Here is a 71,721-nt window from a genome sequence, read left to right as displayed (position 1 = left end):
AAACCCATTGGGGTGTTCTGGCAGGAGGGGGCCCTCTTCTGGGTCCATTTACCCTCCAAAAGTTAAAAACGGGGGATTTATATCCCATAAAACACTCTAAAAAAACATTCTTCATCATGCACTGTTTGTCCTAAACTTTTTAACCCTTGATGCTCAAGGAAAGTCAGCAGGTGATTGCTTTTGGCACACATATACAAAAAAATACCTTTGCCAAAGCCATGTGAAAAAGATCCTTTAACCTTAAAGTGGAATGGCCCAAACCCAGTACTCATTTAGGACCGAGGATCAGTATGCTTGTCTGACACCAAAGAAAATGCTGTGAGATAGCTACCAGAGAGACTTGTAAAACAAGATGATGATCCTCCAGTGACATTTCACATATCCAGGGAAGAAACACTTCCCTGAGAGAATCTCCCATTTTTCCCTAACAGGACAAAGCTGGAAGGACCTCTACTTATCTTAATCCTCTCACTCATAATCAGACCCATTATTATAATTAAAATCATGTCTTTTATATGTCAACAGATTAAAGCCATTAAGGTGCAGCCTTTACAGGTCCATTATCACAGACTGGAGCTGGCGGATCGAGGCGTTGCCATTGAAGACCTACCACCTGCAGCTGTCACTCTCCCTTGATCTTACATTCGGTACTTATTTACTGTACTGCTGTCCTCTACACCTCTGCTATCACTGAGGTCTACCTGTCATGGCCAAATAGCTACCCCTCCTATGGGAGCTGCATGAGGATCCAGACCTATACATGTCGGCTCACAATGAAGTGAGTGTGATATGGGCACCAATGTGGGTGCGAGGCAAAACACTGCAGGGGAAGGTCCTTATCTGACTGCTTCTGGATTCCCTGAGAAGTATACCTGGCTTGCATGGAGGTTGGTACCATAACTGTTATCACTAAGGCCGTGCCTCGCTCTCCAGCCACATAGGCCCTGCCTCCCCTCCCCAAAAGGTACCAAGGGCCAAAGATTGTGGGAAAAAGACATCCCACGGGAGGAGTTGGGTCCCTACTCCCCCAGTTGGTTAATGCTCACCGCTGCAAAGCAGGCCTCCCCCGAGGAGATGTTGGGAGCTATGAATCAAGCCTCGGCCATGTTAACAGAAACCGCCATATAGCAAGTTAAGTTTCTACTTCCTCACCTAATACTCAACTACCAGAAACAAAGAATGCCATATAGAAAGTTAAGTTTCTACCTCCTCACCTAATAGTCAACTACCAGGGAATCATACACTTGGCTGAATACTCCCTCATCCTGCCAGTAGCTGATGAAGAAACAAAGGCATTGCAGCCCAACGCTGAATAGCGGGCCTCCCCATCTTTTGTATAAAAGAAGGGAGGAGATGTCAGGAGCCATAGAGCAAAAGCCTCTCCATTTTTCCTGGGCCTGCTCATAAACTGACTCATTACTGAGAAAGCTGGTCCATCCAGCTTTCTGTTAGGTACTTCTGGAACCGGTCAGCAGACTGCTTACAGAATCTTATCTTTTGCAAAAGGCTAGCTTATGGTCAGGATGTGAAGCCTGGTGCAGTCAGGATGTTAAGCCACTTAGGCAAGATTAGATGAACACCTAACTACATCCCCTCTAGGTTTCCTGACAACTCCTTGCCCTGGCCACGTCCCCTTCACCCTACAACTCCTTGCCCTGACCACAACCCCTTCCCCCTACAATCCTATATAAACCTACATGTAAGAATAAACTCTCGAGGCCGTGACAAAGATCTAGCATGGTCTCCTTCTTGTGTCTGTTTGTCTTCTTTCATTCAGGTTGATTTTCATCTTGCTACTTTGTTCGACTCCCCGCTGGCCGGGGCAGGTAAGAATCATTCTCTTTTTTTTTCTGGGATAAATTAAGGATTCACATATGGCACATACTATGTGGTGGACATTGTTAGAAATACTTCATTAATAATAATTTCTTGAGTCTTCCTAAGTAGTTGGTTGTACATTTTGATTTGGATACATGTTGATTCTGTGTGCACAGGTGTAGCATTGGTATGTGGGCACTCAAGGTAAATAGAGTATTTTTCGTTAAGCACTTGGTAACAGATGATATATTTGTATTCAGGGGACAGATACCAGTTGTATGCATGTGTACAGGAACTATGAAGCTTAGATGTATGGAGATTTTATTCAGGAATCATTGGTGGTGGGAGAGATTCTGGACTCTCCATTCAAATCTGTACAGAGAATCATGGTGTTTTAAAAATCATGCTTTGGGCAAGTGGTGTCTGTGTGTTAACAATGTCAGCAGTGGGGAGCCCAGTGTCCACCATAATTGGAAGATGGAGACACTGTCATTGTCATGACTGCGTTCAAAGAACCATCTCACAGAAGACCTTGAGAAAGGTATTCCTGAGTTGAGACACACAGACATCTCAAAGGACACAGTTATGAGGCTTTTTGTCAATGACCTAACAAAGGAAATCTAGATTCATGTCAGGTATTGCTGTACATGAACACTGAGTCCTTTGTGTGGGAAAAAAAAAGTGTTCATTTTGGCTTACACACTTGAGGGGAAGCTCCATGATGGAAGGGGAAAACAATAGCATGGGTAGAGGGTGGACATCACTTCCTGGCCAACATCAGGTAAACTACAGCAACAGGAGAATGTGCCAAACACAGGTAAGAGGAAGCTGCCTATAACATCCATAAGCCTACCCCCAACAATACACTGCCCCTATAGGTGGTAATTCCCAAATTACCATGAGCTGGAAACCTGGACTTCAGAATACTTAAGTTAATGGGGTAAACCTGAATCAAACCACCACATTTCGTCCCTGGATCCCCAAAACTGATAAGCACACATTATGTAAAATACAATGCATTAATCCAAGTTTAAAAGTCCCCATAGTTTTGAATCTATCCAGTAGCATTCAAACATTCCCACAGTCCAAGATCTTTTTTTTAAAATTTTATTATTTTTAAAATATGTTTTAAGTTTTTCATTAGATATGGACATATTTTGTATAACACATGTTGGTACCATCCTTTCCCTCCTCACTACCCATTTACTGAAGAGGCCTTCCTCATTGGGGATGCAAGTCAACCTCATGGGGATTGTGGGTCATGCATTATGGGGGGAAGAGGCAATGTCTGTGTGCAGAATGCCCAAACTTGTGGCTCTGACAATATTTCTTCCCCCTCTTCTGCAAATTGCCCTGAGCTATTCTGGGAGAATTTAACTTTAGTTCAGGATGGGCACTTAAGAGTCTCTGGATCTCTGGTTTGGTAGGTGGTAAGTGTCCTCAGTATCTGTCTCCATCACCCTGTGCTGACACTTGATCCACTAAGAAAACAGCTCTCTTGCTTGATTCGACAATTCCTCTGTGGTTTAATCTGGGGCCATGATGGAGTGCACTGGGTCATTTATCTCCTAAAGTCCAGCTCCTGTCTGAAAAACAGAAGGAGATTCTCCAATGGAGAATGAAGTCAGCACCAGTTAAATTATATAACCATTATTAGTTTAGAGAGAATTAAAAGGGTGTAGACCCTCAGTGGGAGCTTGAAAGTAGAAAGGAGAAGCCTTATCTAGATATGATTCTGACTTGTTTCCCTGTTCCAGGTATGGATTCCTTTCCACTGAGTAGATCTGTAAACCATCATGTCTGTATACCACTATTGCAATTGTGTTGGCTTCACATCAGGTTGTTTGCTTCTGTGTTGCTTACACTTTGAATTGCTTGGACAGATTTTGGCCACTTTCCCCTGGTAGCTCATGTAGCACATTCCAGCTGGTGCTAGTGTTTGGAGACTGGCTGTCGTCTGGATTTCAACCAGGTATCTCCGTGGTCTGTGCCAGTAATGTTCAGGAACACCATGTATTTTGAAAGTCTTGAGCTTCTCCAGAGAGGAACCTAAAGGTGAGACAGGTTGTCTTGAGAATGAAGTCTTTGGTGACAGAAGCCTTGTTCAATTAGAGCCAAATCATCTAGTGTAAGGGTTTGAAGGGAATGTTTGTGCTATGTGTTTTCCCAGTCCTCATAGGGTACAGGTCTTTTAAATTTTTAAGTGTGTATCTAGAATTTTAGGTGCCAAAATTTTATTTTCTAAACAATAATTCTATAATTATTTGTTTGATTTCTTTTGGTATTTGGTACTGGGGAATAAACACTAAGCATATAGTCTAAGCTATACATTTAACTCTATTGAATATGTTTTAATTTTGGTTTACATTTATTTGCTGCCAATATATGGAAATAGGGATTTATGCATTGTGTTATATTCTGAGATCTTGTTATGTGTTGTTGGCTAGGCAGTTCCTTAGATTTATTTGGAATTTTGTACTTGTCCTCTCTAAGATATGTCAGTTATATTTCTTTTCTAATCTGAATGCTTTTCTGTATTTGTTTCCTATACTATAGTTACTAGTTCTCTTACTACTAAGTTGAAAATGAGACAAAAGACACTAGCTTCTTTTCAAAATTAGAAGAAAGCATTTATTTTAACATAATACATGGTGTTTGTTGCCAGTTTATTGTAGATGTTGTTTATTAGCTCAAGATAGTACCTTTATTTCCTAGTTATTAAGAGTTTTCAAAATCAATGTATATTAAATTTTTTCACTCATTTTATCTGCAATAAGTGATGTAATCATGTACATATTCTTTTTAGGGTCTTAGTAAAGTAGAGTACCTTGGTGGTTTTGAACACTAAAGTAGGCCTAAATTCTTGGAACCAAATCTACCCAATCAAGTGTATTTTTACATGTGGATTTCTTTCTGTAAGTACTCTTATAGATTCTTTTTCAGGCTGGCTAAATAATGTCTGACAACTAATATTTCAGTCTGGTCACTGTATAGCAGTGTGCATTATAGGGCAGAAGAGACTACAGATGTGGCAGAGTTAAAGATCTTGAGATTGAGAGATTATTCTAATTATCTGGAAAGATTTAAATTCCTGATCCTCCTGGCTCTACCACCTGAGTGTTTGTATAGTGGGATTGCAGTTTCATGTGCTGATAAGTCCAACAATTGTTTTTATTTTTTAAGGTCAGGGTTTCACTCGAACCTAGGCAGACCTGGAACTCACTCTGTGGCCCAGGCCTCAACTCACAGCCATCCTCCTGTTGCAGTCAGCTCCATGTTTCTGGGAAAAAACATCCAGCCAGATAGAGCTCATGGGAGAATGGGATTTATTTCATGCTTACAAAATCCAGGCAAAACTCCATCAGTGGTGGAAAAGCTATTTACCTCCACAGATGTAAGAAGAGAGAGCACAAACAGCTGGAGCTCCAACTGCTCTGAATAGACCTAGTACAGCTGCACTCAGACCCACTCTCAAATGCACTTTAGGACTACACTCATATCTACTCCCAAGCACACCTTAGTGCTAGACTCCAAGATCTGCCCCTGGTGACCCACCATTTGTAGCTGGAAATTACCTGATAGAGGGTGAAGTTGCAAGCTAACTTTTAATAAGTCTATGGGTCCATATATTTAAACTATCACACTTAGACTACCACACCTCATACCTCCAACTACCTAGTGCTGTGATTAAATGGATGAATCAACACATCCAGCTCTATGCAACTATTTGAAAATTCTTTTTTATTAAAAACCAGCCAGTTACATCCTTCCTGTTGGCACTGATTCCTCTATATCCTTCAAATTAACGAGTTATTGTGTCATCAAAAGTATTATTGTTCACTGGGACATTTTCCCAGTTCCTCATATGTGAAATTGTCACCTAACTTGTGCCAAACAATAGCAGCTATCATGTTTCACTTGACATAGGTGCTGGTTAACACATTAGTATTGCTGCTCTATTCACAATAGCTAGGAAATGGAAGCAGCCTAGATGTCCTTCAGTAGATGAATGGATAACAAAGATGTGGTTCATTTACACAATGGAGTTCTAGTCAGAAGTAAAAAAAAATTAAATTATGAAAATGTCAGAGAAATGAGTGAATCTGGAAAGGATTATACTAAGTGAGGTAACCCAGGCCTAGAAATCCAAACATCACGTTTTTTTTTCTTTTTTTTTTTTTTCATATGTGGATCCTAGTTACAAATGTTCAGACTTGTGTGTGAGTTGGAGTGAAAATCTGTAGCAGTGTCCAGTATGCTACAAAAAGGGCTACAAGGGAGAGAGGAGGAGGGTGGATATAAGAGGATTTATGATATATATGTAAGTAGATGGACAGATTACTGTGGGTGGTATGGTATGAGCAAGGTCAGGGGAAGAGATTGAGTAAAAGGAATGTGGGAGAGGGATAATCAAAGTCCAGGATAGTTTGAAGAAACCACCTGATAACCTACTCTGGTGGTTTAATTCAGGTGTCCCCCATAAACTTAGGTGTTCTGAATGATAGGTTCCCAGCTGATGGAGATTGGGGATTAACACCCCCTGGAGGAATGTTTTGCTGGGGACAGGCTTATTGGTATTATAGTCCGTTTCCCTTACCAGTGATTGGCAACTCTCCTGTTTTTATGGTCCAACTTATATTGGCCAGGGGGTGATGTCCACCCTTTGATCATGTCGTCATTTCCCCCTGCCAACATGAAGCATCTCCTTGAGCCTGTAAGCCAAAGTAAATCTCTTTTTTTCCACCAAGCTGCTCTTGATTGTGTGATTTCTACCAGCAGTGTGAACCTGACTGCAACAGTGAAGTTGTACCAAACAGTAAAGTTGTACCAAGGAGTGCAATTGATTCTAGACACCTGACACTGTGGCTTTGGCCTTTTGGAGATGATTTTCAATAAGGGTGTGGAAGGATTTGAAACCTTGGCCTAAGAGATGCAATGCTGTGAGTACAGCATGATGGACTATTCTGGTCAGAGTTGAAAGACCTGAATGCAGCAAGAACTATGGACTGTGAGATTTGGCTTATGAGGGTGAGAAAGAGCTTTGCTTGGATTGGGCTAGCAGTTTGTGAAAAGCTCTCTCTTTCTCTCCTTATCTATAGTAAATAAATAAAAATAAATATTTTTAAAAGAAATATAAATATACACTAAAGAAGGGAGGATAAAGACTATGAGATTAACAAATTGAGGGAAAAAAATAAACAACAACAAAGAAGAAAAAAAGAGACAAATAAATATCCAAAATAACCAAAAAATACTAATAAAAATGACAGCAACGCCAAAAAGACTGTGAGGCTAGCTTGGGGTACATAGAAATACACTGCTTAAAATAATGAAAAAAAAGAAAGAAAGAAAACGATTAAAAAAATAAATCAGGAAGCTGGAGAGATGGCTTAGTGGCTAAGGCACTTGCCTCCAAAGCCAAAGAGCCCAGGTTCAATCCCCTAGGACACATGTAAACTAGTTGATCAAGGTGGCACATATCTCTGGGGTTTGTTTGTAATACCTGAAGGCCCTGGCACATCCATTCTCTCCCTCCACTCTCTATTTGCCTCTCTCTTTCAAATAAAAAAAATCCAAACACTTAATAATACATTAAATTAGCACACCTTTAATCCCAGCACTCAGGAGGCAGAGGTAGGAGGATTTCTATGAGTTTGAGGCCACCCTAGGTCTGCATAGTGAATTCCAGGTCAGCCTGGGCCAGAGCGAGACTGTACCGTGTAATACCAAAATAAATAAATTAATTAAATTAAATTACAATTAAAAAATAAAAAGCAGGAGCTGGGCATGGTGTCACACACCTTTAATCCCAGCACTCGAGAGGCAGAGGTTGAAGGATCACCATGACTTTAAGGCCACCCTGAGACTGCATAGTGAATTCCAGGTCATCCTGGGCCACAGGGCTAGATAACGACCCTCCTTTGATAAAAACAAAAAAAATGAACTAAAACAAACAAACACATAAAATAGGGATGGATAGATGTCTTAGTGGTTAAGACTCTTGTCTGCAAAGCCAAAAGACCCAGGATCAATTCCTTAGAATCCATGTAGGCCAAATACAAAGGGGGCCCATGTGTCTGGAGTTTGTTTGCAGTGGCTGGATGCCCTGTCACACCCATTCCCTCCCTCTCTCTCTGCCTCTTTCTCTCTCTCAAATAAAATACATAAATAAATAAATGTGTTGTTAAAAATAACATAAATTAGGGTCTGGAAAGATTGCTCAATGTGTAGAAATGCTTGATACACTGGCATGGAGACATGAGTTCTATCCCAACCACCCATGCAGAAAGCAGGGCATGGGCGTGATTGACTTAACCTTACAGAGGGAGCAGAAAGAGGAGATCAATCAATCATGCAAAAAATTGCAAGCTACAGGTTCAGTCAGAAAACCTGTCTCAAGAAAACAAGGCAAAACTACTGCTAGCTCACAAAAACTCAATGTCATTTCACAATGCCCTACAGTGACCTCAGTGTTTCACAGTCATAAGACCTTACTGTGTCATCATGCCTCATATTAACAAACAATAACCCAATATCACATCTTAATGTCCCACTGGCAAATCAAAATGTGCTATTGTGATATCACAATGCACCCCTATCTCATCACAATGCCCCAATGTGACATCACAATACAAAGTCCCACAATACACCACCATCAAATCACAATGATTCAGTCACAGGACAATGCCCTTGGATGACCCCATAATAATCCACTGTCACATTACAATAGATAATATTATATCACAATGCTCCACTTCATCATCACAGTAGCCCACTATGACATCATAATCCCCTCTTCCACATTACAATGCCACATATTTCTATACAACACCCCATTGTGAGATGTCAATACCACACAGTGACATCACAATGCCCCACCATCACATTGCAACATACAGTAACATCACATTCTCCCACTGTGACATCAAAATGCCTACTGTCACATCACAATGTCCCAGTGTCTCATCACAATACATCACTGTGACATCACAATGCCCCACTGTGATATGGCAATGTTCCACTGTTGTCATCATAATAGTCAACCATGATACCACAGTATTCAAAAGTGATTCCACACTACCCCACTATAACATTATAACACTCCACTGTCTCATAAATTTCCTCACTATGATATCACAAAACACCGCTGTGACATCACAATGAAACTGACATCAAAATGACCATGGTTTCATCACAGTGCCCCACACAAAAATCACAAAACCTCACTGTGACATCTCAATGCCTCACTGTGATGTTACAATACCCCATTCACACATCACAATTCCATATGGTGACATCACCATTCAAAAATATCAAATCACAGTGCCAAGCTGTACAATCATAATGATCAAAACTGTGGCATCATAAAACCTCACTGTCACATCACAATACCTCGCTGTGACAATGCAAAGCACCAATGTGAAATCACATTGCCCCACTATAATTTCACAAAGCCCAAATGTGACTTCACAATGCCCCGATGTGACATCACAATGATACACTGAAGCATCATGATACCCACTATCTCCTCACAATTCCACAGTATGACATGGCAATAACCAACTGCCCAATGACAATGTCAAACAGTGACATCATGATACCTCACTGTCACTTCACAATGCCCAACTGTGACATAATAATTTCCCATTCTCTCTTCACATTGCCCTCTGTCTCATCACGATTTCCCACTGTGACATTACTATGACTTACTGTGACATGACAATGTTTCTCTCTCACAATATGCCACTGTGAGATCACAATGTGAAATCACAATACCATACTGTCATATCACAATGCCCAATTGTGACACAGGAATGCCCCACAGTGATATACCAATATCCTTCTGTGACATCACAATACCCCACTGTTATATAATAATACCCAACTATGACATCACAATGCCAAACTGTCAAATCACAATGGCCAACTGTGAATCACAACACCCCACTTGACATCACAATGCTCAACTGTGGCATCATAAGACCCCACTGTCCCATAATAGTGCACCACTGTGACATCATAATGTTAATATGACATCATAGTACTCAACTGTTTTATCACAATGTCCCTCTGTGAAATAACAGTAATCTCTCTGTCTTCACAATGCCCAAGTTTCACATCACAATGCCCATCTGTGATATCACCATATACAGCTGCCACAACACAATTCCAGGGCACTGCATCACAATGCCTACTGTGACATCACCAAGCCCCAATGTGACATAACCATGCCTACTATGGTATTGCAATGCTCCACTGTGACATCACAATACCCTACTGTCACATCATACTACCCAATTGTGACATCACATGGCCAATGTCACATCAACATGACTGACAGTGACATAAGAATGCTCCACAATGATATCACAATGCCATATTGTGACATCACAATGCCCCATAGTAAAATCACAAGGCCACCCTGTGACATAACAGTGTCCCACTATTCTATCACAATGTCAAACTGTCAATCCAAATAACCAAGTGTAACATCACAATACCCCTCTGTGAAACCACATGGGGACTGAGGAGATGGCTTTGTGGTTAAGGCACTTGTGTGTGAAACCTAAGGACTCATATTTGACTCTAGAGATCTCATGTAAAACAGACACACAGTGATGCAAGTGCACAAGGTGATGCATACACACAAGGGGGAACACAGTCTGGAGTTTGACTGCAGAGGCTGGAGGCTCTGGAATGCCAATTTATTCTCTGTCTGTCTCTGCCTCTTTCTCTCTTTCATAAAAAGGCAAGCCTATTGGGCTTGCCTCAAAAAAAAAAAAAAGAAAGAAAGGAAGGAAGAAAGAAAGAAAGAAAGAAAGAAAGAAAGAAAGAAAGAAAGAAAGAAAGCAAGCAAGCAAGCAAGCAAGCAAGCAATAGGCAACTGTCACATCACATTGCCAAACTGTGGCTTCAGAATGACCCACTGTCTATTCACAGTGGTGGACTATGACCTGACATTATAGTACCCAACAGCTTCATCACAGTGCCACAATGTGATGTCACAAAGCCCTAATGTGAAATCAAAATACAATGCTATGGAATCACAAGGTCCCACTATGATATCCAAGTGTTCCACTGAGACATCACTATAACCTACTATCATATCACAATGCTCAACTGTGATATTATAATGCCCCAGTGTCTCATCATAATGCCCTACTACCTCAAAACAATACCTCACTGTCATATCACAATACCCAATTAAGACATCCAAATGCCCAACTATCAAATCACAATGCTCAACTTTGGCATAAAAATGTATCACAGTGACACCATAGTGTCTCATTGTGACATCACAATACCCTATGTGACATCAAAATGCCTCATGTAACATCATAATGCCCCTCTGTTATATCATAATAATCCACTGTAATATCTCAGAACCCCACTATCATATCAAAATACCCCACTGTGACATCACAATGCTTCATTGTGACACTACAAAGCCCCAGTTTGGCAACACAAAGGCCCATTGTCATACCAAAATTCCCCACGATAACATCACAATCCCCCAACTGTTATATCACAATGCCAAATTGTTATATGCCAATACCACACTGTGATATCACAATGCCCTCTGTCATACCATTATATCCCACTCTCTAATCACAATGCACTACTGTTTCATCATAATGCCTCACTTGTCACATCACAATGAAAGAATGCGAAACCTCTATACCCTTCTGTCACATCACAATGACAAACTGTGACATCACAATATCCTACTATCAAATCACAGTGCACAAATGTGACATCACCATGCACAACTATCACATCACAATTACCACATCACAATGTCCAACTGTGACATCACAGTGACTCATTGTCTCATGACAATATCCAGCTATGGCATCACAATGTTCTGATGTGACATAATAAGACCAAATGTGTTCATCACAATGCCCTACTGTGATATTACAATGCACCACTGTCAGATCAAACAGCTCAACTGTGACATCACAATGACCCACTGTATCATTGCAAACCCCAATATTAAATCACAATATTACACTGTCTCATCACAATACCTGACAGTGAAATACCAATGCCCAATTGTCATATGACAATGCCCACTATCTGATGAAAATGCCAAGTAGTGACATCAAAAATCCCCACTTTTACTTCACAAGGCCTCACTCTGAAATCACAGTGCTCCACTGTGATGTTACAGAACTGCAATGTGAAATCACAATACCTTGTCACATCACAATGCTCAACTGTGACATTACAATAACCTATTGTGACATTACAAAGCCCAAACTTATTTCACAAGGCCCCACTGTGACATCACAGTGCCCCAGTGTGACATCATAATGCACCACACTGATATAAAAGTACTCCACTGTGATATCAAAATACCACACTGTCACATCACAATGCTCAATTGTGAGATCACAATGTGCCAGTGTGAAATCACAAAGCCCCACTGTGACAATATACTACACAACTGTGACATCACAATGCCTCACGTTATATCACAGTGCCCTTCTGTAACACATAATACTACACTGTCATATCACAACATTCCCTTAAGACATCATAATGCTCAAGTTTGAAATAACAATGTCCAACTGTGGCATAAAAATACACCATTTTTGTCATCACAATACTCAACTGTAATATCTCAATATCCTACTGCCATATCACAATGCTCCACAGTGACATCTCTAAGTCCCACTGTCACATCACAAATTTCCACTATAACATTATTATTACCACCTTTTATACCACAATTTGAACTGTGATATCCCAATATCACAGTGACATCAAAATGCCCATCAATCATATCACAATGCCCAACTGTGGTGTCACAATGCCACACATTTTTAACATAATACACCACTATCTCATCAAAATGACACACTATGATATCACAATAACTAAATGTGATATAACAAAGCCCACCTGGGATTCACAAAACTCCACTTTAGGCTGGAGGAATGGCTTAGCAGTTAAGGCATTTGCCTGCAAAGCCAAAGGAGCCAGGTTCAGTTCCCCAAGACCCACCTAAGCCAGATGCACAAGGGGGTGCACACCTCTGGGGTTCATTTGCAGTGGCTGGAGGCCCTGGTGTGCCCATTCTCTCTATTTCTTTCTCTCTCCATCAAATAAAAATAAATAAATAAAATATTTTTTAAAAACTCCACTTTGAAATCAAAGTACAATGTGACACCACAAAGCCCTACTGTATCATCGTACTTCCACACCATTATATCACAATGCCTTATTGTGACATCAGAAAGCACCAGTGTGATTTCACAATGCCCTGCTGTGATATCATAATGATCCACTGTGATATCACAATGCCTCTCTCTCACATCACAATGCATCACTGTTACATTACTATACCCTTCTGCCACATCACAATGGCTGTGACATCACAATGCCCCATTGTCTCATCACAATACCTGACTGTGATACACCTGTTTTTGATATAAAAAAGAAATCAGGAAAATGGAGATTATTGCAGGACCTCAGAAAAATAAATGCCACTATGGAGACAATGAGGGCTTTACAACCAGGCCTCCCTAGTCCAGTTGTTATACCTATAGATTTTAGTCTTGTTATTGATTTGCAAGACTGCTTTTATACCATCCCCCTGAGTCCTCAAGATTGTAAACGTTTTCCATTTAGTGTTCCCTCAGTAAAATTACAAAGAATCTATTTGAGATAACATTGGAAAGTACTATCTCTGGGGATGAAAATCTCACCTACCCTATATCAGAAATTTGTGGATATGGCCTTGCAAGCCATTAGGAAAAGTTACAAATCTTCTATGGTCATTCACTATATGGATGATATTTTAATAGCAGATAGAGATAGTGGAATCCTACAAAATTTATTACAAGAGATGATTTCTACCCTAGCTGCTTATGGTTTGAAGGTAGCCCCTGAAAAGACTCCAATAACACCCCCTTATAATTATTTAGGGAAAATCATAAAAAGTTATGCTGTAGCCCATCAACCCTTAAAATTAGATCTGTCACACTCACATACCTTAAATGATTTTCAAAAAATCTAGGAGAAACAAATTGGGTGAGTCCCTTTTTGCCTCTGTTTGATATCTTGAAGGGAGACAGTAACCCCAGGTCTCCCAGAGAATTAACTCCTGAATCTAATTAAGCTTTGAATTTGGTTCAGAATGCTCTAAATCAGCAGCAGTTAAGATGATATATTAGAAATTCTAAATGTCAATTGATCATTCTAGCCACTAAACGTATGCATACTGGGGTGATTTGGCAGGAGGGGCCTCTAGAATGTGTGCATTTACCCTCAAGCCCCAAGAAGGTCCTATCTCATTACTCCTTGTTAATTACTCAGATTATAATAAAGGCAAGAAAAAGGTTAAGAGAAATATTGGGGGAAGATTTCGAGGAAATTATTATACCTTATAATAATGAACAATTCAATTGGCTGCTTAACATTTCTGAGGAACTGCAGATTGCATTAATTGCTTACACAGGCCAAATCCTTTTCCATTTACCCCAGCACCCACTTTTGCAGTTCCTGTCACGCCAAAAAATTACTTTTCCCTTAAATTATTCTCCAGACCCTATAGAAGGGGCTATTGTAATTTTTACTGATGGTTCCTCTAATGGGAAGGCCCCACTTGTGACTCCCACAGAAATAAAAGTGGAACAGAGTTCCTTTTCTTCTGGACAAAAAACTGAAATTTATGCAATTATGGCCTTTAAAGTTCTTATGAATATTTCCTTTAACCTTTACACTGATTCTTACTTTGTGTCAAGACTATTTCCTGCTATTGAAAACTGCAGTGATAAATGATGATCATACTCAAATTAATAATTTGCTCACCCAGCTACAGAATTTGGTGCAAATCAGGACTCAACCTTACTATGTGTGCCATATTAGAGCCCATACTGTCATTCCGGGTCCTCTCAGTGAGGGAATTGCATATGCTGATTCTCTGACGAGAGTTTTGGCATTATTAGATCCTGTTGCTGAGGCTACTCAATCCCATGTCCTCCACCATCAAAACTCACAAGCACTACGTTTGCAATTTGGAATTTCTAGAGAAACTGCTAGGCAGATTATTAAAAATTATAAAATCTGTCCTCAGTCATTTCCCTCCCTTCCAATGGGAGTTAATCCCAGAGGGCTCAAAGCTGGAACTTATGGCAGATGGATGTTACTCACTAAGCTCCTTTTGGAAAACTAGCTTTTGTACCTGTTACTGTAGATATCTTTTACCATCTTGTAATGGCAATAGCTCAGACTGGTGAAGCATATAAAGATGTAGTCCAGCACCTTTTTCACTGTTTTTCTATTGCTGGGATGCCTCAACACTTAAAAACAGATAATGCTCCTGCTTATACTAGTAAAGCTTTTAAAACATTTTTCCTGCAGTTTTCCATTAAACATACTACAGGAATCCCTTACAATCCACAAGGACAAGCTATTATAGAGAGAACTCAGCAGCAGCTTAAGGGTCAGATTGAAAAACTCCACGCTGGGGATTTCCCCTATTCCTCCCCTCATCATTTATTAAATCATGTCTTATTTACACTTAATTTTCTTAAAAAAGATAGTAAAGGTCATTCTGCTATTGAAAGACATTGGAAAGCTTCTGATTGTTATATTAAACCATTAGTTATGTGGAAGGATCTTTTAATCTCTACATGGAAAGGGCCAGACCCCCTTTTAACATCAGGGCAAGGATATACTTGTGTTTTTCCACAGGATGCTGTGTCATCAATATGGATTCCTGACAAGCTCATTTGGCCTTTCAGGGCCTCCAGCTCTGAGGCTGAAAAGAAAGATCAGACCGCATTACCATCCACGGCACCTTCCTGTGGCACCAATTCATCAAACTGAAACTACAGCATCGGCTCCAGCTCCAGCTTCCACAGAGGAGGTGGAAGAAAGTACTTTGACTACAGCTTTCGTATGCCTTCAGCTTTCACCTTGATAGCTTCCATGTGTTCTTAGATCAGCAGCAACTCGCAGCAGTGTGATGCCATCCTGGGTACAACTCAAAGCGCTGGCTGAAGGAGCTCACTCCTTGGTGGCTGCAGCTCATCTACCGCCCTTGGCACCGAATCTGTTTGTTGCTATGCTTTCACTTTTGGCTTCTGAGGTATGGTGTCTCTTGCTCTTTCCTGTTGTTGCTGCAAATCTATCCTATTGGGCCTATCTTCCAGACCCTCCAATGTTTCATCCTGGTACTTGGAACTTTGGACCTATTAAGGTCACGACTAATAACAACAATTTATTGGGAGGAGAAAGTAATTCTTATTTGACACAAAAGACTGAGTACAATTTTAGTTATACGGGCATGTCAGACATTCTTCCTGCTTGCTTCTCTATTAATAAGGACATGTCTGGCTGTGTTCCGTTGGCTGAACATCAATTAATTGACAACTCTCCTACTCTTCCTACTAATACCCAAAGGGATGATAGACAGGAGCAACAAGATGTATGGTTCCTTAAGTTATATCTCCCCAAAAAGTATAATGCTTCTGCTTATGAGATAGAGCCTACAGCCTTGCCCCCAAAAATTACCTACTTGTCAAAACAGTACAGATTTAGATTCCATTTGGGAAAAAAAATACTACCTTCAGGGTACCCAAAATGGTTTTCATGTGGTTTTCCTTCTAAAACTGTTAAATATTCTCTTTTTAATTCCTCTCTGTCCTTGTTGGATTGGTCAGTCAGTAGCCCAGACCATGACTATACACAGACTTTAAAACAAACAAAATATATATAAAGAGACAATACTATGCCTACTGTTAGGGCAAATGCTTGGTATGGTCCAGGTTGAGTTGCACCCTCATTTTGTCCTCAAACACTGGGATAAAAGGACTTCATGGTACAACTGGATCTTTTTAGAATGTTTGCAACCACCCATAAAGTTACTATAATTAGACCCCAGTGGACAGTTATACAAATCTCTGCCCCCTTGACTGCTTGTGTGGCTGCCCCTTTCTCCATTATTCATCCTGGAATGAAGGGCCACTTTTATTTGCAACAAAGTTCTCATGGGATATTTCATGTATCTTGTTCTAATTGTATTCTCTCTAATTGTATCACTGAAACTTCTGAGGGTGTTTTCTTGATTTTACGTCAACCTCCATATGTTATGCTGCCAGTAAATATTACTGGAAATTGGTTTTCTAATCCTGGAATTGAAGCTCTCCATAGACCTACAGTTCTGATCACACACCCCAAAAGATTTATAGCAGCCTTAATTTTAGGTATTACAGCCTTAATTGGAATTATTTCAAGTTTTGCTCTCTCAACTACATCCTTGGTAAAAGAAATACATACTGCTAATCATGTTAATCAGCTTTCTAAGAATGTCAGTCTAGCACTTATTCAGGAAAATATAGAGAAATATAAGATAGACTCAATACTTTGGAAGAGGCAATCCTCTTTATAGGAAATAAAATTCAAAACATAAAAATTAGATGCTCAGTACAGTGCCACCCATTTGCTCCACTGCCCTATAGTGACTCCAGACATGATAGGTCACAAGTTAAATCCCAATTACAAAGCCTTTGGAACAATTCTAGGCTGACTATGGATATAGATCTTTTGCATGAAAAGATCTCAGATATGAGTAATTCTCATATAGGATCTGCCTCTCTAGAGGAAGTTTCTACAGCCTTTGCTTCTGCAGTTACTGATTTCATTTCCAACACTTCCTGGCACAATTTTTTATTTAACATCTATATCATTACTAGTCTTGTTCTTGTTCTTCTTTTTCTTCTCCCAGTCATCTTCAGACAACTCTGCCACTTGCTCTCAGCATTAACTGTGGATGTTCGAGCCATTCAATTAACAGAAAAAGGGGAGATGCTGGAGACGGCAAGCATGCCATTTCAGGATCATGAGGAATCAAGTGCTGAAGAGCTGCTTGACACAGTTCCAGCTCAGCTGTCTCTTCCTTGAAGTCCAATGTGGCTCCTCTATAGAAAAATCTTTGGCTCTCTATGCTACAGAAATATGTAGTTTTCTGTATGTTTTTCTTTCTCTGTCTTTCACTTGGTGTCAATCTCTAAGTTTACTTTTCCAGTAAAAACTGGTGTTGGTGAAGTGTTGGTCAATGTATCTGAAAGAGGCTCTGGCATAGACTTGGAAAAACAAGAAAATGGGTCAGAGATAATTGTTTTCCTTAAAGGCCTTAAAGAAAGTCAAGCATGGAGTACAGTACACTTAGGAGGACACAATGAACCTCCTGGAACAATGTAAAAATTGACTAATATGACTAATTTTTATAAATGGTGGCAGTTGCAACAAACTATGACTCTTTACCAAGAATTCTTACAGAAAAACAACCGAAGTAAAAAAGAGTTCAACTGGGGGAACCAAAGTCTAAGTATTGGAGGGACATGAAAAGGAAAATTCAAAATAAATGATTACAGGATAAATGGATCTACTGGATCAATGATTAATGATGGAAATCCCCATTTTGGTTGTTTTGTCTCTCACCTTCAATAGAGTAATTGAAAGTAGAAGTTCAGGAAATAACAAGTGCTTGACCGCACATACACAGGGAAAGTGTGAAAACATTTCATCATTATAGGGGCCTGATGACTGTACTTGAGGTGAATAATTATGGGATTGTTTGATGATAAGGAATAACAAAAAGTTTCTATGAATTCTGTGAAATTGTACCTTTCTTGAAGTTTGTTCTTGCAAGACGTGATCAGAAAATAAAAGAATGAGGCTAAGAGCTGTGGCAGCAGAGAAGCATAGAAGCATGGAAGCATAGAAACAGAGAAAACCAGAGAACAGGAAAAAAAAAGACAAAAATAACAGAAAAAGAAAAAACAAAAAAATAGAAAAATAAAATAAAATAAAATAGAAACAGAGAAGGAGGCAGAGAGAAAAAGATGGAAAAACTCAGCTCCCTGCAGCATTAGCCTGTCAGCTTGCACCAGAACTTGACTTTGAGTCATCATTTTGCCACTCCCTTTCACACCTCTCTTCGGGGACCCTACTTCAAGCCAGGGCTGGACCCCGGCAATATTGCCCAGCTAGGACATGAAAATGCTCCAGTATGACACAATAAAACCAACTTGTTCATCACAGTGCCCCACTGTGATATAATGATGCCCCACTATGACATCACATTGCCCCACTGAGACATCACAGTGTCCCACTGTGATAAAACAATGCTCCACTTTGACATAACAATAATCAATTTCACATGAAAATATTCAACTATGTTTTCAAAACATCCTATTGTGACATCACAAAGCTTTACTCTGTTTTTGCAATGCTACTTTGTGACATGGCAAAGCCCTGTTGTGACATTTGGTACCCCACTGTGACATCTCAATATCCCACTGTGTTATAACAGTGTTTTACTGTGATATCAGAGTAAACTAATGTGACATCCAAAGCACTGCTGTGATTTCACAATGCCCCACTGTGATATAAAAATGCTCCACTGTGACATCAAAAACCCCAGTGTCTCATCACAATTCTCAATTGTGAGACACAATACCTAATTTGACATCAAAAAGCCCCACTCTGATTTCACAATGCTCAGTGTGACACCACCAAACACCATTGTGACATCACAGTGCCCCACTATGACATCACAATGCCCCACTCTGATATAAATATGTCCAACTGTCACATCACAATACGCTAATGTGACATCACAAAACTCCACATTGTTTTTGAATTCCCCACTGTAATATCACAATGCTCCACTGTTCATCACAGAACACCACTATGATGTCACAATTACCCACTTGACATCACAATCCCCAACTCTCTTATCATAATGTCCCACTACGACATCACAGAGCTGATCTATAACATCATAGTGTCACACTGTGATAACACAATCTCCTATTGTGATATCAAAACACCCCACTGTGACATCATGTTGTCCTACTGTGACATCAGTGTCCCACTGTGATATAACAATGATTCATTGTTGAATGACAATAAAACATTGTCACATCTCCATTGTCAACTGTGATGTCAGAATACCTGATTGTAACAAAACAAAGCCCCACTCTGATTTCACATTGGCCCACTGACATCACAAAGGCCCATTGTGGCATGACATTTCTCCACTGTGATATCACATAAGAGTGCTCATCTGTGGTATTCTGATGACTCACTGTATCATCACAACGCTTCACTGCCTTATCACAATACCCAAAATGAAATTCCAGTGTCCAACTCTTGTATCATAATACTGTTTCATCAAAATGCACTATAATGCAGCACAAATCCCCACTTTATTTTTCAGTGCCCCACTATGAAACACAGAGCTCCACTATGAATTTACATAGCCTCACTGTGACATTAAAATGCCACACTGTGACACCATAATACCCCACTATCACATAACCATGCTCAACTGTGACATAATGATACAATATTGTGACATGACAAAGCCTGTCTCTGAATTCACAATGCCCCACTGTGACCTCACAGTGCCCCACTGTGACTTCATAATGCCCCACTGTGAGTTAACAATGCTCCTCTGTGACATCACAATACTCTAATGTTGTATCACAAAGCCCCACTGTAATTTCACAATGCTCCACTGGAATATCACAATGCTACTCTGATCATCATAAAGCCTCTCTGTGGCATCATAATTCCCACTGTGATATCAGAGTTGTACACTGTGATATCACAGTGTCCTATTGTGACATGGCAAAGCCTCACTGTGATTTTACAATGTCCCACTGTGACATCACAAGGCTCCCTTGTGATACCACAGTGCCCCATTATAACATGATGATGCTCATCTGTGACCGTAGGAGATGCATAGCCAGGGGTCCCTGGGACGAGGCCCTGAGATTACAGCACATGCACGACTGCTTCCCCTGTGAGCCCACTTAAGGCTGCCTAAACACCCAGACACTGCTGATGCAGGAAACGAGCCAATGAAAAAGGGACAACGCAATACCAAGCAATAAATGGACCAATGGGAAGTGGGGAAGGGGCATACGAAAGGACCAATGGGAAGCAGGGAAGGGGTATATAGAGATGTCTGCTTTCCTCAATAGACGAGTATGCTTTCAGCTTCTCACCTGACTCCCAGAGTCTGTGTTGTTGACTCTGCACTTTCTTACTCCTATCCCCAAGGGCTGTTTGGGGGGATCCAACAATACATGACATCTCAGTGACTCCCTGTAGTATCACAATGCCTTGCTCTTTCATCAAAATACACAACATTATAATACCAAAGACAACTGTTCCATCAATATGCTCACTGTCTGATCAAATTGCACAATAGTGACATCACAAATACCCACTTTTCTTCACGATGCCCCACAAAGAAATCGCAGTGCTCCACTACAAATTTACATAACCTCACTGTGACATTAAAATGCTCCACTGTGACTTCACATTGCCCAACTGTGACATCACAGTGTCCCACTGTGGTATAACAATGCTCCGCTGTGACATCACAATACCACACTGTCACATTACATGCTCAACTGTGACATCATGTTGTGACATGACAAAAACATGCTATGATTCTATAATGCAACACTGTTACACCAAAACACCCAATTATGACACCACAGTGCCACACTATGACATCACAATGCCCCATTCTAATATGACAATGCTCCACAGTAAAATCACAAACCCTAATGTAACATCACAATGCCCCACAGTGATATTACAATGCTCCATCGTTAATCAAACAGCCACTCTAGGACTTCAAAATTCCCAATTGTGATTTCACAGCAGTGCACTGTAACATCACAATGCCCCACTATCTCATCATAATTTCACACTGTGATATCACATAGCTTAACTCTAACATCACTATGCTCAACTGTGATGTCATAATACCCAATTGTGACATCACAAAGCCCCACTTTCCTATCATAACGTCTCACTGTGACATCATAAAGCCCATTGGGACATCATAATGCCCAACTGCAACATCAGCATGCTCATCTATAACATCACAATGACTCACTACATCCTCATAATGCCTCACTGTCTCATCACAGCAGCCAAAACGAAACCCCAGTGCCCAACTGTCCTATATCAATGCTCACTGTCTCATCAAAATGCACTATAATGACATCAGAAACTCCATTTTACTTCACAATGCCCTATGATGAAATCATAGCACTCCACAATAAATTTACATAATCTCAGTATGACATTACAGAATCCCACTGTGACATCACAATACCTCACTATCACATAACTGCTCAAGATAACATAACTATACAATATTGTGACATGAAAAATCCCAAACCGAATTAAAAATGTCCCACTCTGACACCACAAAGACCCATTGTGACATCAGTGTCCCATTGTGAAATTATTATGTCCTTTTGTGATATAACAATGTTTGACTATGATATCACAATACTCTAATGTGACATCACAAAGCCCTACTGTGATTTCTCAATCACCACTGTTATGTCACAATATTCCACTGTTCAGCACAAACCCCTTTATGACATCACAATTCCTCAATGTGATACACAGTGTTCCAGTTTGATATAACAATCCTCCACTGTGACATTACAATACACCACAATCACATCACCATGTTCAAATGTGGCATCACTATACCATATTATGACAGGACAAAGCCTGATTCTAAATTCACAGTGCCCTAGGATCACACCCCAACCCCAATAGTGATAGAATGGTCCACAGTGACATCACAATGACCCAATCTGATATAAAATTGACCAATGGTGACATCACAGTACCCTAATGTGACATAACAAATCCCCTCTGTGAATTCACAATGTCCCACTGTAATATCATAATGCTCTACTGTGACATCAGTGACTCACTGTATTATGATAATACCCAGATATGATACTATAATGCTCACATGTGACATAATAAAACAAACTTCTTCATCACTATACCCAACAGTGACATCACCATGCCTTACTGTGATGTCACATTGCCCCACTGTAACATTACAATTTCCCAATGTGATATAATGATGCTCCAGTGTGACAATACAATGTCCAATGTCACATCACCATGTTTAACTGATGTCACAATACCATATTGTGACAATGAAAGGCCCCACTCTGATTTCACACTGCCAAAGGTTGACACTAGAAAGCCCCATTGTGACATCACTTTGCACCACAGTGACATTACAATGCCCCACTGGGATATAACAATGCTCCACTGTGACATCACAATAACCCACTGTCCCATCACCAGGCTCAACTGTAATGTCGAAATACCTGGTTATGAAAAGACAAAGCCCTTTTCTTATTTCATAATGCCCCACTGTAACACCACAAAGACTTGTTGTGACATCACAGTGAGCCACTTTTAAAACACAAAGCCCCTTTGTGATATGACAGTGCCCCACTGTTACATCACAATACCCGACTGTGACATCACAATATTCATTTCTGACATCACAATAACCAACTGTATTATTACAGAGCCCATGGTCATATCACAATACCTTACTGTCTCATCACCATACCCAACAGTGAAATCCCAATCCCCAACTGTTGCATCACAATGCTTAATGTCTAATCTAAATGTACCATAGTTACATCACAAATCCCTACTTTTACTTTGTTACATTCATGAGGAATCACAGTGCTATACTATGAGTTTTCATAACTTCACTGTGACATTACAGTGCTCTGCTTTCACATAACAATATCCCACTGTTACATCCCAATGCTCAACTGTGACATCACAATACCTTATTGTCACATCAAACAGCTCCATTCTAATTTCACAATGACCCACTGTGACAACACAAAGCCCCATTGTGACATCACTATAACAACACAATGGCACCTTGTGATATAACAATGCTTCTCAGTAACAGCACAATACCCTAATGTGATATCAAAAACCCCAATGTGATTTCACAATGCCCCAGTGTGCTATTGCAATGCTTAACTGTTCATCACAAAGACCCTCTGTGACATCACAATTCCCCACCCTGATATCACAGATGCTCACTGTGAGATCATAATGCTGCACTCTTATATCATAATGTCCTCCTGAGACATAACAGAGATGAACTGTAATATTATAATGCCCCACTGTGACAGGAAAATGCCCTATTATGACATGAGAAAGCCCCACTGAGACTTCACAATGCTGCACTGTGACATTACTCTGAGTTACTGTCTCATGATGATGCCCAGATATGTCATCCCAATGCTCCCATATGACATAATAAAACTAAGTTGTTCATCACAATGCCCCACTGTGGCATCACAATACTGCACTTGCAAATCACCATGCTCAACTGTGATATCACTACCCAATACTGTGACATCACAAAGCTCTACTCTGATTTCACAATGCCCCACTAGAAAACGCAAAGCCCTTTCATGAAATTGCATTGCCCCCACTGTGACATCACAATATCCCACTGTGATACCAGAATCCTCATCTGTGACATCACAATGACCCCTTCTATCATCACAAAGCCCCTTTGTCTCATCACAATATCAACTGTGAAAGCCCAATGCCCAACTATCACATAACAATGCTCACTGTCTGATCAAAATACAGTATGGTGACATCACAAATCCCCCAAATCCCCTTTTATGTTTCACAATGTCCCACTATATAAACATAATGCTTCAGAACAAATGTACATATCCTCACTGTGATATCAAACGCCCCATTCTGACATCACATTGCCCCACTGTGTTATCAGCTTCCTACTATAACATCACAAAGCCCCACCCCACTGTGATAGAAATGTCCCATTCACTCATTATAATATCCCACTGTGACATCACAGAGGTGAACTGTGACATCATAATGTCCTAGTGTGACATCACAATGCTCTATTGTGACATCACAAAGTCCCACTATTATTTCACAATGCTCCACTGTGGCATCACATTGACAAAATTTCTCATAATAATGCCCAGCTATGACATCATAATGCTTCCATATAACATAATAAAACCAACTTGTTCATCAAATGCCCCTCCTCAATATCACCATACCCCACTGTGCCCTGTGGTCACATTACAATGCTCAACTTTCATGTAACAATTCCCTACTGTGACATCACAAAGCCCCACTATGATTTATGACATCATAAGGATCCCACTATTATATGACAATGCTTAAATGTGACAACACAATACTGTAGTGTGACATCTCAAAAACACACTGTAATTTCACAATGCCCTAACGTGATATCACAATCCTCTAGTGTGAAATCACAGTGACTCACTTTCCCATAATACCCAACTATGACATCACAGTACTCTGAAATGAAATAATAAAACCAACTTTTCCTCAAAATGCCCTACTATGAGCTGGAGAGATGGCTTAGAAGTTAAGCACTTGCCTGTGAAGCCTAAGGACCCCAGTTCAAGGCTCAGTTCCCCAGGACCCACGTTAGCCAGATACACAAGGGGGGGCACACATCTGGAGTTTGTTTGCAGTAGCTGGAGGCCCTGGTGCACCCATTCTCTCTCGTTCTCTCTCTCTCTGTCACTCTCAAATAAATAGATGCAAAAATAAACATTTTTTAAAATTTATTTATTTGAGAGCGACAGACACAGAGAGAAAGACAGATAGAGGGAGAGAGAGAGAATGGGCACGCCAGGGCTTCCAGCCTCTGCAAACGAACTCCAGACGCGTGCGCCCCCTTGTGCATCTGGCTAACGTGGGACCTAGGGAACCGAGCCTCGAACCGGGGTCCTTAGGCTTCACAGGCAAGTGCTTAACCACTAAGCCATCTCTCCAGCCCGAAATAAACATTTTTTAAATGCCCCACTGTGACATAACAATGGCCCACTGTCACATCACCATGATCAACATTGATGTCACAATACCCTATTTTCACATCAAAAAGCCCCACGCTATTTTCACACTGTACCACTGTGACACCACAAATCCCACTGTGACATCACAGTGCCAAAATTTGATACCACAATGTCCCACTGTGACAGAGTTCTCAGCTGTGACATCACAATGACTCACTGTATCATCACAATGACTATCTCATCACAATACTCAACATTGAATTCCCAGTGCCCAACTTTCACATCACAATGCTAACAGTCTGACCAAAATGCCCAATAGTGAAATCAGAAATTCCCACTTTACTTCAAAATGCTCCAAGATGAAATCATACTGGTCCACTATGAATTTACATAACCCCAGTGTGACATTACAATTCCACATCCTGACATCACTGTGTCCCACTGTAATAACAATGCTCCACTGTGACATCACATTACTCCACTGTCACATAACTATGCTCAATTGTGATCTCACTATGCCTTATGGTGACATCACAATACCCTAATGTGACATCACAATGTCTCATCATGACATCAAAGTGCTCCAGTATTCAATCAAAGCCCCTCTGTAACAATTCCCAACTGTGATCTCACACTGCTCTACTGTGATATCACCATGCTCCATTCATATTATAATGTCCTACTGTGACATAACAGAGATGAACTGTAATATCAAAATGTCCCACTGTGACAGCAAAATGCCCTATTGTGATAGGAGAAAGCCCCACTGAGATTTCACAATGCCCCACTGTGATATCTCAATACTCCACTGTGACATTACTATGACTCACTGTCTGTCACAAGCCCAACTGTAACTTAACACTGTCACATTACAAAGCTCCAATGTGACAGTGTCCCACTGTGAAATCTCAGTGTCCAAATGTGACATAAAAATGCTCCACTCTGAGATTACAATACCCAATATCACATCACAATACTCAACTGTAAGGTCACAATACCCTATTGTGACATCACAAAACCCCACTCTGATTTCACAATGCTGCACTGTGGCACCACATAGCCACATTCTGACATCACAGTGCCTCACTGTATCCTTACAAGACCCCACTATGATATCACAATTCTCAAATGTGGCAACACAATACTGTAATGTGACATCTCAAAGACACACTAATTTCACAATTCCCTAATGGGATGCCACAATTCTCCAGGGTGAAATCACAGTGGCTCACTTTCTCATAATAATGCCCAGCTATGACATCTCAATGCTCTGATATGACATAAAACAAATATGTTCCTCAAAATGCCACACTGTGACATAACAATGCCCCACTGACATATCAGAGTGTCCTCCTGTGATATAACAATACTTCACAGTGACATCACAATACCCAATATCCCATCATAACGGTAAGCTGTGATGCAACAATACCTAATTTGACATCACAAAACCCCACTCTGATTTTAGAATGCTGCACTGAGAAACCACAAATCCCCACTGTGATTTCACAATGAGCTACTGTTATATGCCAATGCTCCACTGTTCATCACAAAGCCCCTTTGTGACATCATGATTTCCAACTTTGATATCTCAGTGGCCTATATCACAATGTCACACTCTCTCATCATAATATCTCACTGTGACATTAGAGAGATGAACTTTAGCTTCAAAATTTCCCAGTATGAAATAACAATGCCCTATTGACATCAAAAAGTCCCACTGTTATTTCACAATGCCCCACTCTGACATCACAATGCCCTGTGGTGACATCCCAATGACTCACTGTCTCATGATAACACCCAGCTGTGAAATCACAATGCTACCATATGACATAATAAAACAAATTTGTTCATCATACTGCCCCACATAGCAGTGCCCCACAGTGACATCACATGGACCCACTGTGACATCACAATACCCAAAATCCCATCACAATAATTAGCTGTGACATCAAAATACTCATTGTGACACCAAAAAGCCCCACTGTGATTTCACAATGCCTCACTGTGATATCAAAGTGACCCCCATGACATCACAGTGCCCACAGTGATATAACAATGCTTCCCTGTGCTCATCACAATGTCCTACTGTGACATCACAGTGCTCCACTACTTAGCACAAAGCCCCTGTGTCACATCACAATTCCCCAATGTGATATCACAGTGATCTACTGTGACATCACAGTATTCTAATGTGAAATCACAAAGCCCCAATGTGATATAACAATGCTCCACTGTGACATCACAATATATAATATAACATCACAAGGTCCCACTTTGATTTCACAATGCCATAACACAATACTCCATTGTGACATCAATGCCCCACTGTGATATAACAATGTAACAGCACAATACCCTAATGTGACAAAAAAGCCCCACTTTACACATTGCACCAGCATATTACTCCAATGCTCCACTTTTCATCACAAATCCCTGTGTGACATCACAACTCCCCACTGTGATATTACAGTGTTCTACTGTGACATCACAATACCCCACTCTCATGATAACATCCCACTGTGACATCACAGAGCTGAATTGTAACTTCACAATGTCCCAGTGTGACTTCACTACACCCTATCATGGCATTACAAAGCCCCACTGTGATTTCAAAATGCCCCACTGTGATATCTCTATAACTCTTTCAGGACAATGCCCAGCTATGACATCACAATGCTCCCTTATGACATAATAAAATTAACTTGTTCATCAAAATACCACACTGTAACATAACAATATCTCACTGTGATATCATTGTGCCCCATGTGACATCACAATACCAAATGTCACCTCATAATGCTCAACTGTGATATTGCAATACCCTATTTTGACATCTCAAAGCCCCATTCTGATTTCACAATGCCACCCTGTGACACCACAAAGCCCCATTGTGACATCACAGTGCCCCACTATAACATCGCAATGCCCAACTGTGATATAACAATGCTCCATTGTGACATCACAAAATTCTAATATGATACCAAAGACCCCCACTCTGATTTCACAGTGCTGCACTGTAACAGCCCAAAGCCCTGTTATGACATTACAGTGCCCCTCTGATGTTACAATGCCCCACTGTGCTATAAAAACACTCAACTGTGACATCACAGTACTCTGATATGATATTAGAAATCCCCACCGTGATTCCACACTGCCCTACTGTGATATCACTATGCTCCTATAGTCATCCAAAAGCCCCAATGTGACTTCACAGTTCTCTCCTGTGATATAACAGTGGTCTACTGTGACATCACAATGCCCCACTCTCTCGTCGTAATGTCCCACTGTGGCATGACTAAGCTGAATGGTAACATCAAAAGGTCCCACTGTGACATCAAAATGCCCCACTATGACATCACATTGCCCAAATGTGACACTACAGAGTCCCACATTGATGTAATAATGCTCCAGTGAGAAATCACAAACACCAGTGTTACATCACATGCTCAACTATGATGTCATTAGCCTATTGTGACCACATAACCCACACCCTGATTTCACAATGCTGCAGTGTAACAACAAAAAGCCCCACTGTGACATCATAGTGTCCCACTGTGATAACACAATGCTCCACTGTGACATCAGAGTACTCTTATGTGACATCACAAATCCCCACTGTGTGATTTCACAATTTGCCATTGTATTATCACAGTGCTCCACTGTATATCACAAAGCTCTTCTGTGACATCAGTAATCCCAATTGTGATATCACAGTGGTCTACTGGGACATAACAATGCCCCAATTTATCATTCTATTGTCTCATTGTGACATTACAGAGCTGAACTGTAACATCATAATGTCCCACTGTGGCATCACAATTCCCTATTTTGACATCACAAAGCCCCACTGGGATTTCACAATGCCTGTCTGTGACATCACAATGATGCCCTGTCTCAAGATAATGCCTTGCTACTAAATCGCAATGCTCCAACATGACATAATAAAACTAAATTTTTCATCAGAATGCCACACTATGACATCAAAATGTCCCACTGTGACACCATAGTATCCCACTGTGATACAACAGTGCTCTACTGTGGCATCACAATACCCAATGTCACATCACAATGGTCAACAGTCATGTCACGATTACCTATTTTGACATCACAAAGACCTACTCTTGTTTCACAATATTTCAGTGTGACACCACAAAGCACAATGGTGAAATTATATTAAACCACTGTGACATCACAATGCCCCACTTTGATATAACAATGCTCCAGTGTGACATCAGAATACCGTAGTATGATATCACAAAGCCCCACTTTGAGTTCAGAATTTCCCACCATAATAACACAATGCTCCAATGTTCATTAAGAAGACCCTCTGTTATATCTCAATTTCCCATTGTGATATCACAGAGGTCCACTGTAACATCACACTGCCCCATTTTCTCATCATAATGCCCTGTTGTGACATCACAGAGCTGAACTCTAATATCATAGTATCTCACTGTGACATCACAATGATCTGTTGTGACATCAAAATGTCCCTGTGAAAACCAGGCGTGGTGGTGCACACCTTTGATCCCAGCACTCAGGAGGCAGAGGTGGAAGGATCACCATGAGTTTAAGGCCACCCTGAGACTACATAGTGAATTCCAGGTCAGCCTGAGCTAGAGTGAGACCCTATCTCAAAAAACAAAACAAAACAAAACAAAAAATCCCCAGTGAGAATTCATGATGCCCCATATGATATCACATTGTCTCACTGTCTCATGATAATGCCAAGCTATGATATCACAATGCTTCCATATGTCATAATAAAACCAACTTGTTAATCACAATGCATCACCACGGTAACATAACAATGTCCCACTGTGAAATCACAGTGTCCCATTGTGATATAATAATCCTCTAGTGTGATTTCACAATACCCAATGTTGCATCACGATGCTCAACTGTGATATCACAATAAAGTATTTGATGTCATAAAGCCCCAATCTGACTTCACGATGGCCCACTGTGACACCACAAAGTCCCATTGTGACATCACAATGCCCAACTGTGACATAACAAAGTTTCATTGTGACATCACAATACCCTAATTTGACATCACGAAGTCTCATTGTGATGTCATAATGCCCCACTTTGATATCACAATCCTCCTATGAAATTGCAATTGCTCACTGTCTCATGATAATGCCTAGCTATGACATCACAGTGCTCCCACATGATAAAATAAAACAAAATTGTTCATGTCAATGCCCCACTGTGACATCACATTTCCCCACCCTGACATCTCAGTTTCCCACTTTGATATTATAATGCTCCACTGTGACATGACACAAGGTCACATCACAATTGTCAGCTATGAAGCTCCATATTATCCTATTGTGATCAACAAGCTCCACTTTAATTTCACAATGCTGCAGCATGACACCACAAAGCCCCATGGTGAATGCATAGTGCCCAACTGTGATATTAAAATAGTCCACTATGATATACCAATGCTCCACTGTGACATCACCATATTCTAATGTGACATAAAAATCCCCACTGTGATTTCACAATTCCTCACTGTGATATCACAAGGCTCCACTGTAAACCACAAAGCCCCTCTATAACATCACAATACCCCATTCTGATATCACAGTGGTTTACTGGGACATCACAAAGCACCACCCTCATTATAATGCCCACTGTGACATCACAGTGCCCCACTGTTATATAAAAAGCTCCACTGTGGTGTCACAATACCCTTATGTGACATCACAAAGTCCCACTTTGATTTCACAGTGCCCCATGGTGATATCACAATGCTCCACTGTTCATCATAAAACCCCTCTGTGACATCACAATTCTCCACTGTGATATTAAAAGGTCCACTGTGACATGACAATGTCCAAATATGTCATCATAATGTCCCAGTGTAACATCACAATGCCATGTTGTGACATCAAAAAGTCCAACTGAGGTTTCAAAATGCCTGGTTGTTATACCACAGTGCTCTACTGTGACATCACAATAATCCTATATAACATAATAAAATTAACTTGTTCATCAAAATGCTCCACCATGACATCACAATGCCCCACTGTGACATCACATTGCCCCACTGTAATATCACAGTGCCCCACTCTGACATTACAATTCCCCACTGTGATATCACAGAGGTCCACTTTAATAGCACAATTCCCCAATCTCTCATCAAAATGTCCAACTGCGACATCACAGAGTTGAACTGTGACATGAAAATACCCCATTGTGACATCACAATTCCACACTGACAAACCAGGTTTGAATCCCAAGACCTTTGTAAGCCATATTCACAAGGGGGTGCACACATCTGAAGTTCATTTGCAGTGGCTGGAAGCCCTGGCATGCCCATTCTTTCTTTACCTATCTGATATAAAAATGCTCAACTGTGAAAACACAGTACCCTAATGTGACATAAAAAATCCCCACTGTGATTTGACAATGCCCCACTGTTCATCATAAGGACCCTCTCTGACATCACAATTCCACACTATGATATCACAGTTGTCGACTGTGACATCACAATGCTCTAATATCTCATCATAATTTCCCATGGTGACATCAAATACCTGAATTGCAACACCAGAACTAAACACAAGGTCTATTACTGCAGACACCACATACTTTGGATATAGGTTACAGAAAAATTAAGTTGTAACTGAGCTGGAAGCTACCTTGTTGCTAGGTAACATGATAATATAAGGTGCTTTGCAAGTTGGCCAAGACAATAAAAAAGGATCAGTAGTCTCTGTTGCAGTTACCTTTGAGATGCTGGTAGAAGACATCCTACCAAGAGCATCTTGTGGGATGTAAGGGTTTATTTTGGCTTTTAGAGTTGAGGGGAAGCTCCAGGTGAAAATGGTGACAGAGGATGGACATTATCTCCTGGCCAACATAATGTGGACAACAGCAGCAGGAGAGTGTGCAAAAAAGCACTGCCAAGGAGAAGCTGGCTATAACATCCATAAACTAGCCCTCAACAATGCATCTCCTGCAGGAGGCTGCAATTTCCAAATTACCACCAGATTGAGGCCTGCCATTCAGAACACATAAGTTTATGGTGGACACCTGAATCAAACCACCAGTCTTGCCCTGTTGTGGACAATGGATGCTATAAAACTGAACATAAGATGTAACCACTGATTCACCAGTGGCATGAATCTTCTGGGGGGAAAACTGCCTCCTCATTGGATTTGATGTCTGTTTCATGGCAAGGAATACATGCCTGGTATTGTAAATCCACCCCAAAGCCTATAGCTAGGGAGGTCATAGGCCCCATGGGGGAGCTTACCACTGACAATTTGCTCAGTGGACTTGTAATTACACTGCATTCTAAATATTTGTGGTTATATTCATAATCCAGTGTAGCTCTCAGCCTTGATCAGAGAGTCATCTTTTTAAAAAATATTTTTATTTATTAATTTGAGAGAGAGATACAGAAATAGGCAAGGAGAGAGAGAGAGAGAGAGAGAGAAAGAGAAAGAGAGAGAAACTAAGCACATCAGGGGATCCAAACACTGCAAATGAACTCTAGATGCATGTGCCCTGTTTTGTATCTGGCTTATGTGGGTCTGGGGAACTGAAACAAGATAGTTTGGCTTTGCAGGCAAATGCCTTAACTTCTAAGCCATTGCTCCAGCCTGAGAGTCATCCTCTTGGCAGTAGGTGACAGCCAAAGCAGAGACCCATAAGTGGTCAAAGTGACTGCTGAGTACTCAGCATTAAGCAGAACATCTATATCACCTCTTCAAGCTCAGGAATCATCATAGAAGAGGGGCTGAAAAGAATGTAAGAGCCAGAGGACAAGGAGAGTACTATAAAATACTGTCTTCTAAACATCAAAGGCTGTTGCAATCATGAATGCACAGTGGCCGTGACCACTCACAGAAGACCTGACCCCCCCTCAAAAAAAAAGTGGGAGGGCCGGGTAGACAATGGAAGTAGTACAGTAACTGGGCAGAGAAAAGGATTCAGTAGGGAAAAGTTGTATAAGAGAAAGTAATGAATCACAAGACATTTTATACAAGTTTAAACTGGTGTAAAATAGAAAATAAGATAAAAATAAATATGGGCTAGGTATATGACTCAATGTTTAAAGGTGCTTGCTACCCAAGGCTACTGACCAAGTCCGGAGACCCAGAACTCTTGTAAAGTCAGAAGCAAAGTGCCACGTGCATGACTAATTCCAATTCTCCGAAGGCAATGGGAGGTGGAGTCCAGAGAATCCCGAAGCTTGTGGACCAGCTAGTCTGGCCTTCCAAGCATCAAACAAGACCCCGTCTCACATCCCTATCATACCTGCCAGTGCTCAAGGATCATTTTGGAAGAGGTGATGGAAAAATGTAAGAGGGAGAGGATGGGGAGGAGTGTTTAGAGCATTGTATTCTGGACATGTGGTGACCACTACATGAACTACCTCATATTGGGCCTGTCAATATGTCATCTTAGATAATCAGGGAAGGAAAAGAGGTTGGCAAAATTAAGAAAGAAAGAAAATCAAAAATTCTGAAGAACTGGTTGAAGGGAGGAAGTTATTTAGTGGAAGTATGGAGTACAAAGAAGGGACAAGAAACTGCACACCAGTAAACTATAATCAAAATATTATATAATATTTACATGTATAAAATGGTCAAATTAAAACATTAATTTTTAAAAAAGAGACTCTGCCTCAAAGTAGAAGGAAAACACTAACACACAAAGATTGTTTTCTGACTTCTAAGCATGCTTGGTGACATATAAAAGCTGATACACAGATGCATGAATATACACACATGCACACACATATCATACCAAAAAGGTTGTACAAGAACTGACAAATAAATTTAATGATACCTCTCAAAAAGTAGACTAGGTTAAGAACATTAAACAAACTTTTAAATATATGCTACAGACATATATATTGAGTATTCTTCATGATTAGATACTTTGATAAATGTTGTAAATGTAGACATCTTTTACAGAAGAGTTCTCTTAGTTTTACAAATACAAATGGAAAATTCCACCTGAAGTGCATGTGCTATTATTCTCCCCGGTGGAGTACATTCAGTAAAGAGAATAGGACATCATTAAACCCCTAATTTTATCATGCAATAATGATCCACCCTCAAAATTCAGTTATACTAGATCTAGATTAGAGTCTAGCTTCTTAATTTTAAAGATCAATGTCTGACATAGAGTCATCATTAACCTCATGAAATGTGGAAACATGTATGAATACAATTGAGTTAAATATAAGCAATCTAAGCAACATGTTACTATAAAATCCAAGAAAATATTCAAACAACAAAAGATATAAAAGAATTTTCTAGTGTCAGTTAATTTTTAAAATTCATTTTTACTTGGTTTCATTAAGCTAGTCATAACTTTTGAATAAAAGATATGTTAACATAAAATTACATTAAAGTTGGGACACAAAAGGATAAAAAATTCAAGTTTGTTACATTATTTCAAAAGAAACTAAATTCAATTCATTTAGAGAATTGTAATGCTATTCAGTTGATATAATGTATAAATTTTTATACACACATCACAAATTCATCCATGAAGATAGATAATGGCTTAATGAATTTATTACATAAATTCACTTCCTGACAACTTACGCAGATATTTAAAATGATTTGTACTAATAATACATTAACATGAAATTAGAGGTTTTGAAACAGAACTATAGTACCCTCTATCTAAAGCCGCACATGAGAATAGAGTGAAGGAGGATAAAATGAAACATAACTAGGAGAAACATTTTGAATGTTTATTTGCTCTATCACTCCAGGTTTCCATCAGGGGATGAGATTCATGAGCACAGAAAAAGTAATGGTGAACAGAGATCTAGCAGAGTTAGCACTGATGAGGAACTGACAGGGGGGAGGGTTGATGAAAGCCAGCTGAGGAGGCACTGCTAGGACCAATAGCCTGAAGGATGGTCCTCTACAGAGCTAGGCTAAAGAAGTGAACAAACTGTATCCACTGCATGCCATCAATGACAGAACATGAGTTAGCACATATTTTCCTAGGTCAAAAAGGGCTCTTTTTTTCTGAGAAACTGAAGTGTAGTCAGAATTGCTCTCAAACAGTTCAATCTTTAATTAAATAAAATAGCATGTAAACAAGGCATGATGGCACACATATGTAAGCCCAGCTTTCAGGAGGTAGAGGTGGGACGATTAGAAGTTGGAGATCATCCTTGCATATATAGTAAGTTCCAGACCAGGGTGCACTACATGAGGAGAGAGGAGATGAGGGAGAGAGACGGGAGATAGGGGAGAGGAGGGAAAGGGAAGAAGAAAAGAGAGGTGAGAGGCAGGATAGAAAACAGAGAGGACAGAGGACAGAAAAGAGAGGGATGGAAAGAGGGAAATAGAAAGGAAGGTAGAGTGGGAGGGATAAAGGGAAGGATGGAGAGAGATCAAGGAAAGAGAAAGGAAAAAATGGTGCCTAAAAACATAGAAAGCACAAGAGTGATGAAACAAGTATGAATAATTGATGATGTAGCAAGGTGGTCCCATACTATTTTTGGAAACTTTAGGCTCATGTATTTGAAAGTATGACAAAATTTATACTTACCAAATCTAGAGATGGTAGGTAACAGATGGTAGATAGATACATTGATAGATAAATAGAAGATTGATTGATAAAGCCTATCTCCAAATGGCACAGGAGTTGCAAACTATAGCCACAGGCCTAACATGGCTAGGTACCTGTTTCTTTATGGCTGTAGGATATGAACTTTTTCAACACACTGGGAGGAAATGAATAGTATTTCATTAATATGGTTATTAGATAAAATTCAAATTTAAATATTTAAAAGTAGTGCCTTTGGAACACAAACAGATTATTCATTTACACACTGTATGGTTGCTTTCAATCTACAACAGAAGAGGTGGCAACTGACAACCCTTGACCCACACAGCCTGAACATTGATCTGAGCCTTCCCAGCCTCTATTGTAATGATTAAAAATTTTTCACTAAGGAGTCTGCACTTCAGATACCTTTCATATGGAGAGTATTTGGACAAATGGAGTCAATTTGTCCTATCAACCACAAAGAACTTATGACAATCAAGTAGACTACATTTCTCACTGTGGAATCAAGTAAGCATTGGCAGAATGAGGTATTTAATGAATCCTCTGTGTAACTTCATCCTAAAGCTATTTATAGTACGGAGGTATTAAGTCATTTATTAGCATAGTTAACATTTGACCATCTTTTTCTAGAAGTCTTAGTATTTTCAGGAGCTGAACTTATAACCATGGTGCTGGAACTCTGTGATAGTTGAATTCTACAGGGATATTTCCTCAACTACTTGCTTCCAAATTATTACAAAACTCCAAGGCAAGTGGCAGAATTCATATCCAGATGAATTCCCCCACATTAACAAAGAAACTTTCTGCTAACAAGAAGTCATTTGTCTTTGCCTTTTGTTCTTTCATAAAGATTCACATGTAGCCCTTGAACTCATGTTCCTCCTGCATCCCTTCACCCCCCCCCCAAGCACTGAGAGTAAAGGCATGCACCGCCACACCTTGGGTAATAATGTTTTATCAAGACTGGAGAGATGCTCATCTGGTAAGAGTGCTTCCCAGACAAGCAATGAAGATCTGAGTAGGACTGAAACCATCTCAGCACAATTTCATAGAGCCCACATAAACAGCTGGGCATGGCAACACAAGCCTGTGACCTTAGTCCAGAAACTTGGTACTCATAGTAATGGTAGCTGTGTGTACAAAGAGAAACTCCATCTCAAGAAAACATACAGATGAGTGATGGAGGGGGAACAGTTCATACATGTGCATATATTTCACACAACTCACCAAATGTTATATAGAAAAAATATATATATTTTTCCCCAAAAGCTGTTATTCACCTCAGGAAGCTGTGTAAAAGAGGACCAATGCTCAAACAACCCACAAACCTTCAAACTTAAGTCATTTTCCATAGCCATCATTTTTCTGTATAAAACTGCAGCATTCAAAATAACTTAATTCTTCTAGATTTTATTAAAATATTAGAATTTTAATTCCATAACTACATTTCTTGTCACTTACTAAAATTGCCAACTTACCTTAATCATCCTAAGGTACAGGTGCAAAGAACGTGCCATGACCTTAACAACCCTGTCACAAAGTTCTTTGCAAAACATAGTATGGCTGCCTTGTACTTGATTAGGAGCAATGAGATGGAACTTGTAAAATCACCAGAACTGCTGTTGCTTATACAATCTCCCTAAGGATAAAAAATGAGGGCTGAAGATATTGCTTAGCGGTTAAGGTGATTGCCAGCAAAGGCAAAGGACACACAGTCAATTTCCCAGTATCCACATAAAGCTAGATGGTGGTACATGCATCCAAGTTCCTTTGCAGTGACTAGAACCTGATGTTTCCATTTTCTCTTCCTCTGTCCCTCTTTCTCTATTTGCTTCTCTCACATAAATAAATAAATTATTTTTAAAGTGAAATTAAGCAATCTGGTTCATCCCCCCCCCCTCCCTTGAGGGAGTGTCTTTCTCTAGCCCAAGCTGACCTGGAACTCACTATGTATTCTCATGCTGGCCTCTAAATCATAGCAATTCTCCAACTTTGGTTTCCAGAGTGAAGAGTTAAAAGGCCGCCATACCTTGCTAACTTCTGTATGCTTTTTTTTGTTTGTTTGTTTTGTTTTTGTTTTTCCGAGGTAAGGTTTCACTCTAGCCCAGGCTGACCTGGAATTCACTATGGAGTCTCAGGGTGGCCTCGAACTCACAGCGATCCTCCTACCTCTGCCTCCCGAGTGCTGGGATTAAAGGCGTGTGCCACCTTGCCCGGCCTAACTTCTTTATTCTAATACACCACAATATCACTAGGAAGTATGATCTCAAGTTTTTGCTTTTGCTTTAGGTTGGATTATTTTGATGTGATTGGGTCTTTTTGTGAGGGTGTGGGGTTGTTGTTTTGAAATGGGATCTCACTCTGTAGACCAGGATATCTTGAACTTACTACATATACCAGACCAGGCTGGCCTTCAACTGATAGCAATATGGTGGTTTCAACCTGCCAAGTACTGGATGACAGGAATTTGCCATCCAAGTGCAGCTTGGTTTTATTTTTCAGATATGATCTCTCCTGGTATCTCTGGATTTTGTCTAACTCATAATTCACCTGCTTCACCCTTGCAAGTGCTCAGATCACAGAAATGGGTGACTGTACCCAACTCAAGAAACTCTAATTGTGCACATGTTATAATTTTAATGTTATGCACAACTTTTGCAATCAGCTAAAACAAATTTTGTAATTCCTTTTATTTTCCTTTGGAAATAGGGTCTTTCTCTAGGCCAGGCTGGCCTGGAATTCACTATGTAGTAACAGGGAGCCTTGAATTCAAGGAGATTCTCCACCTCTCCCTCTAAAGTGCTGGGATTAAAGGTGTGTACCACCACACCTGGCTGTAATTCCTTTATTCCATTAACACACACACACACACACACACACACACACACACACACACACACACACTATTGCTAGAAAAACTGAAAAGAATCAAAAGTTTACATCAGTAATAGACAATTTTCAACTCCTAATATTATGTGAAAATCTTTTTTTTTGTAAGTTGGAAATCATGCAGTGTTTTATTTAAGGGAACATTAAAACAAAAGAAAACAAAAAAACCCTGATGGAATGGTCTTAAGTGGGATATAAATCCAGATTCCTTTGTCAATATATGAAAACTGAAATTTAGCAAGAGTTTGAAGTTTTAATTTTTAAACATATTAAAAACTCCATGATTGGAACTAATTCAGAGCAGTGCCCCTAAGTGCAATATGACTTAACCAAGCACTATGCCACATGAAAATGCTGGCCTTCACCATTACTGTCCAGTGAACAAGACCACTCCAGCCATGCAATGTCAACACAGAGACCACGTCACTTTAGGGATAAGAACCACAAACCCAAACCAGAGCAACCTGCACTGGGGTTCCCCCTCCTGTGCTCACACAGCCTGTGCTGGGGCCACTCCTGTGTTCACACAGCCAGTCTTTTCTACTTGGGGTTTCTGAGACATCCATTGCTAGCACTGCATCTCTCCCAAGACGTGAACAGGTATTGGTAACCTGCTAGACCATATAAATAAAATTAGAAGGTGTTGGGGGCAGCAAATTTACTTAAAGAGTGACTCCATAAATGTGTCATCTGTAAATAATCCTTTAAAATAATCTTCATCTATGCCTTTTTGTGTATTATATAAATTTCTATTTACATAAAATGCATAGAATTCATTACTAAAAACACTGAAATTTATGGGGAGAATCAAGTCCTTCATTTTCAGTGTGACTAAAAATGTACTGCTGGTTTTGATTTTATGATCTAATACTGTAATTTTTAAAATCAACTTCAGGCACATGTATGTCACTGATGGTTAAATAAAACACTGCTTGTGTTAATATAGTAAAGGAAAATGTATCCATTGTTAGCTTATTGTCAGTGCTCTAGTAGGGCTGTACTAGTGGTATGGAGTTCATTTACTAAAGAAATGCTGTACTGCCCAAACATTTGGAGTTTTACCCTCAAATGCTTTATACTGCTGATTCCAGTAAATGCTATAAGATTCTATTCCAGATTTTTAAGGGAAAAAAAAAAAAGTTAAGTCAAGCCTGCAAGGTACAGCTTTCTCAAGTGTCTACAATGCCAGTATGAAAATTAAAAAATTAAGTTATATTGATACATCCAAGTTTTATATGCAGTGATGAGCACAAACATTGACAGAGATAAAATACTGATGCAAATAACACACCCCAAAATAATATATGCAATTATTTCCCATCATTTACAATACAGCAATTACAATGACACTCCAAACAAAAGCAAAGGAAAAAATCAAAACCCCAACTTCTATTTCATGTAATTACACGTATACAGAAATTAGAAGGCTAAATAGCAACTAGCTCATCACCTAATTTCACAGCTATCTGAAGTGGTAATCATTATATAGCAGCTTATCTATGATACATTCGAGATAGATGATACAATTTATTACTTGCTGTAAGCTAAAACACAGCCTTGGTTTAATACCTTTCCTTAATTCCACCTCTACACTACAATATACTTGAGATCTATGCAAAAAGTAGCTACCTTTTATATAAGAAATGGATGATTAAGCCTTTGGTGCTGTAAAAGCAACTTCATTTAAACATCACCACCATCACCACCAAGGGGAGGGGGATAAGGGGGAAAACCCAATACACACTCCGAGGAAAAAAGCATGTAATTTCTGTCCCTGATGGAATGTATTAAATAAGCAAACACCACCAATAAGCAAAACAAGAACTACAATGTAAAAAAATTTTTTTTAAATAAGCAAAAACCAAAACCCTCTCACATGCATAAATGAAAAATTGCACACAAAGAACTCACATCTTTTCAAAAGCTTCAATAGTAAATATTCTGCTACTAATTATGAAATACTGCATGGTCTGCCCAAGCTAAGATGAAACCACATCATGAATCAATAAGCGTTTTGCGTTTTCTTTCATTATCTACTTAAAGTCATACCTACTGCACTTCTAAGCATTTTATTAAGTCCAATTATATAGCAAACACTCCCAAAATAAACTTAAATTGTATTGCATTTTCACTTAACTGTATATAAAATGTTGTGCTGTGACAGTTACTGACTACCCATTAGTTATTGAATCAAGTTTTCTTAAGTACTACTAACCACTTGCTTTTCTTGAAGCTAGATCATTCTGAAAAATCAGACAGCAGAGTTCAGCTATAGCAAACATGCTGCTGTCATGAGGAAAAACAGCAACTATCTAAAATCATACCACACAAACCCAAAAATGAACTTACTCTACTGAAAGAAAACTAAAGAGTAGATCTGAATTTTAACTGTTGCAGTCCTCAACATCTATAGATAGGTAATAACATTAACAACCTCAAATATTTAAGGCACTGTGTGGGAACGGTTTACAATGCAGCTGAGATTATTAGGACATTAACAGCAAAGTCTAGGCAACATTTTGCCCATGCAAAAGACACAAGCAATGTAAAGAATAGCTCAATTTCTTAGGTTAAGTAACCCAACATTTACACACTAGGACACAGATAGTACAATTTACTCATATGATGTAATTCTGACACACGTACATCTGTTGCTCTAAGTCTATACACAGAATGGCTTCCCAAATATGGACGTGTCTTGCACTATTTAGCAGGTAATTTTATAAAAATAGCAGGAGCAAAACTGGACTTCTGCTCCCATAAGTCACCTGTCTAAAGTTACTATGTAAGAAGATAACATGACCAAAGACAAGTTATACCAAATGTGCAAAACACATTAAAAGTGAGATTTTTTTTAAAGCTCAAAGTTGTTTAAATTGCACCCAAGTCTACATGATTCAAAAATAACTTTCTTGTGTCATGGCTAATATTTATTAAATACCATGTCTTTATTTTTTTGACATTTTTTAATTTAAATTTTTATTTATTTATTTATTTGAGAGCGACAGACACAGAGAGAAAGACAGATAGAGGGAAAGAGAGAATGGGCACGCCAGGGCTTCCGGCCTCTGCAAACGAACTCCAGACGCATGCGCCCCCTTGTGCATCTGGCTAACGTGGGGCCTGGGGAACCAAGCCTCGAACCGGGGTCCTTAGGCTTCACAGGCAAGCGCTTAACTGCTAAGCCATCTCTCCAGCCCCCATGTCTTTATTTTTAATCAAATGTTTGCATCATCGAGCTTACTCAGTATACTGTCTGAGTTTTCACATATACGGATACTGGCTGAGCTTTGTTGGACTCAGAGGAAATCCAGCATGTGCAGACGATGCTGCAATGTAAGGGTGTGGTGGGAAGATTTCTTTGTACTGAGTCTGATGGATGGTCTGGGGTTTATAACAGATGGGGATTTATGCCCGCTGGGACTTGGTGAACTATTACACTAGGATGGGAGATGTTGTAGGTTGGATGCTGTAACATAGGTCTTGAGGTACATGGAGAGGCTAGGAGGTGGGACACTGGAGTGGCACTACTGAGGGTAGATGATGACAGGTATGGAAGCAGAGTAGAATGTCCTCCGAGGTGCGTATTTCCAGCCAGATGTGCATGTACTGCTGTGTGGTTAGGACTCCCATGAGAAAGAGTGAATGGATTACTGGTAACACTAGTAGGGATATAGGCTTGCTGCTTTGGTGCCCAAAGTTTCCATTCCACTCTTGATGCCCAGATCCAAAGTGCTGAACCTGACTGAAGTTCAAATGCTGCTGCTGGAATGCTGATGTTAATTTTTGATGACGACTACCCATGGCAGAAGGCTGGTTTGATCTTTCAGGGGCAGATCGTCCTTTTACTAATGGCTGGCATGTAGAATCTGTGTTGGCCATTTGCTGATTGGCTTTTAATCCACTTTCTATTCCCATTGGTGGCACAACAGTGCAAACAGATGGCTTGGCTTCTGAGTCAGCACAAGTTACCAGTTCTGTGTCCTGATGAGTGTCCTCTGCATAATTGCTCTCTGCAAATGGACTGTCCTGCCCAGAAGAGTCAGATGTTGGAGAGCCATCCACAGTGTCACAACCACTTTCTTGTTCATCATCTGACACACTGTTCGGACTTTTGCAAGGGGATGGGCTAGACTGTACTGAGCTGCTGGTGCTCAGGGTACTGTCTGGACTACTCAGGGAACACATCCGATCAATATCCAAAGTGCTCTGGCAAGCCTCACAATCTAGACTGCCTTTGCATTCTCTGAGTGAATGACGTGGTGATGTCTCTTCATCATCAGTGTCACTACTAATAGTGATCACACTCACTGCAGGACTTGGGGAGTTAGCTATGATTATAGTTTGCCACTGTTTGTCTGCAACTGATGAATCGGAGTGTTGTATTATAGATGCTTCACAACAGTTTCTTGCCTCTCCTTCTGAACTGTGATTGTCCTGTGTTTCTATGCAACTTAGTTCCTCAACTTCCTTCCCATTTATTACCTTTGGAGAAATAAATGTTGAATGTGGAATATTGGTATTCTGTAATGAGTTACTCCTGTTCTGGCACAGCTTATTTTTCTTGGTAGTGGCAGGCTGAGGCCAGACAACATGTGTGATGCCCACACTAATAGGTTGAGGAGCTGATAAAGTTATTTGATTGGTTAGAGAGGTTGTGGCATCACCAAATTGTAATGACTGCTGTGTGAAATAACTTTCCCCTAGTCTCTAGGCCTCTGTGAGCCAGCCATGCTTTCAGAAGGGAGTGATGCAGCAGCAGAAGGCATGGGAGGTACCTGCTGCCAGGCAGGCACCAGCATCTGCTGTGTTCTTCCAGACCAAGTCTGAGAAAGAACTGGTTGGATCTGCAGTGGCTGCATGGCTGGGGCCTAACTTACAAGAGGAGTAACTGGTAGGTTTACCATGTGCAGCAGGAATACCTTGAATAGCTGGGGGACAGATAATCAGTGTCTGATGGAAGGCATCACCACGACTGCACTGTGCCATTCCCCCCTGCAAAGGAATCCCATGGTGCACAACGGAATGAGCAGATGTGGTCAATGCCTGACTTCTCAATGTTGCAATTTTAGTAAAATTGGCTGTTAGTGTGGCAGTAGTACTTGAAGGTCTTTTTTTTTTTCTTTAAAAAAACATTTTATTAGCATTTTCCATGATTCTAAAAAAAATTCCATGTTAATTCCTTCCCTCCCCCCACTTTCCCATTTGAAATTCCATTCTCAATCGTATTACCTCTCCATCACAATCATTGTCCTTACATATATACAATATCAACCGATTAAGTACCCTCCTCCCTTCCTTTCTCTTCCTTTTATGTCTCCTTTTTAAATTACTGGCCTCTGCTTTCCATGAATTTAAGTAGCATATGTTGGAAAGCAAGAGCAAAATGAAATTACAGAGCAGAGATAAGCATCCTGACATTACTTTTCTATTCCAAAGTTGTTTGTTTTTCCATAGAAAATTTACCCATTTGTAAAACACAAGGTGATCAACTTTTGTGTATATTTAACCTGGTTAAACCTCCAATTACATCTGTACTTATGACTTTGTGACCCACCTAACATAGGCATCACCTGTGTCTAATGTAAGATGAATTTAGATTAAGACTATGTCCCTATATAAAACTTTTAGAGTATCCTTAAGTGTCTGTAAACAGTTGAAGAATCTCTAACTTTAGGCATGGCATTTAGGTTTAGCCTGAAAATTCTTTCCTACATACACACATCTTTATCCACATGCTTTGACATTCTCAGTACCACTCAAAAAGCATTTTTAATGAGCATTCTATGTCCCAACATTGAAAAATTCTTTTCCAGTTCCTTCAATCAATTCATCTCACCCTGTCATTAATTCTTTTTTTAATTCATTTTTTTATTCCCCCGAGGGGGTGCACCATTCCAGGAAGTACTGCAATACCAGGTCGATGCATGGAGTGGGTGGAGTATGCTCCTATTCTAACTCCAAGCTCCAAAAATCCTTTTAATATATTGTCCATGGATAGAGGACATCTCAGATATTAGACTGATAAAAACAGATACTACACTTGATCTTAGCCAAAAGGCTGAGAAGTGATTATCATTCTTATAAGGCTATTAAAAACCTACACCAAATTGATTAATCCTATTACTAAAAAGAAAGCAGTCTTAATACAATTTTATATCATTAATACCAATAACACACTTGGCAATGATTTTATTAGGAGTAGCTAAGGCAAATTGTGTTGTTATCTTAAGGCAGGCTGGCTCAGAAGTCAGATCAGTTACCTCCTACTTTTAAGTAACAGGACATTACAATCTTTTTTTAAAAATATCGGACAAATTATAAGTTACCTCTTTAGAGGAAGTTCTGTTGTTTTAAATGATCCACTATGTAAGGTGAAGTTGACCTAGAACAAATATCTGGCAAATTCATTCCTGTAAAAGACATTTAACTTTCCCTTTTTAACTTCTATGCTTACGTCTTTGATTTCCTTGAAATAGTTCTCTAGAGGAGAAAGGAATGTCACCTGCATCTGTCTCATCTCTTTAGTTACAAACAGTCACAAACATGACACGACTGGCAAGCACAATGAGCGCACATAAACACATATACACATATACACACGCATAAGAAGAACAAATCCTCTTGATAAAATTTAAAAATTTGCTTAAAAACTTGAAGCAATCTCAATTTCTTGTGTTTTTAAAATATCTTTTACTATGGCAATTAGCTCCTTTTTACTCTTTGCTAAAATTTTTTTTTTCCTTAACCCATGTTCCTTCTGCCTTGAGAGAAGTTTTAAGCCTTTCAACAATTGATGCTTATTTAGGATCTGTCCCATGATAGAAAGGAAAGAGGAGAAATGGCAAAACCAGAGGGCAACATTCCCTAGGGGTTCCTCAATGGGCCTGACTGCAATTTTAAGATCTGGCAGCAACTCTAAGAGCATTTACTGGCTGTTGCATGCCCAGTTTTGTTGATAGGAAGAGAGGCTAAATAGGAGGTTTGCCTGTAGTGTCCTCTATGCAGACCTTCACTCACCCCTCCAGTGGGGTGGCGGTCTAATGGCTGGGACGGCCGTCCACTCTAGTGACATTCAGGTCTTTCGTCATACCTCGGGCCTCACGTTCGGGCGCCATTTGCCCCAAGCAGCGGAGAGTCGAATAAAGAAGCAAGGTGAAAATCAACCTGAATGAAAGAAGGCAAAGAAACACAAGGAGACCATGCTAGATATTTGTCACGGCCTCGAGAGTTTATTCTTACATGTAGGTTTATATAGGGTTGTAGGGGGAAGGGGTCGTGGTCAGGGCAAGGAGATGTAGGGGGAAAGGGATGTGGCCAGGGCAAGGAGTTGTAATTAGAGGGGATGTAATTAGGTGTTCATCTAATCTTGCCTAACTGGCTTAACGTCCTGACTGCACCAGGATTCACATCCTGACCATAAACTAGCCTTTTGCAAAAGATAAGATTCTGTAAGCAGTCTGCTGACTGGTTCCAGAAGTACCTAACAGAAAGCGGGATAGACCAGCTTTCTGAGTAATGAGTCAGTTTATGAGCAGGCCCAGGCAAAATGGAGAGGCTTTTGCTCTAAGGCTCCCAACACCTACCCTTGGATATGTCCCCATTTCTCAATATATGAAAGATTCATTTTCTTCTTCAGCCTCACCAGATATTGTAAGTTCATCTGATAATCTTATGAACAACTCTCTCACCTGAGTAACCTTTCCACACCATAGAAGCACTTTGATTTGATCCTAACGGTCTTAAACAAGGAATGATTAAACATATTTCCTCCTCGTTTTTATTGGGAGAAATACAGATGTCATTGTTTGCTAATGACAGGCCAGGTTAAAAAATAACTGCCAAAATGTGTTCTAAATTATCAGATATACTAGTGTACATTTAAGCAGCAATTAATTAGTTATTCAATTTCCCAAATATTTACCAAAATTTGTCCTTAAGCTTTTAATTTACTAGTGCCAAAGGCAAATGATGTCCAGCAAAATTTCATGTACTCAGATGCTGCTCACATATTCTTTTTCATTAAACCAATAATCATTTCTCATTGAATTTTCTTTTTTTAAATTTTTATTAGCATTTTCCATGATTATAAAAAATTTTCCCATGATAATTCCTTCCCTCCTCCCCAACACTTTCCCCTTTGAAATTCCATTCTCCATTATATTACCTTCCCATCTCAATCATTGAACTTACATATATAAAATATCAACCTATTAAGTTCCCTCCTCCCTTCATTTCTCTTCCCTTTATGTCTCCTTTTTAACTTACTGGCCTCTGCTACTAAGAACATTCATTCACACGCAGAAGACCAATCATCTGTAGCTAGGATCCACATATGAGAGAGAACATGTGGCACTACGCTTTCTGGGCTTGGGTTACCTCACTTACTATACTCCTTTCCAGGTCCATACATTTTTCTGCAAATTTCATAACTTCATTTTTCTTTACCGCTGAGTAGAACTACATTGTATAAATGTGCCACATCTTCATGATCCACTCATCAGTTAAGTGATATCTAGGCTGGTTCCATTTCCCTGCTATTATAAATTGAGCAGCAATAAACATGGCTTTTTTTTCCTTAGGGAAATGAGATGATTCCTTTGGATATATGCCTAGGAGTGCTATAGCTGGGTCATATGGTAGATCAATCTTTAGCTGTTTTAGGAACCTCAACACTGATTTCCACATGGCTGGACCAGATTGCATTCCCACCAACAGTGTAGAAGAGTTCCTCTTTTTCCACATCCCTGCCAACATTTATGATCATTTGTTTTCATCATAGTGGCCTATCTGACAGGAGTGAGATGGAATCTCAATGTAGTTTTAATCTGCATTTCCCTGATGACTAGGGATAAAGAACATTTTTTTAGATGCTTATATGCCATTCGTATTTATTCCTTTGAGAATGCTCTATTTAGCTCCATAGCCCATTTTTTGATTGGCTTGTTTGATTCCTTATTATTTAAGTTTTTGATTTCTTTGTATGTCCTAGAAATTAATCCTCTATCAGATATATAGCTGGCCAAGATTTTTTCCCATTCTGTAGGTTGCCTCTTTGCTTTTTTCATTGTGTCATTTGCAGTGCAAAATCTTTGTAATTTCATGAGGTCCCAGTGATTAATCTGTGGTTTTATTGCCTGAGCAATTGGGGTTGTACTCAGAAATTCTTTGCCAAGACCAATATGTTGGAGGGTTTCCCCTACTTTTTCCTCTAGCAGTTTCAGAGTTTCAGGTCTGATGTTAAGGTCTTTAATCCATTTGGACTTAATTCTTGTGCATGGTGAGAGAGAAGAATCTATTTTCATCCTTCTGCAGATATATATCCAGTTTTCCCAACACCATTTGTGGAAGAGGCTGTCTTTCTCCAATGAGTATTTTTGGCATTTTTATCGAATATCAGGTGGCTATAGCTACTTGGGCTTACATCTGGGTCCTCTATTCTGTTCCACTGATATACGTGTCTGTTTCTGTGCCAGTACCATGCTGTTTTTGTTACTATGGCTCTGTAGTATAGTTTAAAATCAGGTATGGTGATGCAACCAGCCTTATTTTTGTTCTCAGTATTATTTTAGATATTCGAGGTTTTTTGTGATTCCAAATGAATTTTTGGATTGTTTTTTCTATTTACATGAAGATTACTTTTGGAATTTTGATAGGGATTGCATTAAATGTATAGATTGCTTTCAGTAAGATTGCCATTTTCACAATATTGATTCTTCCACTCCAGGAACAAGGGATGTTTCTCACTTGAGTGTTTTAAAGTTATCATTGTAGAGATTCTTTACTTCCTTGGTTAGGTGTATTCCAAGATACTTTATTTATTTAATTATTTATTTATTTATTTATTTTTTTGATGCAATTGTGAATGGGAGTGATTCTCTGATTTCATCCTCTGTGTGTTTGTTGTTAGCATATATGAAGGCTACTGATTTCTGTGTATTTATTTTGTATCCTGGTAAGTGGCTGTAGGTTTTGATCAGATCTAACAGTTTGCTAGTAGAGTCTTTAGGGTCCTTTATGTATAGAATCATGTCATCTGCAAATGATAACTTTGTCTCTTCCTTGCCAATTTGTATACCTTTTATGTGTGCCTCTTGCCTTATTGCTATGGCTAAGACTTCCAAAATTACATTAATTAAAAGTGGGAACAGTGGATACCTTTGTCTTGTTCCTGATTTTAGTGGAAAAGCTTCCAGTTTTCCCCCATTCAGTAATATGTTGGCTGTAGGCTTGTCATAAATAGCTTTTATTATATTGAGATATGTTCCTTCTATTCCCAGTCTCTGTAGGACTTTTATCATGAAGGGATGTTGGATTTTGTCAAGGGCTTTCTCTGAGTCCAATGAGATGATCATGTGATTGTTGTCCTTCAATATGTTTATATAATGTATTACATTTATAGATTTGCGTATATTGAACCATCCCTGCATCTCTGGGATAAAGCCTACTTGGTCAGGGTGAATGATCTTTTTGATGTACTCTTGTATTCTGTTTGCCAATATTTTGTTGAGAATTTTTGCATCTATGTTCATGACGGAGATTGGCCTGTAATTTTCTTTTTTTGTTCTATCTTTGCAGGGTTTTTGTATCAAGGTGATGCTGGTCTCATAGAAGGAGTTTGGTAGAATTCCTTCCTTTTCTATTTCCTGGACATGCTGAAGAAGCAATGGTGTTAGCTCTTCCTTAAAAGTCTGGTAAAATTCAGGAGTGAATCCATCTGGGCCTGGGCTTTTTTTAGTTGGGAGATTGATAACTGTTCAGATCTCCATGCTTGTTATAGGTCTATTTAAGTGATTAATCTCATTATGATTTAATTGAGGTAGTTCATATAAATCAAGGAAAGCATCCATTTCTTTCAGATTTTTATACTTTGTGGAGTATATGCTTTTATAGTATGTCCCTATGGTTTTTTGAATTTCTCTGGAATCTGTTGTGATGTTACCTTGTTCATCTCTGATTTTATTAATTTGTGTCTCTTCTCTCTTTCCTTTGGTCAGATTTGCTAAGGGTTTATAAATCTTGTTTATCCTTTCAAAGAACCAACTCTTTGTCTCATTAATTCTTTGGATTGATTTTTTCTTTCTATTACATTAATTTCTGCCCTAATCTTTATTATTTCTTCCCATCTACTGATTTTTGGTTTGCCTTGTTCTTCTTTTTTCAAGGCTTTAAGGTGAAGCAGTAGGTCATTTACTTGTGACCTTTCTAGTTTCTTAACATAGGCACTTAAGGCTAAAAATTAACCTCTTACAACTGCCTTCATTGTGTCCCAGACATTTTGGTATGCTGTGTTCTCATTATCATTTGACTCTATGAATTTTTTGATTTCCTTCTTGATTTCTTTATTGACCCATTCATCATTTAGTAGTGTATTGTTTAGTTTCCATGATTTTGTGTATGCTTATAGCCTTTCTTGCTACTGATTTGTAGTTTCCATTGTGGTCAGATAGATTGCAAGGAATTATTTCAATTTTCCTGAATTTGTTAAGATTTGCTGTGTGTCCTATTACATGGTGTATTTTAGACAATGTTCCATGTGCTGCTGAAAAGAATGTATATTCTGCAGCCTTTGGATGAAATGTCCTGTATGTATCTGTTCAGTCCATTCCTCTTATGACCTCATTTAGTCCAGATGCCTCTCTGTTTATTTTTTCCTGGGATGACATGTTAATTGATGAGAGTGGGTGTTAAGGTCACCCACCACCACTGTGTTTGGTGTTACTGTGACCTTAGTTCTAATAGTGTTTGTTTGATGAATTTGGGAGCCCCCATGTTAGGTGCATATGTGTTTAGGATTGTAATGTCCTCCTGTTGGAGTGTACCCTTAGTCAATATAAAGTGACCTTTCCTTATCTTTCTTGACTAACTTTGGACTATAGTCTACCTTGTCAGACATTAGGATAGCAACCCCTGTTTGTTTTCTAAACCCATTTGCTTGAAAAAGCATTTTCCAACCCTGCACCCTAAGATAATGTCTATCCTTTGTAGAAAGGTGAGTTTCTTGGAGACAACAAATTATAGGATCCTGATTTTTAATCCAGTCCACAAACCTATGTGTTTTCGTTGGGGCATTGAGGGCATTGATATTAAGAGATATTATTGAAAGGTGTGCATTTATGTTTGCAATTTTTTTTTTGTAGTTCTTGTTCTATCTGTGCTCTCTTGTGTTAACTAGTATTTGCGTATTGATTGTTTTCTCTAGGTTCCTTATATGTGTGCTTTTCCTTTTCTTCAGCATGAAGGATTTTTTCAATTATTTTTTTGTAGAGCTGGTTTTGTCTTCCTGTACTCCTTTAACCTCTTTTTGTCATAGAATATCCTTATTTCTCATCTATTTGAATGGATAGCTTTGTAGGATAAAGTAACCTTGGTTGACAGTTGTTATCTTTCAGAACTTGGAATATATCACTCCAAGCCCTTCTGGCTTTTAAAGTTTGTGTTGAAAAATCTGCTGCAATCTTGATGGGTTTGCTTTTGTAGATAACTTGATTTTTCTCTCTAACTGCATTCAATATTTTTTCTTTTGTTTTTGTGTTTGGAAGTTTGATTATAATGTGGTGAGGAGAGTTTCTTTCCATGTTTTTTCTGGCTGGAGTTCTAAAGGCTTCCTGTATCTGCATTGGCACCTCTTTTCCAATTTGGGGGAAATTTTTCTTCTATGATTTTGTTGAAGACACCTACTATGCCTTTGGAGTGGAATTCTTCTCCTTCTACTATGGCCTGAAGTCTTATATTTGATCTTTTCATTGTGTCCCGAATATCTTGAAATTCCCACTCATACTTTTCTTTAAATTTGTCTTTCTCTTTGTTGGACTGTATTAGATCTGCCACCTGGTCTTCCAGCTTAGATATTCTGTCCTCTCCTTCATCCATTCTACTGGTGAGATTTTCTCCAGAGGTTTTTTTTTTTTTTTTATTTCATTAACTGTGTCCTTCATTGCTAGTAATTCTGACTGGTTTTTCTTGATTATTTTTATTTCCTTATTTATGTTTTTTTAAAACTTTTATTAGCAATTTCCATGATTATAAAAAAAATCCAATGGTAATTCCCTCCCTCCCCCCACATTCCCCTTTGAAAGTCCCTTCTCCATTGATTTCCTCTTTGAGTTCCTCTTTGACTCTTTTGATTTGTTCTCTGACTTCTTTGAACATATTTACATTCATTCTTTTGAAATTTTTCTCAGTCATTTCCTCTAAATTGTTCTCACTGGAGGTCATATCTGATGCATTAATACTTTAAATGGATTTATATCATCTTGCTTTTTAGTGTTTCTTGTGCTATAATGTATACTTTTTTGTTTCTTTGTTTTTTTGAGGTAGGGTCTCACTTTGGTCCAAGCTGACCTGGAATTAAGTATGTAGTCTCAGGGTGGCCTCGAACTCATGGTGATCCTCCCACCTCTGCCTCCCAAGTGCTGGGATTAAAGGCATGTGCCACCATGCCTGTCATACATTTTTGCATCTTGGATTAAGTTAATGCTTGGATTTTGTGGTGGTCTGATTCAGGTGTTCCCCATAAACTTAGGTGTTCTGAATGCTAGGTTCCCAGCTGATGGGTATTTGGGAATTAATGCCTTCTGGAGGGAGTGTATTGTTGGGGGCGGGCTTAAGGGCTTTATAACCAGTTTTCACATGCCAGTGTTTGGCACACCCTCCTGTTGCTGTGGTCCATCTTATGTTGGCCAGGGGGTGATGTCCACCCTCTGCTCATGCCATCGTTTTCCCCTGCCATCGTGAAGCTTCCCCTCAAGCCTGTAAGCCAAAATAAATCTCTTTTTCCCAGAAGCTACTCTTGGTTGGGTGATTTCTACCAGCAATGTGAACCGGACTGCAACAGTAAAGTGGTACCAGGAGTGGGGTTGCTGCTGGACACCTGACTGGTTTCAGCCTTTTGGAGCTGATTTTCAAGAGGAATGTGGAAGGAGTTGAAACCTTGGCCTAAGAGATGCTTTGCAGTGGTGTAAGTAAAGCTTGATGGACTATTCTGGTCAGAGCTGAAAGACCTGAAGGCAGTAAGAACTATGGACTGTGAGTTTTGTCTTATGAGGGTGAGAAAAAGCTTTGCCTGGACTGGGCTAGCAGTTTGTGGGAGATCTTGCTCTTATGCCCGTGTCCTGAGAAGTTGTGCAGGGTTGCTTTGCATAGAAATGAACTGGTGTGAGCACAGGAATATGGCACAGAAGAAAAATCTTTGGGTGAACTGTTGCCCATTCAGCTGCAACTGAGAGATTACAACCTTTGAGACTGGGCTAGCTGACTTGTGCTGGGGCAACAAGAAGAATGTAGACTCTTTTGAAGGGGCCTGAGTGCTCAAGGAGTCCTGTTCTTCAAAGTCTGCTTAATTCCCCCCTGGATTAACAAATTGGCGCCCTACCTGGTATCATGGAGTATAAGAAATGCTGGAAAGAGTGTCATTGAGTTTGCAACACGGTCTTGTGTTTTGGAAATGGCCATGGGCAGTGTGAAGCGGGTTTGCCTGTTGCCTGCATAGAGATCCCATGGGGCCATGAGGATGAACCGTGCATTGCAGTGGAGACCCAGTGGAGATGCCGGGACCATGAGATGGCTGCCGTGGAGCTGCCGGCCCCGATGAAGTTTCCCAGGACTGTGAGTAGGCTAGCTGGAGGGGCGGAGTTGGAATGCCAGAGACTTGTTGCTGGTTAGAATTATCGGACTTGAAGATTTGTCACTGGCTAAAGTTGCTGTACTTGAAGCTACAGAGTTTGATGTTTGCCCTGGTTGTTTTAAATCTTGTATTGGTTGAATGTTTCTTTGCTATGCCCAATGCCATCTTTGCTGTATGAATATTTATTCTGTGCTATTATGGGTTTTTTGAGTTTATTTTTTGGTATTATGGCTCAGTTAAAAGATCTTAAACTATGGGGATGTATGAACATCATTGAGATTGATAAAAACTATTGGGACTTTTAAAGTCAGACTGAAAGCATTGTATTTTACATCATCTATGGATATCAGTTTATGGGGGCCAGGGGCGGAATGTGGTGGTTTGATTCAGGTGTCCCCCATAAACTTAGGTGTTCTGAATGCTAGGTTCCCAGCTGATGGATATTTGGGAATTAATGCCTCCTGGAGGGAGTGCATTGTTGGGGGCGGGCTTAAGGGCTTTATAACCAGTTTTCACATGCCAGTGTTTGGCACACCCTCCTGTTGCTGTGGTCCATCTTATGTTGGCCAGGGGGTGATGTCCACCCTCTGCTCATGCCATCGTTTTCCCCTGCCATCGTGATGCTTCCCCTTGAGCCTGTAAGCCAAAATAAATCTCTTTTTCCCAGAAGCTACTCTTGGTTGGGTGATTTCTACCAGCAATGTGAACCGGACTACAACAGATTTTCAAGCTAGCTACGTATTCTTAACTGTATCAATTGATTTGATGTTATATATTTTCAGGGTAGGAGCTTAAGGTGTTAGGTGTGGCTCTTAAGACTCTCAGAGTATCTACAAAGGTGCTCCTAGGGGTTGAGTTTCCCTGCTATGGGAGTATTCAAGAGGTTGAGTGGAATAAAATAGAGGTAGATTCTAAATTTAACTAAACACTATACACATTCAATCAAAAACAGCCCCAAGTATGTATGCCAGAGTAGTTATTATAACAACCAGATCCTCTATCAACAGAGAGGTTAAGATTTCTGCTCTGTTGAGGGATCCAAGTCAGCTTGTGACCAAATGAGACCCTTCCCTGGTGCAATCCCTGTTACCTTGGATGATTTTGGTCTCAGTCAAGTTTCTGCCTGGGACGTTGGGCTGCTGTTGTGATTTCTGGAGCTGTGCACTGGCTGTCCTGCAGGGTAAACTGACCCTGGCAACTGTGGCCCTGCATATCATCACACCTGCTGCTGGAACTGCTGCTTCTATAGCTGCCTCTGCTGGGTCTGTCGCTGCTGCTGCGGAAGCTGCGGCTGCTGAGTCCACCACCGCTGCTGCCACTGCAGCTGCTGCTGCTGAGTCTGCCACTGCTGCCGCTACTGGGTCTCCTGCTGCTGGGCCTGCCACTGCTGCCGCTACTGGATCTGCTGCAGCTGGGGCCACTGTTACCAGTGACGGAGCCACTGATGTTGCTGCCAGACTTTGCACCTGCTTGGGTCCTGCTGTCAGCTGAATTTGGAGTGGCTGTGTCCCAGGACTGCTGCTCTGTTCACTGAAACTGGACACACACAGTGCGGGAGGGGAGGGAGCCACACCTGCTCTAGTTCTCTTGCTTTTCCATGTGTTCTTCTACCTCGTGGTCTGCTCCTCTGTTGCTCACTGCTGCTCTCCCTTCACGTTTCTTGAGTTGCAGAGAGCTCCGGTGTGAGTGGAAGCTTCCCACACCTGGCTTTTCCTGCAGCTGGAGCCAAGTCTGGTGGCTTTCTCGTACGCCGCCACCACCGCCACGGTTGGCAGATCTGCCAGGGCTGCTTTTGCTGGCCTGTGAAGGCTCTGGGTGCTCTGGATCTCTTCTACTTCTCCGCTGCTGCTTCAATTTCATATACACCTCACTTTTTAGAAAAAGTGTCTATTTTGCTGAGTTTTTTTGGTCTTTTTACCCTCTAGGCTGTTTTGGCGTGGTACCTACGCACATCTGAATTTTCTTTTACTGTGTTTTCAAACCCTTTTTTGTTTTGTTTTTAAGATGTTATTGTTTTTTTTCCTAATGTATTTTTCAAACATGTTTCCAATTCTACAGTTTGCCATTTCTTCTTTCTGGGAGACCAGAGGGGCTGGGGTCATAGTCCTTTGTGGGAGTGTTTGCCTTGCCAGCACAAAACTGTAGATTATATTCAAGACAAGGTTGGGGCTACCGAGTGAGTACCAGGTCAGCCTGGGCTAGAATGATATGCTATCAGGAAAAAACAATACCAAAAAGAAAGGAAAGGAGGAAAAGGCCAATGCTCAAAAATGTTAATAATCATTAGAATTGAAATTAACACCTCAATCACATGCTGCTGAACCTAATGTCTTAACAGAAATTTACAACTCTCAACAGAACTTGTAGCAGAATAATTTCAGCAGAAACTAACAAAATAATTTTAGATATTTTAATTAGGAATATTATCATGTAAGAGCCTATGGAAATATTCTACATAACACATATTTAATATTTAGTAGTGATCTGTGGCCAGTTCTGCTAGTGCAGGACTATTCTCCAAGCTATGAAGGATGCAATGGTCATTTGAATGTAAATGTCGCCAATAGCCTCAGGTAGTTTTGATTGAGCTTCCTGTTAAGTTTCCAGCTAGTGTTAGTGGAGCCCTGCTATAAGAAGTATATTGCTATGGGCAGACCTTGGGGTAGAGGATTCCAACCCTACTATGTGTTCAGAGTCATACTGTGCCAAATCAGATTCTAGTATTAACTTGTGATATTAAAACACTATACAGGGCTGGAGAGATGGCTTAGCAGTTAAGTGCTTGCCTGTGAAGCCTAAGGACCCCGGTTCGAGGCTCTGTTCCCCAGGTCCCACGTTAGCCAGATGCACAAGGGGGCACACGCGTCTGGAGTTCGTTTGCAGAGGCTGGAAGCCCTGGCGCGCCCATTCTCTCTCTCTCCCTCTATCTGTCTTTCTCTCTGTGCCTGTCGCTCTCAAATAAATAAATAAATAATTAAAAAAACAAAACAACAAAAAAAACCACTATACAGAAGTAAAACAGAATGGCATTAAAATATAAATTTAATAGTCTATGCATCTTACAAATTCATCAGAAGAACTCTCTATTACCTTTTCGTTATTGACAAAAAAAGGTGTGGATCCTCTGTCTATACTCAGCATCCCCAGCTACTTTTGAAACTAAGACCAGAGGCTTTATTTAGTCTAATATTTCAATGATATCATGGGCTACCTGTTCAGTACTGCGTCAAGGGAAGTAAGAAGAAGGTAGGTATGAAGAGAACCACAACTTGGGTGGACTGTTTTTAGACTATAGCAAAGGCTAACATACTGCCAGAAGAATTGGACAGACCATGTTCCACATACTTATGTTTTCTTATCTGCATACTAATTATACTTAATAATGGTTTTTATTAGACCATTTTAAACATACACACTAAGCATTTTATTTTTTTTTTTGTTTATTTTCATTTACTTATTTGATCATGACAGAGAGAGAGAGAGAGAGAGAGAGAGAGAGAGAGGGAGGGAGAATGGGCATACCAGGGCTTCCAGCCACTGAAAATGAACTCCAGACATGTGTGTCCTCTTGTGCATCTGGCTAACATGGGTCCTGGGGAACCGAGCCTCTAACCAGGGTCCTTAGGCTTCACAGCCAAGCACTTAACCACTAAGCCATCTCTCCAGCCCACAATGCATTTTTATGACATCCACATAATTATCCTGTATGGTTCCCAATCCATACTCAATGCCTCCCCTCCTTATTAGTCTTCCTTCCCTTTTGTTTTCATGCCTTTTTTGTGATATAATGTGTTTAATAGAGCTGCCTGCAGGATACATGGTGAGGAAATATTACAGGATTAAATGATTCTGTATTTAGGGCTCCCCACCAGTGGCTATATCACTGAAGAAAATTTCTCTCCTCCCAATGTTTAGCAGCTAGCCTCTCTTGCTAGGGAAAGAAAACACCTGATTAGAAGCAGCTTATTAAAGGAAAGTACTGTAACAAACTCAATTTTCCATGATTTAGTGACTAAAAAACCATTCATAACAGGCTGGAGGGATGGCTTAGTAGTTAGTTAAGGCACTTGCCTGTAAAGCCAGAGGACCCAGGTTTGATCCCTCAGGACCCATGTAAACCAGATGCTCAAAGTGATACATGCTTCTGAAGTTTAATTGCAGCGGCTGAAGTCCCTGGTATACCCATTCTCTCTCTCTCTCTCTCTCTCTCTCTCTCTCTCTCTCTCTCTCTCTCTCTTTCTCTCTCTATCTCTATCTCTATCTCTCTCGCCCCCTCTTTCTTTCTCTCTACAGATAATATCTAGAAGATGGTAAACCATATCCTCAAACATGGTTAATAAATTCAGAGAAGTCAATGTAAATTTTACATTTAAATAATGCACAATTAAACGGTATTACTTTCCTGAAGTTTAAGGCCATTAAGCTGGAAGTGCCCATGCTATTTTCACCACAAGGTTATATAATCCAAATAATGTACTGATATTTTATACAAGGTGGTTTACAGGACATGCTTACTAAGATTTTAATGGTATAAGCCAATATGAAGAGTAAACCAACACTTTATTCCCTTTATATGTGGCAAGAAAATCTAACTAATATTATCACACAATGTAGGGGAAAGACAAAATCCCTACAAGTTACATGTGTGTCAAATCTCTTCACTGTTCTTTTTTTTGTTTGTTTGTTTTTGTTTTTCCAATGTGCAGTCTCATTCTAACCCAGGCTGATCCGATATCCACTTGGAGGTCTCAGGGTGGCCTTGAATTACAGCAGGCCTTCTACATCTGCCTCCCAAATTTAGGTATTAAGGGCATGTGCAACCATGCTGGACTTCTTGATATTGATTTTTAAACTTCATAATGAAATATAAAAACCTTGTTCAACCCTCCAGAAGTACCGGGTTCATACAGCATCATAATACCTGGATTCAGTAATAAGAGTCGGTTTCAAACAACAGAAACACTGTAAATAATTGTATAGGCAGACAGTGTGGTGAGAGAGGAAAGTAGGTGGAGCCTGGAAGTCATTCCTCCCTGCAGATCACACCTTCAGGCCCTCTCGAAAAGCTAACAGTTCCTGGGCCCATGGGTGTCCTCAGAACAACTCATTTATCCATTCTGAAAAGTGGTCCAAACACTCCAAACATCATAGTGTGACATGTACTAAAATGAAGATTACCTCTGCAACATTTTACACTCAGAATATAAAGTAATTATGGTATGGACCAAGCAAATGCTATAATTATCCTTGTCTGGAGTTCTTCTAACTCTCTATGAAGTGTTAGTGTAAGGGCTCAGTTAAGAGGGGTGCACAATGCAGATTTCTATTCAACGAAAATCTCTCAGACTTTCTAACAATTTATAGCAAAGAAAATAGTATTAACATCTCATACAACCATCTCCTGCACAAAACTGTGTCCCCAGAAATTGGTTGTATATTATTTTGTGTTATTTTGTTGTATTTATTGGAGCTAGATGCCATAGTTCACAGATCCTCAACCCGCTGATCCCAGGGCTTCCCCTGTAGCCCATGCCCTCAGGGTGTCTCCACCCCATGCTGGGATACTACCTACCCCCCAGAGTCTATCTAAGCTTACCCACCTTCACGGTGGAGGACTGGACAGGTTCCTGACCACAACCACCTCCACTGCCAACTTCCCAGGCCAGCCAGTGACAGTAGAGTGCACCTGTCCACGTTCCAGAGCCCTACGGACTAAAGTTGTGCACTATCCCCAGATCATTGTTTTTTAAATATAATTTTATTATTTATTTGAGAAGGAGAGCGAGAGCACAACACAGAGAAAGAGGTATATATATAGAAAGAGAAAGAATGCGTACATGAAGGCTGCAAATAAACTCCAGATGCATTGGCCACCATTGCTTGATTTCTGAGGTCCAACACCTATTTATTTATTTTCTATAAACATATCTTCTTTAAGCATTTTTTCCCAAGGTGTGGCTTCACTCTACCCCAGGCTGAAGGCTGTACTCAAACTCACAGCAATCCTCCTACATCTGCCAAGATTAAAGGTGTGTGCCACTGTCAGAGACCATGACCTGGCTGCCCTGAGGACAAAAGAGAACTAGCAGCTCTCATGCAGCCCCTCCCCTGAGAACAAACAGCTGCTCGGGGAGATGTCACAAGAGAGATTCCAGAAATACCACAAGATGCTCCAGAAGATTACGGCCAGGTGGCCCCACTTCCTCCTTCCTTGTACCCCCTCCCCCTTTGTCCCCTCCTTATTGCCCTACCTGCTGGTTGATTATAAAAGAGCTACAAAATCCAACATTAAACGAGACCTTGACAAATCCTCCGCTTGGTCTCCTTCTTCTTTTCTGCCCATTCTTTCAGGTTGCATCCCTCCTCGACCACCCCATGTTAGATTGGTCCCGTGGGTCAGGGGCAATTGGCGCCCAACATGGGGCTCGAGGCACAGGTCCCAACTGGACGATAGACCGCATTGGAAATCTCCTCGGGATGCCGAGAGACATTTTGAAGAGTGCCCGCCATTTCGTCGCTCACGATTTCGGCTATGGCTCCCTGTAAGTCAGGATCCTTATTCTTCATTCTCGTCCGATTTTTAGAATGGGCCAAAAACTTACTACAGAAGCTCTCTATCTTAGAGATTTAAAGAGCTCTCTCAGGGAAAGAGGGATAAGAATTAAGAAAAAGGACCTTATTAAATTCTTTATCTTTATTGACAAGGTCTGCCCATGGTTCATTATTTCTGGTCCCGATATCCATCCTGGAAAATGCCAGAAGGTCGGCAAATATTTAAATCGCCGCCTCCAAGAAGAGGGGCCCAATTCTGTCCTCTCCACAGTCTTTTCTTACTGGGGACTAATAAGAGACATAGTGGAGGAAGCACACTCAGACCCCGATAAACAACAACTCCTTTCTGTTGCAGAATACTGCCTCCATCCTCTTTCATGTAGCGCTTCTTTAGTTTCACTTTCCTCTCCTCCTGAAAAATCCCCTTGCCCATCGGTCATTATCGATATAGGTTCTAACTCCAATAACTCTTGTGTTCCCCAAGCAGTAGAAAGGTTGTACCCGCCCTTGCCCAAGCACGCTAACCCCGAGACTGCTTCTCAATGTACACCCCTCATGAACCCGTTTTTTTCAAAAAATTGCGATCCCGAGCCTCTTGATCCAGGTGACACTACCTCGCTTGAGGAGGAGGCTGCTAAATAACATAATCCCGACTGGCCTCCCGCCGCATCGGCCCACCCTTTCAGACCACCCCCTTACCCCTCCCAGCTTTGTGCACCCACTCTATTACCCACTCTGATACCTCCAGGGGTTCACCCCTCTACCCTTACTGGTGCCAAAGAACATTTCACTAAACAGATAACTGAATTACGGGATGTGCTTAAGCTTCAAAAAGAGTTTTCTCAATTATCTACAGATTTAAGCTCTTTACAAGCTTCAATTAAGGAGACCATACTTAAACCCCCAAGTTCAACCACGACAAGGACCACTAAAAAGACTCTCGCCCCGCAGCGTTCCCTGGCCTTTCCGGTGGTTACACGCTCCACCATCGACCCTCAGGTATCCTCTATGGATGCCCCACTGGAGGAATTTAATTCTACCCTGGGTTCCGACAACAAGGATGAGACCTCCAAGGCTGAGAAGGGTCCTGATGACGCATTAATTCCCCCTATCAGAATCCCCGCTGCTGTCCCAGCCACTCAGGCCCCAGACGTCCATTATCGCCCCCTGCGCTTTAAAAAGATAAAAGAATTTCATTCAGCAGTACAGACATATGGCCCAACGGCCCCTTTTACTCTTTCCCTCCTTGAAGATCTCTCTGGGGGGGGGGTCACAACCCCTGGAGAATGGACCCAAGTTGTTCAGTCTGTTCTAACCCGAGGACAATTTTTATCCTGAAAGGCAGACTTTAAGGATAGGTGCCAATCCATCGCTATAGTTAATCTAAGGGACCCTAATTTGCCCACTGCAAATTGGACCCTCAATAAGCTGACTGGCCAAGGTAGATATGCCACTGAAGCCTGCCAACGGGGCTTTCCTCCCGGCCTCCTGGCACAGACAGCCAATGCGGCCTTTGCTGCCTGGCGAATGATCCCTACACGGGGTTCTGTTACCTCCCCTTTGTCAAAGATTACTCAGGGTTCCCAAGAAGAATATACTCATTTTGTGGGCAGACTCACTGAAGCAGCAGAACGTATTCTCGGCCCGGGAGGCCAAGAATCCAAGTTCCTAAAACAACTAGCCTATGAAAATACAAATTCAGCTGGCAGGTCCGTCCATGCTTCCCCCTATAGAGCTTCAAACAAGCTGCAATCTCACTCATGTTGTTAACTGTAGCTTTCTCTATTGTTGCCCCTGCTGGCACTTACTTTGCATGCTCTACTGGTCTCACTCCTTACATTGTAACTTCCACCTTCTTAGCTCACAAAGATTATTGTGTCCTTGTACAACTCTTCCCTAAGCTAACAATACATTCCAAAGATGAGTTCCTCCATTTTTGGGAGGGAGGAACATCTCCGTCACATGCCAAACGGGAGCCTATCACTGCCATCACTCTTGCTGTTATCCTGGGGTTGTGTGCCGCCAGAGCAGGCACAGGCATTGCTCCATTAGTCACCTCCCAACAACAATTTAATCAACTCTCTTTGGCAGTAGATAAGGACTTACAGCAATTACAAAAGGGTCTTCAAGACTTAAAGGACTCTATGGTATCTTTGTCTGAAGTAGTCCTCCAAAACAGACATGGGCTAGACCTAGTCTTTCTACAAGAGGGGGTCTATGTGCTGCACTTAAGTAGGAATGTTGTTTTTATGCAGACAAAACTGGCCTAGTTCAAAATAGTATTGACAAGGTCTGTTCCAGTTTGGAGGAACGAAAGCGTATCCGGGAAAAGCAGGAGTCATGGTACCAAAACTGGTTCTCCACTTCTCCTCTGTTTTCCACATTAGTCCCCTCTATTCATGGTCCCTTCGTAGGACTCCTCCTCCTTCTTTCTATTGGACCTTGGGCATTTAAACGACTAACTTCTTTTGTCAAAGAACAGGTTGATTCTGCCACCAGAAATTCAGTGTCTGACCATTACCACAGATTACAGCTAAAGAAGAAGAGGGCCAAACAGATGAGACACCCCTCGGCTCTCCTTCAGCCTGACTTGATTTTTCTCCCTTGGCTGACAATAGGTCATGGTTTCAATTCCCTAAATGGCTGCGAGGCTCCCAATGATGGGATCATTATGGTACCAAGCCCAGGGGAACACCGCTAAGCTATGGCCTCAGCCAGAGATGAGAATATTGTAGGGCCCATTCCCTGGAGGCCATCCACATAGCCTAAGACAGGTGGATCACCTTCCATGAGCTGTGATCGTGGCCAATGACAGAATTATCCAGGAGTAGGGGCAGCCCTCATAGCTTAAGACAGGCGGGCCATCTTCAGTAACTGGTGCTGGGATTGGAAGCATGCCATATAGCCTAAGACAGGGTACCACGCCCATTTCAATTATACAAAGAGGGAGGAAATGTCAGAGACCTTGACCTGGCTGCCCTGAGGACAAAAGAGAACTAGCAGCTCTCATGCAGCCCCCCCCCCCCAGAACAAACAGCTGCTCTGGGAGAAGTCACAAGAGACATTCCAGAAATACCACAAGATGCTCCAGAAGATTACGGCCAGGTGGCCCTACTTCCTCCTTCCTTGTACCCCCTCCCCCCTTTTCCCCTCCTTATTGCCCTACCTGCTGGTTGATTATTAAAGAGCTATAAAATCCAACATTAAACAAGACCTTGACAAATCCACCGCTTGGTCTCCTTCTTCTTTCCCACCCGTTCTTTCAGGTTGCACCCCTCCTCGACCACCCCATGTTAGATTGGTCCCGTGGGTCGGGGGCATGCCACCACAACTGATAGAGTGAGAAAGAGAATAAATGGGCACACTGGGACCTCTAGCCATTGAAAACAAACTCCAGATGCATGTTTCTCCTTGTGCATCTGGCTTATGTGCGTGTGTCCTGAGAAATGGAAAATGGGTTCTTTGGCTTTGCAGGGAAGCACCTTATCTACTAAGCCATTTCTCCACATCTGGCTTAGTAATTTCAATGTTGTCCAGGCAAGTATGAAGACCTGAGTTTGAATCACCAGCACTCACATAAAAGCTGTGTGTGATGGCAAATATCAGGATCCCAGAACTGGGGAGGTGGAGACAGAAGTCTCCCTGGGCTACTTGGTCAACTAGTCCAGCTGGATCAGTGAGCTCCAGGGTCTGTGAGAGACCTTGTCTCAAAGAATAATGTGGAGAGTAAATGAAGTCTGCACCTGACTTTGACTTCTGGCTGCCACATTTACCTGTACACAGCAGCATAAAACACATATGTGTGCCCACATGCATATGAACACATACATATTCCAAAAACAACAACAAAAAGCTGTTAAAGTGCTTGCCTGCAAAGTTGAAGGACCTAGGTTCAATTCCCAATATCCACATAAAGCCAGATGCACAAGGTATTGAATGTATCTGGAGGTCATTTGCAGCGACTGGAGGCCCTGGCATACCCATTCTTTCCCCACCCCACCCCTCTTTCTCCCTCTAATTTGGTACAAATGCATCTGAGTTCATTTGCAGTGACTGGAGGCTCTGGCGTGCCCATTCTCTTTCTCTCTGCCCCTTTCTCTCTGCGTGTCTCTGTTTCTTTCTCTGTCTCTCTCTCTCTCTCAAAAAAATGTCACTATAGAGCTGCAGAGATGGTGGTGGCACACACTTTTAATCCTAGCACTTGGGAGGCAGAGGAAGGAGGATCTCCCTGAGTTCAAGGCCAGCCTTGGATTACATAGTGAATTCGAGGTCACCTTGGCCTAGAATGAGATCCTACTTCTAAACAACAACAACAAAAAGAATATCACCATAAGCTGAAAGAAACCTTTGTTTGCAGTGTCCAGAGCCCCATTGTGTTTGTTCATCCCTGCCACCTGCCAATAAATTAGAGAAAAACCTGTGACAGATGTTTTTCTCAACCTTTCCTATGACCACATCCTACAGTTTGCCTTTTCTCTTCTCATTTCCCCTGTCTTCTCAGCCCCTGCAACACTCATCTACTCAGAGCCACTTCCTATGGATCCTCAAGCTACCTCTCCTGAACCCCAATTTGATTTCCTTTTATGAGCCACTCTCAACTCCAACTGAGAAGGAAGCAATCTCAATGAATAGGGAGGGGAGTCACATGATGGAGGGGTATTTGCAAGTCTAAAGGGAATTTCTGAACCCAGTCTGACAATGTTGCCTTGGAAATGTACTCACTGTCCCCCTTTCCTCCCTTGGGCTCTGTTCAAAGGAGGAAGAAAGATTTTTTTTTTCTTTTTTTGCATTATTATTATATGATCCAGGGGTTTTGCAAGCATAGATATAAATAGATACCTCTTTTTAGGAGTGTGGTCCAAAGAGCTGCAGAGAGCAGCCATTTAAGAGTCTTTCAGGTGACCTTAGGTGTGAGATGGGATGGATGGAAATAAAGAAAGCTATTGTAGATAGTAATTTTTTCCCCTCCACATTTAAATTATATCCACTCAGGAGTCTCTCAGCCTTCCTTTCCATAGTCTATAAGGATACTTTCTTGAAAGAGAAATTCAAATGCTATTTCTGATGTGTTCTTGACAGAATACTTAAGGCAACTTAACAAGTCCCGTTTCTTGAAAAACAATGTATGTATGCATGTATGTATGTATGTGTATGTATATATATGTGTGTGTATATGTATGTGTATGTATATATATGTATATATATGTGTGTGTGTGTGTGTACACACACACACACACACACACACACATATGTGGCTGGAGAGATGGCTTAGCAGTTAAGGCACTTGCCTACAAGGCCAAAGGACCCAGGTTCAACTCCCCAGGACCCAAGTAAGCCAGATGCACAAGATGACACATGCATCTGGAGTTCATTTACAGTGGCTGAAAGTCCTGCCATACCCAATCTCTTTCCTTCTCTCAAGGAAATAAATAAAAATAAAAATAAATATTTACCTATCCTCTTTGAGGGAGAAAGAGAGAAGGAACGGGAGGGAGGTAGAGAATGGGCACATCAGGGTCTCTAGCTACTACTCTGGTTTATGTGGGTACTGGGGAATTGAACCTAGGTCCTAAGGCTTTTCAGGCCAATGCCTTAACCAGTAAGCCATCTGTCCTGCCCTACAAGGCCCTATTCTAACTAGAGTTTCAATGTTCCACCTGCCCTGTAAGCTTTATTTGATGTGCTCACGTATTTTCAAGTTCAAAGAAAAATTATTTTGGCTTAGCTAGGATGTGGTTTGCACATACCTGTAATCCCAGCCTTTAGGAGACAAAGGCAGAAGGATTTTGAGCTGCAAGTCAGCCTGGGATATATAGTAAAACCAGGCCTATTTAGAAAAAAAAAAATGTCTGGAGAGATGGCTCGGTGGTTAAGATGCTTGCCGGCAACGCCTAATGACAGGGTTTGGTTCCCCAGTTCCCATGAAAAGCCAGATGCACAAAGTGGGAATGAATCTAGAATTGCAGCAGCTGGAGGCCCTAATGTGCTCATTCTCATTCCCATATATTCTCTCTCTCTTTCTCCCTCCCTCTCTCTCTCTCCCTCCCTCTCCCTCTCCCCGCTTTCTCCCCCCCCCCCCAATATATTGCGAGATGATGGAGCAAAGTGTTGACATGTTATGACAAATGGCCCGGCGACATTACAGCTGCTGTTGAGTAGGTGGGAAGGTAACCCTGCGATTGTTTTGCAGGCACTGGTGGGTTAGGAAGGAGAGAGGGATGGGGAGAAGGGGTAGAAGGTAACCCCCCAGGTTATTCTGCAAGAAGGGGAAATTGAGGCACGGGTGGATTGGGAGGGAAGGAGGGAGGGATGTAGGGGATATGTGGCGTAGGTTGGCCTGGAGGTTGTTATGCAGATGGGGAAACTGAGGCACAGGTGGGATAGGAGGGAGCGGTGGAGGTGCATAGGGGGCATGTAACCCTGCCAATTGTTTTGCAGACAGGGAAACTGAGGCACGGGAGGGTTGGAAGAGGGAAGAAGGGCGCAGCCAGGGCTGGGATGGTCAGTGCCCATGGACCAAGTGGCCGCAAAGGGACTGCGAGCCCACGTGCCCTGTCCCACCACAAGCGGGTACGAAGGGCCGAGGCTGCCACGCGCACCCGTCAGTCAGCGTGGACGTGGGATGGCAGGTGCCGGTCGCCGCCGGATTCTGGGCCAAGGGTCCTCGTTGGCATACCCCTCCCCTGAGTCAGATTTCGCTGGAAGCTGTTCACCCAGAAGAACCCCGTCCACGTCGAAGACGAGGTGGGTGACGGCCGAGGACTGGGCGCTGGCGCTGGCGCTGGAACCTCCACAGCGAGGAAGGGGCGGTTGGGGCGCGAAGAGCTGCGCGCGCCTCCCTGTTCTCCCGAGCCGGCCTGCGCACGCGCGAGGACCTCCCCTGCCTCCGTGTCCGCGTTGCACATGGCGTCCTGGCGCTCTCGCGCTGCATTGCGCATGCGCTCCTGCAGCAGGCGCGTTCCACCACGTTCACCACCCGCGGTGCTCCTCCAGCAGCGCATCAAAGCCATAGACGCAACCGGGCCAGGAGCAGCTGTGTGCAGGTGCCCAGCAAGGGGCGAGCCGATGCGCACCTCTTGTTCCTTTCAGGCTGTGACCCAGATTCACCGTCCCCCACCTTTGTTTTTGCATGCATAGAAGCAAGCTGGTCTGCTTAGCCAGGGTTCTTCTGTGTTCGAACGTGTATTCTGGAGAACAGATGCAGGGCTTAAGTTGTGAAAGGAAGGCGCTTGCCTGCCCAGTTTAAGGACCTGGGTTTGATTCCCCAGGACCCACTTAAAGCCAGCTGCACATGGTGGCATCTGGAGTTGGTTTGCAGTGGCTGGAGGCCCTGGCACACTGCATTATTATTCTCTCTCTCTGCTTGTTTCTCTCTTAAATATACATATTTTTAAAGAAGGGAAAGGGTGTGGTGGTTCACACCTTTAATCCCTGAACATGGAAGGTAGTGGTAGGAGGATCACCATCGGTTCAAGGTTAGCCAGCCTGAGACGACATAGTGGATTCCAGGTCAGCCTGGATTAGAGTGAGGTGCTACCTGAAAAAAACCAAAACCAAAAAAAAAAAAAAAGAAAAGGCAGGGCGGGATGGGGTGAGGGAGGGTTGGAAGGATTGCTCAGGCTTTAAGGAACTTCCCTGTGAAGCCTTCTCCAGGACCCACATGAAGCCAGATACACATGGTGGCATGTGTGTCAGGAGTTGTGTGCAGTAGCTGGATGCCCCTATAGGCCCATTCATTCTTTCTCTCTCTCCCTCTTTTGTTCTCAAATAAATAAATAAATAAATAAATAAATAAATAAATAAATAAATAAATACTTTTTAAAAAAAGAAGTGAGGGACTGAGGAGTTGGGACTGCATGTAGACGTGGAGCTGCTCAGACTGGAGGCATTGGGTTGTGGGAGGTGCGTCAGGAGGTTCCTTAGTTGCTTCTTCCAAACTATAAGTTCCAGTCTTGGGGCCCTGGATTGGTTTCCCTTTTGAAGTTTGTTTCACCTGTCCCCATTCTTCCCTGCACTCCTGCACAAGAGCACACTGATCAGGACAGAGCTGCACCTGCTCCCAGAGCATTCCTGGCAGTGTGCATTGACCCAAACTCAAGCTCTAGCAGGATTCTGATAGGAAAGCTATCCAACGAGGATGCTTAAATAATGGCAATTAAAAGAAATGCCCTGCTCTTTCTGCTTCCTAGTCCATATTTTAGGAATGCGACCTTAAAAGGTATGGTGATTTGAATAGATGGCCCCCAATATATTCAGTTCTTTATTGTTCTTAGTTTGCATCTGTAGCCACCTTCCTGGAGGCAATGTCACTGGGTGATCTTAAGGTGTGGTGGTGGGTTTCAGATTTCAATCTAAAGATATGTAAAGTGTACCTAGCTAGAGTTCCTGAAGTGTGCTGTGTGGCTTTTGATCTTTAGGCTTGTACTTCTCTCTCTCTGCTTGGTTCTGGGAAGGCAGGCCAACTTCTTCTGTCATTTATGGAACTTCCTCTGGATCTGTAAGCTTCAATGAATATCCCTTCCTCCTAACTATGCCTGGTCTGGAAGTGCTCACCAGGCAAAAATGAGTACCTTAGTTCAAGTTACCAGAACCCACATAAGGTTAGATGCTATATTCTAAGCATCTGTAATACCAGACAGCAACGTCCCCAGGAAGCACATGGGCCAGATAGCCTGATAAACAACTGCAAACAGAAACCCTGCATTGAGGTGACACTGAGAACTGAAATCCAAGGTTGTCCTCTGACCTACACAAACACACCATGACACATGTGAACCTGCATTTACACACATACACATGCACACATGTAGGCAATGTTTTGATTGGTCTAGCATTTTTGTTTCGTTTAGTTTTTTGAAGTAGTGTCTCTCTCTATGCCAGACTGACAATGTAGTCTCAGGCTGGCCTTGATGACACAGTGAGCCTCCTCCCTCTGATACCCAAATTCTGGGATTAAAGGTGTGTGCCAACATGCCAGCTGCACTAATGTGTTTTAAATCTGTTTTATTATTGGGCTTCCATGGTGGGCAGTATTGTGACCTCAGATCTGGTTACCTTTCCTGGTATCTTTGTTGGGGGAGAGCCGAGGAAATATCATTGTCTTCAAACATTTCATTTAATTTATTTATTTAGTCATGACATTATTATTATTATTATTATTATTATTGTTTGTTTTCTGGCAGTTTTAGGGGTTGAATCCAGAGTCTTCTGCTGACATCCACCCTGATAGCCTGTTACTAATGATGATCAGTACAACACATTTTGAGGGCTGGAGATTCAGCCCAGTGGTAAAGTGCCTACCTCACATGTGTAAGGCCATTGGCATGATCCCCACTGCGTGCACGTGTGTGCGCATACACACACACACACACACACACACACACACACACACACACACACAGAGAGTATATGATATAATTAGGGCTGGAGAGATGGCTTAGCAGTTAAGACCAGGCTTGGTTTGATTCCCCAGTACCCATATAAGCCAGATGCACAAGGTGGTACATGTATCTAGAGTTTGTTTACAGTTCCTGGGGGCCCTGACATGCCTATTCTTTCTTTCTCTCCCTTTCCTCATCTCTCATGAAGACATATGTGTATGTATATATATATATATATATATATATATATATATATATATATATACACATACATACACATAAATATGTGTTATTATATTTTATATTAAATATCATGATACCTTGTTATATGTAATCATACCCACTATAAATTACTCTCTATGTATAAATAGTAATATCTTATGTATACATTACTATATATAGAAATCTCCATGTTAGTATGTAAGCAGATACACAGTGTCCTAAAACAACACTTACGGAAGGAAGATAAACACATCAGGTGCAGGTTTAAACCTAACCATGCTTTACACTCCCCCCTCCACTATCTTCCTAGCACTCTCCAAGACTGAAGATGACTGTGGAAATCTAAAAAGGGGGCTTGAGATCTGAACTGTCCAAAGTGGTGATAGTCATCTTTGCATTGTTATAGGGGCTTCCCTCCTTTCTTCCTCCATTCATTCCTCCCTCCCTCCCTTTCTTTCTTCCGTCCTCAAAAAACCAAAACACACAAAAAATAAAGAATATAAGTCAAATCAAATTCCCAAATCAACTTAAAATACCTAGGCTGATATTACTAAGATGTTCAACTTGCTTCTTTTTGGCTTTTTTATTTGTGTATACGTGTATGATGTATGCATGTGTGTATAGGCAAGCAGGCATGTGCATGTGCACGTGAAGGTCAGAGGACAAGCTGAAGATGCTGGTCCTCTTGTTCCACCTGTGTTTATACAGGGGCTCTCGTGCTTGCTTCCTCCAACCCCAGACTAGCAGGACCATGTGCTTTAGGTTCCTGCTGACTCTGCCTCTTATTGCCCTAAGTTCAGTGAGATCACAGAAGCATCTGCCACTTGCACCTTTCTTAAAATGGATTTTTTTTTATTTTTTATTTGAGACCGACAGACAGAGAGAGAAAGACAGATAGAGGGAGAGAGAGAGAATGGGCATGCCAGGGCTTCCAGCCTCTGCAAACAAACTCCAGACGCATGCGCCCCCTTGTGCATCTGGCTAACGTGGGACCTGGGGAACCGAGCCTCGAACTGGGGTCCTTAGGCTTCACAGGCAAGCGCTTAACTGCTAAGCCATCTCTCCAGCCCAACTTGCATCTTTCTTTATGTGGGTGCTGGGGACCCACACTGGTCAGCAAACTTATGGCGTTATCTCCCTGGTTCCTTCCTTCTTGCTTCTTTCATGTTCCTCCTCCAACTTAAATGTAGCATAAGGAGAAAGATTTTTAGGGACTGGAGTATAATCCAGCAATCAAGGCACTTGCCTGCAAAAGCCTAAAGACCCAGATTCCATTCCCTGTGACGCATATAAGCCAGATGCACAAGTTGGCACATGCATCTGGAATTTGTTTGCAGTGGCTAGATATCCTGGTGTGCCCTTTTTCCCTCTCTATGTCTCTCAAGTAAATGACAAATATTTTTTGAAAATATTGAGGCCCAAATCTAGAAAGAAAAAAAAAGGCATCTGGGAAGAGATTCTCCAGGTCTTTTTTTCCTCTATCCTACACCACAATCTTGCTTTTAATAGCCAAAGACAGCCCAAAGACAGAAAAGTGGTTGAGATATTATGAGCAGTGTGAGGTTTCAGTCCCAACAGTAAGTATTTGAGATTAATTTTCATTTTATTAATTTATTTTTAAGAGAATAAGAGAGAAGTGGGCATGGTGGTGCATGACTTTAATCCCCATACTCGGAAGGAAGAAGTAGGAGAATGGCTGTTAATTTGAGGCGACCCCGAGAATACAGAGTGAATTCCAGGTGAGCCTGCACTATAGTGAGACCCTACCTCAAAAAGATAGAGGGGGTAAATATTTATAGAGAAAAAATGGGCACACCAGGGCCTCTAGCCACTGCAATCAAACTCTGGATGCATGCACCACATTCTGCATCTGTGTTACATAGGTCTGGGGAAATTGAACCAGGGTCCTTTGGCTTTTCAGGCAAGTGCCTTAACCTTTAGGCTATCTTTCCTTCAG

General features: G+C 41.1%; 1 non-coding gene and 1 pseudogene across 1 annotated transcript; both read right to left on the bottom strand.

Annotated features, from left to right (window-relative positions):
• Positions 1 to 42,241: 42,241 nt before the first annotated feature.
• On the bottom strand, positions 42,242 to 60,177 carry LOC123457450 (annotated as a pseudogene).
• On the bottom strand, positions 44,867 to 45,057 carry LOC123457454. The gene has a single exon (XR_006635018.1). It is a non-coding gene; the product is annotated as a U2 spliceosomal RNA (small nuclear RNA).
• Positions 60,178 to 71,721: the final 11,544 nt, after the last annotated feature.

The sequence above is a fragment of the Jaculus jaculus genome, unplaced genomic scaffold, assembly GCF_020740685.1.
Source record: "Jaculus jaculus isolate mJacJac1 unplaced genomic scaffold, mJacJac1.mat.Y.cur mat_scaffold_50_1_766167_arrow_ctg1, whole genome shotgun sequence".
Classification (NCBI taxonomy): Eukaryota; Metazoa; Chordata; class Mammalia; order Rodentia; family Dipodidae; genus Jaculus; species Jaculus jaculus.
Note: the sequence above shows the minus strand (reverse complement) of the source record. Positions and strands in the feature narration are given on the sequence as shown.